Source organism: Phaseolus vulgaris, chromosome 1 (genome assembly GCF_051622355.1).
Source record: "Phaseolus vulgaris cultivar YP4 chromosome 1, ASM5162235v1, whole genome shotgun sequence".
Taxonomy (NCBI): domain Eukaryota; kingdom Viridiplantae; phylum Streptophyta; class Magnoliopsida; order Fabales; family Fabaceae; genus Phaseolus; species Phaseolus vulgaris.
In genome coordinates this window covers 12,335,328-12,407,416 of record NC_143498.1, presented here as the reverse complement: position 1 = coordinate 12,407,416, position 72,089 = coordinate 12,335,328, and the positions used below count along the sequence as shown (strand labels likewise).

The window sequence follows — 72,089 nt, the reverse complement described above, 5'->3', positions numbered from 1 at the left end:
TTTTTTGTTTTTGGCAACTTTTCACAATATTTCCCTTTTGATGGTTCTATGTGTCCTCTATTCCTCTTATGTTTTATAAAATTTCCAATAGTAGTTACTTTTCCTTTAGGCATAATTCCTTTAGGAGGTGGTAACAACTTTAAAAGGGAAAAAGGACTATGTTCACATACAACTTCAAATGTAGAAATATGAGTAATCTTGTGGACTACTCCAGTGTATGCATGCTCAATAGGTAAAGGATACTCATCCCAATAATTGTGGTTGTCTCTCATGATTTCTCGAAGCATAGTAGAAAGAGCTATGTTTTCAATTTTATTTTGACCATTCTGTTGAGGATGATAAGACTTTGAAAAGAACAATTTAGTTTCAAATTTTTCCAAGAGAATTCTCAAATGATGGTTTTCAAATTTTGGAGCTCTATTCAACACTATGTTTGAAGATAAATCATGAAGACTTGTCACTTCTCTAAGGAAGAGTTTATCCATATCCATGAAGATGGAATCAAAACCTTTTGTTGTCCTAGGAAGCTCTAATATGAAATTTAGGCTTGTGTCTTCCCAAGGATCATTTGCAAAAGGTGAAGGAGTATAGAGTTCATGAGACATTGCCTTAGGTGTAGTTTTAAAACAAGAAATGTATCTAGGGTAATGTCTTTGAACCTCCTTTCTCATGGGTGACAAAAGTTTTCCTTTTAAAAGCTCTAGAGTTTTATCAACTCTAATTTGTCCCATGAGTTCTCCTTCATGAAGAATTTTTCTCTTATGTGTAAAGGTAGTCTTGTTGTTGTTGAAGATGGTTGTTGCCCCTTTAAGATTGTGTTTGATGAAGACTTATATGTACATTTCATTTGTATTTTGCTTTGCTTTAAGTGTGTCTTAGGTAGTGCTTAGAGGTTGTCTAAGAGTAGGCTTTTTTGCTGAGTAACTCACCTCATAACCACTGGCCATGTCATAAGAACAAGCATAAGTTTTCTTAAACTGTTTTTCACATGTTTTACATAAAACACGTTTACTGCATAAAAATAAATCTGTTGTTTTCTAAATAAACAGATTCATTTTTACACTGATGCCTTGGCTAAGTCTTGTAAAAAATTAGATTTTGTGCATCATGTATTTTGACTAAGTCTTCTATCTTTCAAAACGACTGAGTTTTAAATAGTTAAACTTTCTCTGTTTTCGTTTTGAAAAATAAATTTGTTCATCTGTAAATGAATAGATTCTTTTTGTCTCTGGTGCCATGTCAAGCTTAAACGATTTTCAGTTTTATCTCAGCACCAGAATGGTTGACTAAGTCTCCTCACTTAACAAATTCTCTAACTGCTTTTTGAAAATAAATCTGTTCATTTTATTTTCAATCTGTTCATTTTATAACAGCTTTAACTGTTTTTCAAAAATCTGTTATAAGTTGGTTTTCTATAAAATGCAAACTTGTTTCTGAGTTTAATAATCATTCATACATTTGCAAAAACAAGTTTTGACAGCAGAGAATTAAGTGTTTACAAAGGATTAGCATTTGTTCTTCAAAGATTTCAAAAATCACAAAGTGCTTGTTCTTGGTTTGGTTCCAAAAGCTTGGTGTGAGGTGCTGCTACTGTTCTAGCAATCTTGCCTACTGGTTTAAGGAAGATCTTTGTATCCTCAATCAGGTGTAGTCGTTTCACTTCTCATTTCTTGTAATAGTTTGGTTGAACACTCTTCTTGATAGGTTTTCTTGGAGAGTGTGTGTGTGAGCTGAAATAGGTTTTTTCAGCAAGAGTACCTAAGTTCTTGTAGGTTTCAAGAACAGTGGGAATTGTACTTGGTTGTACTGTGTTTTAGTGATTTCCACCTGGTTTTGGTGAAGACTGGATGTAGCTCAGTTGAGTGAACCAGTATAACTGCTTGTGTTCATTCTCTCTCACTCTCTGCAATTTCGTTTCTGCATAATTGATAAAACAACAAAGAAATAAATCTGTTCAATTGAAAATAAATCTGTTCTTTCTGGGCACTGTGCATACTGTTCTTAATTTCTGAAAAAGTTGTTTGAATCTGATAAGAACATATAAAATCTGCTAAAAGCCACTGGAACAGATTGACTGTGATAGGTTGTTCAAGAAATTGTCAAAGCTATTAATTGAACCTTAAACAATTGCTTAAAGTTGAAGCTTGCTGTTCTGTGATTCATTGTTCTTAATTCCTGGTAAACTGTCTGATTTCAATAAGAACACTGACAATCTGTTAAAGGCTAATCAAACAGGTTGTGTGTGATAAATTGTCTCACTAATTGTCAAGCCCTTAACTGAACCTAAATCACACGAATTGGAATTAAGGTTTGCTGTTTTTTGTGTTACACTGTTTTTCAATCTGACATCTGTGTGTGTGCATCTGGAAATTCTATCTGCATAATCTTGTGATTAACCTTGCTGTATTAAAAGTTTTTCAAACAAAAACAGTGCTGAAATAAATCTGTTCATTTTCACATAAATCGATTTATTTTCTGTAAAACTGTGTTAAACACTGTTTCTGCGAGAAAGTTTTAAAAGGTCAATTCACCCCCCCCCCCCCTCTTGAACTTTGGCACTATTAAACCCAACAGTTGTTACAACCATTGTTTATGAGAATTTGTACATTTTGCAATGGTTGTCTCAATAAGACATGACAAGTTTCTTTAGGCACTAGCTCACATAAAAATTTGTCTTTGTAGATGCCTATAGATAACTTGACCTTCACTTGGTGATATCTTAGCACATATGAGAAATAATCTACTTCATCTTTATCTATGCAAGCTTCTTTTAAAGACTCTTCTTTTTTTTATTATGCTTGCAAGTGTTCATTTACAAGAGGTAAGGCTAGGTTGTTCAATAAGAAGCATATTTTCAAAGTTATTTTTAATTTGCTTGTCTTGTTGAATGACCTTATGGGAAGGAACACTCTTCTCCCACGCCTTTTGTTTCCCAAGGGTTTTCTCTTCATCCCTCTTATGTTTCATTTGTATTTGGTCTTTTACCACTTGGGAATGTGGTAAAGGGCTAAGTACAAACTTTTTGTGCTTGTGGATGAAGGAAATCTCGTTAGTTAGACCATCATGCAAGGTTTTCTTATCAAATTGTCATGGTCTACCTAATAAGATATGGCAAGCTTCCATAGGTACTACATCACATAAAACTTTGTCTTTGTAGTTGCCTAAAGAGAACTTGATTTCCACTTGTTTGTCTACACGTAGTTCCCCATTCTCATTGATCCATTGTAAATTGTAAGGTTTAGGATGAGGAACTACTTGTAGATTTAGTTTCTCAACCAATCTAGTGCTATAGCAATTGCAACATGATCCACCATCCACAATGAGAGAGCATATATTTTCTAAAACATTGCATCTTGTATGAAAGATGTTCTCTCGTTGTGTTTCGATGGATGCACTACGTTGATTGTGGAGGATTCTTTGAATCATCAATAAATCCCCCTCTAAAGGATTTAACCTCTCATCATCTTCCCTTTCCTCTTCTTTTTCGCTAGGTTCATCCTCACCACTAGTGAATTCATTTTTACCTTTTAAGAACAAAGATCTTTGGTTTGGACATTGTGCTTGCACATGTCCTCTCCCAAAACATTTAAAACATTTGGTGTCCCTAGCTCGGATGGGTGGGGTGGAGGTATCCTTCACTAAAGGGTTTGGTAGTTTCTTTTGGTTCCTCTTTAGATGAACTACCCTCCCTTTTATAATCTTTCTTGGGATAAGAGTTAGGATATGAACCTACTCTTTGACTTGAAGCTTTTCTTAAATTTTGTTGTTCAACTTTAATGCAAAGTTGAACCAAATCATTCAAGTCTTGATAGGGAAGAAGTTCAACCCTATCTCTTATCTCAAGAGGAGCCCACTTAGGAATCTTGCTATGGTGGTGGCTTCTTCCTCTCTAATAGAGGCTCTTTGTTGGAGTCTTTGGAGCTTGTCCATCAACTCCCTATTGTAGTAGGAAGGTATGTGGTGACATCTTAGGGCTCCCCTAAGGTCATTCCAATATTCAATGGGATGTTCCCTATGAAGACGTCTATCTCTCTCTAAAGAGGTCCACCAATACATGGCATTTCCTTGAAAGCTAAGGGTGGCTAAGGGCACTTTCTTCTCTTCACTTACCTTATGGCAAGCAAAAAGTTGCTCTACCTTCATCTCCCAATCTAGGTATACTTCTACATCTTCCTTACCATAGAAATGGGGTAGGTCTACCCTAACCTCCCTTGGGCTCTCTTGCTCCCTTTGCCTAGTTCTTCTAGGGGGTGGTTGGTAGTAATCATTGTTTCTAAGGCTTTCCTCCCTTAGAGACTCATTATCTTTAGAATGAGATGCATGAGTGTGTGATTTTTTTGAATTTTGAGATTTCTCTTCCTTTGCTCTAGTCAATTCATTGATTTTAGATTCATTCTCCAATTGTCTATAGGAAATTAATTGAACATCCTTTGCAAGTTGTTTCAAAAGGGATTTTATGGACTTCATATCACTTTCCATAGACTTTGCAGAATTAGAAGACATGACTAGAACTTTGTGTATGAAAATGTTTTACCTTGAGAAAAATGAGGGAAGTTAATGAAGGTAGTTTTCCAGGTAAGAGAGGTGAGTCACAATGGACTACTTAAATACCAAGTCTTGCCTTAGCCAAAAACTATCCCTCAAGATCTTCACACAAATCTTTCTCTTGGTAAATCACTTAAAACACAATGAGGATGTAGAAATCCAATTTTTTAATGCAAAAAACAATGCAAACTATCTAACAACCCAAGCAAAAATTATCAAAGCTTAAACAAGACAAAAGCAAAGCAAATAAGCGTAGCTAACTAAAGGCAATTGATGTAATTAAAGCAATTAACAAATGCTAAGCTAGATAGTTTTAAGCTAGTCGGCCCTAGGTGAGGCTTCTTGGACACTTGGAGCCCTTGAAGACACACTCACCGTCTAATTGCGTGATTAACAAGTAATTAACAAGAGTTTAAATGACACTCCCTTTGTTGTTTTTCCAAATGCACTCCCTTTGTTGTTTCTTCTTTGTTGGGCCTTCCAAGGTGTGTGGTGTATTTAGTATGTGTTTGTTGCTGCCCCTTGCCTTTGATGCTCTTGGGATTAGGTAATTAATTTCTTCAATCCAGCACCTATTAAGCAAAACTAGACTCCCCTCAAGTCAATTCCCACTCAACAAGTACCAATTGATAATTAATCCACCACCAAGCTTAGAGGTCAAAGAAATAAAGCAAGAAACAAATTAATTTGAAAAACAGTACCACACAAATGGAATTAAATGTGACACAACTTAGAAAGAGTTCAAATGAAATTAGACAAGAAAATAAAAAGGCACTCAAAGAAATGGATGGCACACAAAAAGGAACCTATGGAATAGCACTAGATTTGATTTAAAAACCAAAAAACAGCACCACTGAAACAAAAAATGTTGTGGTACAGAATGCGTGACTTTCACAGATTTATGCTGAGCTGGATCTTTAATATTTGCTTCTGAAAATTGATACTCAAACAAATCAAGATCTTAAAAAATATTTGGCGTTGGTTTCACTCCAAACGCATGCACCAATTAAATTTAATAATTTTTTTTAAAATCAGTGCTTAGAACCACCAGATGTAGCGTCAAGATTACACACTTTTTTTTGTAATATTTATCTTTTTTTTTCTATTTCTTTTTTTTCAAGTTATTCTTTTTTTTTTCTTTTTCTAACTCCTCAATCTAGTGAAATCCAGAGGCTCAGAATTTTCTGATGTTATATTTAATTTTCATAAGCAAAATCAGCCAAAACAGAATGGTGGAAAACAGAGGATTCTGAAAATCTGGAAACAAAAAACAGAATGATATACCAACAAAAACACAATGGAATTAGTGTAATGGAATTTGTGTGGATCTAGCACACAAATATGAACTCAAACTAAAAATAAAAAAGCACCAAAGGATCAAAACACAACAGATTTCAGATCAAGCATTCAAACAAAAAAAAACAAGAAACAAATAAACCAAGAAAAGTACTACTAGGATTTGTTGACAAATATGGAAACACATGACTTAGACAAAACTTATGGATTCATAAAATGAAAAGACTCAAACACATTAATATGAACAGAATGAAATTGCAATCAAGACTCATGCAACCTAAAAAATTAAAAACAACAACACAAAGTATCAAGAATCCTACACAAATTTGAAATAAGATGTTCAAGCACAATTTGAACAAAAACTACCGATTGAATTGAATAGAAAAGCATTCAAATCATATTAAAATCATAAAAACAACAAGATAAGATGAACACAAGATGAACAACTTGGAAATAAGAAGAACTCAAAACAAAAATTGCAAAGAGATACTCATCTTTGAAGAACCATAGCTTATGATACCAAATGATGGCATTCCTATGAGCTCTTCTTTGCTTTTTGGAGATGAAACTTGCAGAAGCTTAGTGGATGAGATGAGCAAGGCCTTCCTAAGAAGTATGGGTGCCTTGAAGGTGCATGAAGAGTGGGGAATTGGGGAGGTTCGGCCAGCCCCTTTGAAGGTGATGAAGTGAAGATTAAAACCTAGATGCTAGGCAAGGAGTAGTGTATGGCACAAAATTGGCAGCATAACAATACTCTATTTAATCTTGAAAATACATAATGTTGGCTCCTCCTTTTATAGGCTAAGGAGGACCATAAAGGTTAACCTAATGATAAGCAAATGCCATCTAAATGAAATGTAAATGACATCACAAGGAACCCATGGCACATGGCCGACCCTAGTGAAGGAATCCTTCTAGAAACGTAGCAAATCTTCGCAAATCTAGGTCAAATCCTCATGGAATCAAGTTTGTGCTATTTACACTACAACTAATACTAAGCTACTCTTGATGGGCCTTCATGTAGCATATACAAATAGCTCTCTCTTCCATCCGTAGCTTGGTCCAAGTCTTCATGGATTCGCTTGGCCATGGACCTAGTAGTTGGTCCTAGACGCTCTCCCCTTTGCACTACTCGCTCTTCTTTTGGATGCTCACGTCTTGGCTCTAGACGCTCTTCACTTGGCTCTAGACGCTCTTGGCTTGGCTCTTGTCTTTCATGGGAGGTTGAGCTTGGCCCTCTTCCATCAATCTTAAGGAGTGAATTAACAAGTTTCAAACAACTAGACAACACACACACACCCAACAACAAGGTCTTCAAGCTTTCCTCTTGGATTTGGAGACATCAAAGCATCTTGTTCAACAAATTATTGGTGGTCTTGAACACAAATTGGATGGCTTGTTCCAAGAGGAGGTCACCGATGTTAGAATATATGGCCTTAAACGAGAGAGGGGGGGGGGGGGGGTTGAATTGTTTAAGAGGGGTTTTTGAAAACTTTTTCAGCTAGAACAAAATCCTTTGTATGAAACTCAATCAGAAATTCAGTTAGCCAAGATATTGAGCACGAAACAGCAAAGCACCAGAAAAACAATCGGTTGTTTATACCAGCAAAGCAATAACAACTGAATTTAAAGGAGTTTAAGGGAAGAAAGAGATACAGAAACAGTTTATACTGGTTCACTCTTAAACCAAGAGCTACATCTAGTCCCCATAATCCACTGAGCAATCCACTAAGCAATCAATACAAATTACACAAAAACCACCAAAGAAGTGACCTTGAACCCTTCAAGAAACACACTTCTTTTGGCACAACACACACCAAAACTGTTGATCTTGACAACCTCAAGAGCACACAACACTCCTTGGCAATAACACCAGAATTTACAAAAAATTCAGAACGAATTACACTTGTTTACAGAACAATCTGAAATCAATACAGATGTAATCCTATTCCACTCTCTCTTGAGAAAACCCAAAGCTTGAAGTGAATGTTCAAAACTTGAAAGCAATCTTTCACAACTGAAAAACTCAAATCTGTTTTTCTTGTTGTTATAAAACATAAACAAACTATTTATATCTTTCAAAGATTGGTCAAAACATTTAATAGAGGAGCGTATTCAGTTGGAAATCATTTAAAGCACACTTAACTAACCAAACATAATTCTGTTAGGATTTTCATGGAAACAATCGATTGAAACCACAAAACAATTGATTGTTTTGGTGTGACAGAAAGTCAACCAACCAAAACAGTTTTCAACCTTTTCAAAAACACCTAATAGTAAAACAATCGGTTGTTTCAATAAAACAACAGGTTGTTTTTCACTTAGTTTGAAAAACACTTTAAAACTTAAAAAGGTTTTAAAACACATTAGCTTTAGATTCAACAAAGAGTGGATTACACAATTAAACTACCCAGATCCTATCCTAGACGCAACAACACCTTTAGCCTTGCATCAAGCACACTTGGATTTGGATTCTTCAAAGCCTTTGATCACTCTTGATCAATAACCGGGTCCTTCGAGGACGACTCCTGCTCCACATGCAGTCTTGTTTGAGGAGTCGTCGATGTATAGCATCCATCCAACCGAGAGGTCTGACAGAGGTGTGAGCTCAACGGAGAAGTCAACCAAGCATTCAGACTTTATGGCACCTCTCAGCTCGTACCGGATGTCGAACTTCGAAAGCTCAACTGACCACCCTATCATTTTCCCTGCAAGGTCGGGTTTAGATAAAATTTTGAAATGGGGTAGTCAGTTCTTACTGTGATGAAGTGGTTCTGGGGGTGAGGGCCACCTTCTCTATCATCTGGTATCTTGTCTCAGCTGCATGGAACGTCCAACTGACAGAGTATATCAGTCGTTCTTGGTTCTCCACCTCCTGAACCAATGGGGCGCTGACCGCTTCTTCAGAGACTGCCAGATACACCACAATGAGTTGGTCAGGTCTCTACTTCTAGATGAATTCCGGCATCAACAAAAAGTCCTTTAGTTGTTGGAAGATTTCTTCACACTTCTCATCCCAACTGAACTTAGCTGCCTTGCGAAGTAGCTACACCATCGGCCTCGTTCTGTCGGCCAACTGGGGGACAAATATGGAGAGGGCAGTAAGACGCCCTATCAGCTGCTTAACCTCCTTTATGTTTTGGGGACTTCACATCTTGGTGATCGTCCGACACTTATCCGAATTGGCCTCAATCCCCTGGTGGGTTAGCATGAAACCAAAGAGTTTTGCTCCTTCAACCCCGAATGTGCACTTCTCGGGGTTGAGCCTCATGTTCGTCCGTCTGAGGGATTCAAAGACCTCTTCAAGGTCCTTGGTGTGTTGGTCAATCGGACTTCACCACGATGTCATCCACGTAGACCTCCAGATACCAACCGATAAGACCCTTGAAGATCTTATCCATGAGTTATTGGTAGGTTGTGTTCCTGCCAGCTGACCAAATCGTGCTTCGTGCGTAGCTAAGACTCCGACGCTCAAGTCAGTGTGGTAGTAAACACCGTGCACCTCTGTATCGAAACACCGTAACTGTAGTGTTCTGAAGGTGCGTAATTGTTTTCTAACTAACTTCTCTCTTGTGCTCCAATCACTCGTGCGTACAGTGTGTAAGCTAGAAAATGATAAAACGTACCTCACTAAGCTTTCAGAAAAGCTTATATACCTTGGGTTTCAGTGCTACTGCCACGTGTCACTTATGACTTAAGCGCAACTCCACGTGAAGGCCTTACGACACTGTAACCCAACTTAGGGAAATCCCAACGCGTAAGTCTTCCCTCCTCGAAGTGCATCCGGTGCAGGGGATGACTACCTGGGTGCCAACTCATGCGCCCCAGCCTCTAGTCACTCGCCCTGGGAGTATCCCAACCTTCCTCTCGTACCATGCATGTAGATTACCCCTGGGACGTGGCCCTCTCCCGGGTCGTGTCTATCCCAGCGGCTCTCCAAAGGTGGCGTGCACTGCCGCGTCCCTACACCTCATGTATGGGTACTTCACGAGTTAGGTCACTCCCTGCTGGTAATGGGAATATGGCCTTGAAGCCACCTTTCTCTTCTCTTTATTACTATTCTGAGGTACCGAGGTCCGAGGCCTCCACGCCCGTACCGTGGCCTCTTACCGTGCCGCCCCCTCCACGGTCTTCCCTACCCGTGGGTATCGGGGGGTGGCCCCTCCTATCTGTGGGCGTGTCCTATGGTGCCGCCTCCTCCACGGTCGTTCCTACCCGTGGGTATCGGGAGGTGGCGCCCATCGGATGTAAGCGCCCCTTGGTTCAAACCCAGTCAACGCCCGAGGCTGGTCAACGCCCGAGGCCTGACCATCTTCCTTCTCCTCTCCCTGTGCCTTTGATGGGTCCCACCCAGTGTTTACTTTGGTCAACGCCCGAGGACGTGTCGGTACATAAGCCCCCCAGTCTTGAGCTGATAACTTGTTTTTAGCAAAAAGACTAAGGCTTCGCCCTACCGTCCTACGTGGCATTCTAGTGATGGGACGTTTCTGCGCTGTGGCGTGATACCTTAAGTCGCGCTCTAATCTCCCGACACGTGGCCCAATCGCACGACCACGTCTTAACGTTGTTTGCGCTTCTTATGTTTACGTTACTGTTTTCAAAAACGCGAGCTCCAGTCACTGTTCCATCACTTGTATTCTCACTCACTCTTCGTCTTCCTCTTCGAGCTTTCTCTGAACTCTCTCCTCACACCCAAATCTTCATTACTTCGATCATTCAAAGGTATGGCTTTTCTTCATCGATGGCTATTTCTCTTGACCTTTTGTACTGATATAACTGCCTGGGTCTGTTTACATTTCTCGTATTTTACTCTTCCCTTCTCATTTTCTTTGTTCCCCTATTTTCTGAACTTCTCGTGTGGGTAGGGTTTTTCTAGGTTTCCTTTCACCTTTGACGCCATAACCCCTGTTTGCTAAACCTCTGTTATTCTCCTTCTCAACTTTCTTTGCTTGAGCCATGGCGCGCACAAAAACCACAGCCAACCCTCTTCCTCCCAGAGTCAACTATAAAGAGCTATACTGATGGATTTCCTATGAGCTCTTCTTGGATGTTTGTTGAAGATGGTGCGGAAGCTTAATGGAAGAGATGAACAAGGTCCTCCTAAGAGGTGTGGAGACCTTGAAGGTGCATGAAGAGTCTGGAAATGGGGAGGTTCGGCCAACCCCTTTGAAGGTGGTGAAATGAAGATTAAAACCTAGAAGCTAGGGAAAGAGTAATGTATGGCACTAAATTGGCAGCATAACAATACTCTATTCAATCTTGAAAATACAAGGTATAGGCTCCTCCTTTTATAGGCTAAGGAGGACCATAATGCAACCCTAATGCTAATCAAAATGAAATGCAAATTTACATCACATGGAACACATGGCCATGTGAAGAATCCTTCTAGAAAGTGACCAAATCTTTAGCAAATCTAGGTCAAGTCTCATGGAATCAAGTTTATGCTATTTACACCACAACTAATACTAAGCTATCCTTAATGGGCCTTCACGTAGCTTATACAAGTTGCTTTCTCTCCCATCCACAGCTTGGCCCAAGTCTCACATCGGTAGCTTGGTCATGGACCTAGTAATAGGTCCTAGACGCTCTACCCTTCCTCCTAGACGCTCCACCTTGTGCTAGACGCTCATCACTTTGGCCTAGACGCTCTTGGTTTGGCTTTGGATGCTCATGTCTTGGCTCTTGTCTTTATATGAGATTATGCTTGGCCCTCTTCCATCATCCTCTCCCTCTTGAAAAGGATTTGTCCTCAAATCCAATGCTTTTTCTTCAGCTAGGGGGATGGCTGTGGCTGGATGGTGTCTATCATCTCCTCCTTCTTGAGAAGATCTATCCTCAGATCTACAGACTTGATCTCGAATAGCAGCCTCTTGCTTCGTCAATGTGTGTCCTCCCAAATCAAATGTCAATCTATGGGAATCTTGAAACAAAGGAAAGGAGTTAGTGTGAGCATTTGGAGAAAACTTAATTGTGTGAAGTTTCCATTTTTGTTTTTCTTTTGTTTTTGACAACTACTCACAATATTTCCCTTTTGATGATTGTATGTGTCCTCTAATCCTCTTATGTTTTCTAAAATTTCCAATAGTAGTTACTTTTCCCTTAGGCATAATTCCTTTAGGAGGTGGTAACAACTTTAAAAGGGCAAGAGGACCATGTTCACATACAACTTCAAATGTAGAAATATGAGTAATCTTGTGGACTACTCCATTGTATGCATGGTCAATAGGAAAAGGATTCTTATCCCAAGAATTGTGGGTGTCCCTCATGATTTCGTGAAGCATAAAAGGAAGAGCTATGTTTTCAAATTTTGGAGCTCTATCCATCACTATTTTTGAAGATAAATCATGGAGACTTGTCACTTTTCTTAGGAAGAGTTTATCCACATCCATGAAAAAGGAATCAAAACCTTTTATTGTCCTAGGAAGCTCTAATATGAAATTTGTGTCTTCCCAAGGATCATTTACAAAAGATGAAGGAGTATAGAGTTCTTGAGACTTTGCCTTAGGTGTAGTTTGAAAACAAGAATTGTACCTAAAGTAATGTCTTTGAACCTCTTTTCTCATGGGGGACAAAAGTTTTCCTTTTAAAAGCTCTAGAGTTTTATCAACTCTAATTTGGCCCATGAGTTCTCCTTCATGAAGACTTTTTCTCTTATGTGTAAAGATAGTCTCGTTGTTACAACCATTGTTTATGAAAATTTGTACACTTTGCAATGGTTGTCTCAATAAGACATGACAAGTTTCTTTAGGTACTACTTCACACAAAAATTTATTTTTGTAGATGCTTATAGATAACTTGACATTCTCCTGGTGATATCCTAGCACATATGAGAAATAGTCTTTATCTATGCAAGCTTCTTTTAAAGACTCTTCTTTTTTGCTTATGCTTGCAAGTGTTCCTTTACAAGAGGTAAGGCTAGGTTGTTCAACAAGAAGCATGTTTTCAAGGGTATTTTTAATGTGCTTGCCTTGTTGAATGACCTTGTGGGAAGGAACACTCTTCTCCTACGCCTTTTGTTTCCCAAAAGTTTTCTCTTTTTCTATTTTCTCTTCATCCCTCTTATGTTTCATTTGTATTTAGTCTTTTACCACTTGGGAATGTGGTAAAGGGCTAAGTACAAACTTTTTGTGCTTGTGGATGAAGGAAATCTCGTTAGTTAGACCATCATGCAAGGTTTTCTTATCAAATTGCCATGGTCTACCTAATAAGATGTGGCAAGCTTCCATAGGTACTACATCACATAAAACTTTGTCTTTGTAGTTACCTATAGAAAACTTGATTTCCACTTGTTTGTCTACACGTAGTTCCCCATTCTCATTGATCCATTGTAAATTGTAAGGTTTTAGATGAGGAACTACTTGTAGATTTAGTTTCTCAATCAATCTAGTGCTACAACAATTGTAGCATGATCCACCATCCACAATGAGAGAGCATATATTTTCTAAAACATTGCATCTAGTATGAAAGATGTTCTCTCGTTGTGTCTCGAAGGATGCACTAGGTTGATTGTGGAGGATTCTTTGAATCATCAATAAGTCCCCCTCCAAAGGATTTATCCTCTCTCCTTCCCCCTTTTCTTGTGTACTAGGTTAATCCTCACCACTAGTGTACTCATCTTTACCTTTTAAGAACAAAGCCCTTTGGTTTGGACATTGTGTTTTCACATGCCCTCTTCCAAAACACTTAAAACACTTGGTGTCCCTAGAACGGATGGGTGGGGTGGAGACATCTTTTACTAAAGGTTTGGTAGTTTCTTTGGGTTCTTCTCTAGATGTGCTACTTTCCAGACTATATTTTGCTCAAACCAGTCATCCCTTATGATGGCAGAGGGCCCAGCTCAGGATCAACCATTAGAGCTATGGCAATGAGGATACAAGAAGATTGAGACTATGCTACTGATGGCAGAGACACCTTTTTATATATGTTCAAAAATGTCATAACCTAGTGTAACTTTTCTAGAGTATAATTTATTTTTCTTGCTAAAATTAGTATAGGAAATTTACTTGCATTTTTCTTAAGTGAATTAGGGTTAAGTTAGATGTATAAAAACCTACTTAGGGTATAATTAGGGCTTCATTGCAGCCCATATTTACCCTCGGCGGGTCCTTTAGACCTTATTAAGTCACATGGAGCACACTTGAACATGCTTGCCAAGAGACTCTCATTTAGGTGCCTAATTCAAAGTCCCTTATGTTTGCAAGTCTACATATCCACTTTCCTAACAATGCTATATTAAATATTTTTATATCTTCTACCTTTAGGCCTCCCGATTCCTTAGGTTTACACATTGTATCCCATTTAACCCAAAGGATTTTTCCCCTTTCAAGTACCTAACCTCATAAAAAAATTCTTTGTATTTTCCTCAACTCTTTTTCAATCCTTAAAAGAATCTTAAAAAAAAAAAAAAAATAGGGAAAGGACCGTAAGGACTTATTTGAGTAAGCATATTCTCCTTGCAAACGAAAAATATTTACCTTTCCAACTAGTTAATCTTTTCCTCACCTTCTCTGTAATAGGAAACTAGGTCTGGAATTTTTTAGGTAGATCGAATTTTGCAACAATGGAGATGCTTTGTAATATATTACATTTTTTTGCTGATAAAAGGAAGAGGCAATTAATCAGATATTTTTTCTTCTTTGATGTGTTGCTTCCTCAGCGAAAATGTGTGTATGTATTTTAACTCAAATACATGCAAGAATTTAATGTTAAATGTTGTTGGTTGCATATATTGTATAAATGATAAAGATGGTAAATGAAAAATTTATAATAACAATGTTTTTCATTCTCTTGGTAACAACTGTATCAATTACAAAAGATCTGTAACAAGTATATGTATTTTTTTCATCTGAGTCCAATAGGACTTTACAATCAAAGAACAAAATAAATCTCTATTTTAATGTCTATTTAGAATAAAAGAATGTCAAATAAAAAAATCAAATAATTAGTTACAAATATAACAAATTAACAAAAATATTTCATAATATTATTTACTAGAGTCATAGAGTTTGGTTTCTTTCTCGAGGAAGTTCTTGTACCACATTGCCGAGAGTTTGTTATATCTTTTCAACCCATTTTTATAATCTATGAAGATCATTCCGAATCGTGATGTATAGCCTGAAGACCACTCAAAATTGTCGAAGAAAGACCATACATAATACCCTTTTACATTTGCGCCATTCCTATAATGAATAAATGAAATAAAAATAAATTAAAAATTATTAAGTTAAATAACAACATAAGATAAAACATTTGTACAAATAATAATTACTTACCTAATTGCCGATAGAAGATAATAGAGATGACGATAATGATAATCAATTCTGAAAGTATCCATGAGAGATTCTTCAAGTGATAAAGAGGGTTCATTATACTCATTTACACCTATAAAAGTGAAGAAGAATATATTCAAAATTAGGATACACATTGACCTTAACAAGATAGGGATACTGAAAATGATGTAGAAATATGTTAAATTGAATATAGACATGAAGAATAGTCATTTACCATTCTCTGTGATGTAAATCAAAGGATTATTGTACTTTTCCTTGGTATATAATAAAAGATCACGAATTCCTTTTGGATAAACATATAGCCAATCAGAAGCAATCTGCATATAATTACAAAAAACGGTTAATTATATATTTTATAAAAATTAAAAGGTTGAAATCGTAGAACATTTTTATTTCTTAGTGAGTATAAAAGTACCTTTATTCCAATAGGTTTCCCATCACGTTCAACTGTAATCAATCAAAAACATAAAACACAATCTATTGTTAGTCATGATCATATTCAACTATTTATGCATCAAATTTAGGGTATTGATAAAATCTTAGAAAATTGAAGTCCTTACATGAAGCAGTGACAAGAGAATCAGTTATGTAGCTAGGGTTGGCATTGCTTAGTTGAGGTGCATCAGAGGAATATGTTGTAGAGTAATAGTTTAGGCCAATAAAATCGAATGAACCAACAAGTAATCTAGCTTGCTCTGTGGTGAACTTTGGCAATCTTGTTCTCACAAGTGATCTCATACTTTTTGGATAGTCACCAAAAGTTAATGGATTCATAAACCTGAAATCATTTAGCATTCAAATTAGATTTTTATTCACCAAACCAAATAGAAAATTTGTCAAGTTCCTATATGAAATTCTTAACACATCGTTTTGATAGAGTGTGAAAGGAACTCTTACCATCCATACATGAAGTCAATTGCTCTTTCAGCAGCCTTTTGATCAGATTTGGTATCTCTGAGTGGCAAAAACCAATTGGCTACCAAGGTTATGCCTATCACACCCTTTTGAGTTGTCTGCATATATCATATTCAGATATTAAGTTTTAAAAACAAATATACAAGGAAACCTTAAAGAACATGGCAAAGTCTACTCAATTTTAACATGCCTAAAAATTCAAGAATAAATTAATAATTAACTAACCTGATACTTGGTCTTGTAGACACGAACAGCTGCTGCATGAGCAAGAAGTTGGTGATGTGTAACCAAATATGGCTCCGTTGCAGAATCACCACCAGTGCAATTTGAATTCATCCATGCAGAACAACGACCTGGTGCCATCCCTCCATTTGCATAGCCATTTTGACTGTAACTCCACGGCTCATTCAATGTAACCCAATACTTCACCCTATCACCAAATTCCTTGAAGCAAAGTTCTGCATAATCTCGAAAATCCTTCCTGAAGAACAATATATGTTTGATTGTCAAATTATATTCCTATTGAGATGTTAAATGTGCTAAGCACTTATACAAGCTAAATTAATTTCAGAATTGAAACTTACACTATCAATGGACTTAAGAAACCACCATACTCGTCTTCTAGTGCTTGGGGAAGATCCCAGTGAAAAATAGTCACAAATGGTTTTATACCTGTAGTTGTTAATAGTTAACTAATAATGATCATGAAATATTATAAAACTAAAGTCCAAATACGATAAAATTTAAATCAGAGTTTAAATTCTAACCATTAGCGAGTAGCTCATTGATAAGGTTGTTGTAGTAGTTTATTCCTTCTTGATTTATTCCTCCACTTAGTTTTCCTTCTGTAAATAGTTTAATAAAAAATGGTTAATATAAAAGGAAGAATCAACTATGAAATACTTAGTGATTAATTACAAGAAAATAACTTACTGGGAAGAATCCTTGACCAAGATATGGAAAATCTGTATGAATCCAAATTCGCATCCTTCATCATTCCAACATCTTCCTATAGACACAGAAAAATATAATATAGATAATTTATGAACACCGATAAGTATATATGTTTTTGAAATAAATAATTCGTATATAATAGAATACAAAAATAAAATAAAAGTGCTGTGATCAAACCTTGTAAAGATGATATGAGTCGATGGCCACGTCTCCGTTGCTTCTATCCTGGATCTTACCTGCATATTAATAATTAAAAATTAGAACATATATTTGTTTATTATTGAAGATGACTCAGAAAAAAATATTATTGTTTATTAATTCTCTTCCACTCCCATTCTTTGATCTGTTTGTATGGGGGAGAATCGGAGACAGTGAGTTACCTGGATATTTATGAGTGAAAGTATCCCATACACTTGCTCCTCTACCACCTTCCATTGCTGCACCTTCGAACTATATGACAAACATAAACGAAATCAAAATCATGCAAGAAAGTAAATCAAAATCCCTTTAATTATGTGTTTGTTTGTAAGAAGTATATACCTGGTAGGAGGAAGATCCAGCTCCAAAGATGAAGCCTTCAGGGAAAGAGTTCCGATTGAGTGAAATGTCAATAGTTGGAGAAACTGAAACTGCTTCTTCGCATGTAACTTTAGAAGATCTAAGAAGAAGAAGAGCAAAGAGACCCAGAAAGTGAGAGCTGTAGAAGGCCATGTTATTTTTCTTAGAGGTTTGATGCTGTTTCTGTGAATGCTTCACTGTCTCTTTAAATAGGAAGGAATGCCAACTACCACCTCATACTTTGACCACTTGATTTCATAATAATATATATAACATACTATTTTTGACTTACAAGTTTTTGACTTAGAAGAGTGGCTGAACTTGTACTTAGTTTGTATTTTTTATGAAACCATTACTAAATTCCCACGTTTCAAACTTTTCCAATAAAGTTTAATATCCAAATAGGCGGCTATGCAGCAATTTTTTAACAAGAAAACACAACTTTTACTATTGTTTTCAGAAAACACCCATGATGTTTTTAACACGAAGTTGCATGGAAAAGAGAAAGGGATCTGTGTCTAATAACTTTTACAATCATATTCTATGTTAAAAAAGATTGTACACCTATAAAGAAAATAAATTCTAATTTAAAACATATTCATTAAAATAACGCAATAAGTAACATATATAACAAAATCTGTAAGTTTCTGTAAAACAAAAATCTCTAAGTTAGAAGCAGAATACGTTTTTCTTTGCTAAAAGAATAACAGTATAAGCTAGGGAAAGAAATTGAAGAAACAATAGTTTATTTTATTTTTTATATGACCACTTGTGTCTCAAATAATGCTAATTATAACGACTTCCTAATGATACATACATGACGTATAATATATACATCAGTTAATTAATATGATGTCATTAACTTTCAAAAATTCCCCATAAGATGCAATAAAATAAATTGACAAATATTTGTAAATGACATCTTCTTTCTTAACAAAAGAAAACCTTTTACAACACACATCAAGTTAACTTTCTAAACCAAGCCAAGTTTAATATGATATAAAATTTAATTTTTTAAGAGTTAAAAATCATAAAGTTCACATGAATATGTCTCTTATGTCAATGTCTATTACAAGAATACAGTCAATTTTAAGTTGATGCTAACTTTTCAATAAATAAAAGTATTTGTGAAAGTGCTAGAGCTGATGTTACCAGACTCCACTCAATGTTAGACACTAATAGAGTTGACATGGTCAACTCTAAGTCATTAATAACTATTTTTAGCTTAATTTTGCTAGTATAATATTAGTGTCAACTTAGTCAGTATAGTCGATACTGGCTGAAATAAATACTAAATATAATTAAGGTAGGAATTAGTCTAATAGACATTAATGTTATTTAATTGAAGTTTTTATAAAATCTTGGGTATTTTTAATTAATGGTTCTTCTCTAGCCCAACTCTTTGTGCAAAAATAGAACTTCTCATCTTTACCTACTTTCCAGACTATATTTTGCTCAAACCAGTCATCCCTTATGATGGCAGAGGGCCCAGCTCAGGATCAACCATTAGAGCTATGGCAAGGAGGATACAAGAAGATTGAGACTATGCTACTGATGGCAGAGACACCTTTTTATATATGTTCAAAAATGTCATAACCTAGTGTAACTTTTCTAGAGTATAATTTATTTTTCTTGCTAAAATTAGTATAAGAAATTTACTTGCATTTTTCTTAAGTGAATTAGGGTTAAGTTAGATGTATAAAAACCTACTTAGGGTATAATTAGGGCTTCATTGCAGCCCATATTTACCCTCGGCGGGTCCTTTAGACCTTATTAAGTCACATGGAGCACACTTGAACATGCTTGCCAAGAGACTCTCATTTAGGTGCCTAATTCAAAGTCCCTTATGTTTGCAAGTCTACATATCCACTTTCCTAACAATGCTATATTAAATATTTTTATATCTTCTACCTTTAGGCCTCCCGATTCCTTAGGTTTACACATTGTATCCCATTTAACCCAAAGGATTTTTCCCCTTTCAAGTACCTAACCTCATAAAAAAATTCTTTGTATTTTCCTCAACTCTTTTTCAATCCTTAAAAGAATCTTAAAAAAAAAAAAAAAATAGGGAAAGGACCGTAAGGACTTATTTGAGTAAGCATATTCTCCTTGCAAACGAAAAATATTTACCTTTCCAACTAGTTAATCTTTTCCTCACCTTCTCTGTAATAGGAAACTAGGTCTGGAATTTTTTAGGTAGATCGAATTTTGCAACAATGGAGATGCTTTGTAATATATTACATTTTTTTGCTGATAAAAGGAAGAGGCAATTAATCAGATATTTTTTCTTCTTTGATGTGTTGCTTCCTCAGCGAAAATGTGTGTATGTATTTTAACTCAAATACATGCAAGAATTTAATGTTAAATGTTGTTGGTTGCATATATTGTATAAATGATAAAGATGGTAAATGAAAAATTTATAATAACAATGTTTTTCATTCTCTTGGTAACAACTGTATCAATTACAAAAGATCTGTAACAAGTATATGTATTTTTTTCATCTGAGTCCAATAGGACTTTACAATCAAAGAACAAAATAAATCTCTATTTTAATGTCTATTTAGAATAAAAGAATGTCAAATAAAAAAATCAAATAATTAGTTACAAATATAACAAATTAACAAAAATATTTCATAATATTATTTACTAGAGTCATAGAGTTTGGTTTCTTTCTCGAGGAAGTTCTTGTACCACATTGCCGAGAGTTTGTTATATCTTTTCAACCCATTTTTATAATCTATGAAGATCATTCCGAATCGTGATGTATAGCCTGAAGACCACTCAAAATTGTCGAAGAAAGACCATACATAATACCCTTTTACATTTGCGCCATTCCTATAATGAATAAATGAAATAAAAATAAATTAAAAATTATTAAGTTAAATAACAACATAAGATAAAACATTTGTACAAATAATAATTACTTACCTAATTGCCGATAGAAGATAATAGAGATGACGATAATGATAATCAATTCTGAAAGTATCCATGAGAGATTCTTCAAGTGATAAAGAGGGTTCATTATACTCATTTACACCTATAAAAGTGAAGAAGAATATATTCAAAATTAGGATACACATTGACCTTAACAAGATAGGGATACTGAAAATGATGTAGAAATATGTTAAATTGAATATAGACATGAAGAATAGTCATTTACCATTCTCTGTGATGTAAATCAAAGGATTATTGTACTTTTCCTTGGTATATAATAAAAGATCACGAATTCCTTTTGGATAAACATATAGCCAATCAGAAGCAATCTGCATATAATTACAAAAAACGGTTAATTATATATTTTATAAAAATTAAAAGGTTGAAATCGTAGAACATTTTTATTTCTTAGTGAGTATAAAAGTACCTTTATTCCAATAGGTTTCCCATCACGTTCAACTGTAATCAATCAAAAACATAAAACACAATCTATTGTTAGTCATGATCATATTCAACTATTTATGCATCAAATTTAGGGTATTGATAAAATCTTAGAAAATTGAAGTCCTTACATGAAGCAGTGACAAGAGAATCAGTTATGTAGCTAGGGTTGGCATTGCTTAGTTGAGGTGCATCAGAGGAATATGTTGTAGAGTAATAGTTTAGGCCAATAAAATCGAATGAACCAACAAGTAATCTAGCTTGCTCTGTGGTGAACTTTGGCAATCTTGTTCTCACAAGTGATCTCATACTTTTTGGATAGTCACCAAAAGTTAATGGATTCATAAACCTGAAATCATTTAGCATTCAAATTAGATTTTTATTCACCAAACCAAATAGAAAATTTGTCAAGTTCCTATATGAAATTCTTAACACATCGTTTTGATAGAGTGTGAAAGGAACTCTTACCATCCATACATGAAGTCAATTGCTCTTTCAGCAGCCTTTTGATCAGATTTGGTATCTCTGAGTGGCAAAAACCAATTGGCTACCAAGGTTATGCCTATCACACCCTTTTGAGTTGTCTGCATATATCATATTCAGATATTAAGTTTTAAAAACAAATATACAAGGAAACCTTAAAGAACATGGCAAAGTCTACTCAATTTTAACATGCCTAAAAATTCAAGAATAAATTAATAATTAACTAACCTGATACTTGGTCTTGTAGACACGAACAGCTGCTGCATGAGCAAGAAGTTGGTGATGTGTAACCAAATATGGCTCCGTTGCAGAATCACCACCAGTGCAATTTGAATTCATCCATGCAGAACAACGACCTGGTGCCATCCCTCCATTTGCATAGCCATTTTGACTGTAACTCCACGGCTCATTCAATGTAACCCAATACTTCACCCTATCACCAAATTCCTTGAAGCAAAGTTCTGCATAATCTCGAAAATCCTTCCTGAAGAACAATATATGTTTGATTGTCAAATTATATTCCTATTGAGATGTTAAATGTGCTAAGCACTTATACAAGCTAAATTAATTTCAGAATTGAAACTTACACTATCAATGGACTTAAGAAACCACCATACTCGTCTTCTAGTGCTTGGGGAAGATCCCAGTGAAAAATAGTCACAAATGGTTTTATACCTGTAGTTGTTAATAGTTAACTAATAATGATCATGAAATATTATAAAACTAAAGTCCAAATACGATAAAATTTAAATCAGAGTTTAAATTCTAACCATTAGCGAGTAGCTCATTGATAAGGTTGTTGTAGTAGTTTATTCCTTCTTGATTTATTCCTCCACTTAGTTTTCCTTCTGTAAATAGTTTAATAAAAAATGGTTAATATAAAAGGAAGAATCAACTATGAAATACTTAGTGATTAATTACAAGAAAATAACTTACTGGGAAGAATCCTTGACCAAGATATGGAAAATCTGTATGAATCCAAATTCGCATCCTTCATCATTCCAACATCTTCCTATAGACACAGAAAAATATAATATAGATAATTTATGAACACCGATAAGTATATATGTTTTTGAAATAAATAATTCGTATATAATAGAATACAAAAATAAAATAAAAGTGCTGTGATCAAACCTTGTAAAGATGATATGAGTCGATGGCCACGTCTCCGTTGCTTCTATCCTGGATCTTACCTGCATATTAATAATTAAAAATTAGAACATATATTTGTTTATTATTGAAGATGACTCAGAAAAAAATATTATTGTTTATTAATTCTCTTCCACTCCCATTCTTTGATCTGTTTGTATGGGGGAGAATCGGAGACAGTGAGTTACCTGGATATTTATGAGTGAAAGTATCCCATACACTTGCTCCTCTACCACCTTCCATTGCTGCACCTTCGAACTATATGACAAACATAAACGAAATCAAAATCATGCAAGAAAGTAAATCAAAATCCCTTTAATTATGTGTTTGTTTGTAAGAAGTATATACCTGGTAGGAGGAAGATCCAGCTCCAAAGATGAAGCCTTCAGGGAAAGAGTTCCGATTGAGTGAAATGTCAATAGTTGGAGAAACTGAAACTGCTTCTTCGCATGTAACTTTAGAAGATCTAAGAAGAAGAAGAGCAAAGAGACCCAGAAAGTGAGAGCTGTAGAAGGCCATGTTATTTTTCTTAGAGGTTTGATGCTGTTTCTGTGAATGCTTCACTGTCTCTTTAAATAGGAAGGAATGCCAACTACCACCTCATACTTTGACCACTTGATTTCATAATAATATATATAACATACTATTTTTGACTTACAAGTTTTTGACTTAGAAGAGTGACTGAACTTGTACTTAGTTTGTATTTTTTATGAAACCATTACTAAATTCCCACGTTTCAAACTTTTCCAATAAAGTTTAATATCCAAATAGGCGGCTATGCAGCAATTTTTTAACAAGAAAACACAACTTTTACTATTGTTTTCAGAAAACACCCATGATGTTTTTAACACGAAGTTGCATGGAAAAGAGAAAGGGATCTGTGTCTAATAACTTTTACAATCATATTCTATGTTAAAAAAGATTGTACACCTATAAAGAAAATAAATTCTAATTTAAAACATATTCATTAAAATAACGCAATAAGTAACATATATAACAAAATCTGTAAGTTTCTGTAAAACAAAAATCTCTAAGTTAGAAGCAGAATACGTTTTTCTTTGCTAAAAGAATAACAGTATAAGCTAGGGAAAGAAATTGAAGAAACAATAGTTTATTTTATTTTTTATATGACCACTTGTGTCTCAAATAATGCTAATTATAACGACTTCCTAATGATACATACATGACGTATAATATATACATCAGTTAATTAATATGATGTCATTAACTTTCAAAAATTCCCCATAAGATGCAATAAAATAAATTGACAAATATTTGTAAATGACATCTTCTTTCTTAACAAAAGAAAACCTTTTACAACACACATCAAGTTAACTTTCTAAACCAAGCCAAGTTTAATATGATATAAAATTTAATTTTTTAAGAGTTAAAAATCATAAAGTTCACATGAATATGTCTCTTATGTCAATGTCTATTACAAGAATACAGTCAATTTTAAGTTGATGCTAACTTTTCAATAAATAAAAGTATTTGTGAAAGTGCTAGAGCTGATGTTACCAGACTCCACTCAATGTTAGACACTAATAGAGTTGACATGGTCAACTCTAAGTCATTAATAACTATTTTTAGCTTAATTTTGCTAGTATAATATTAGTGTCAACTTAGTCAGTATAGTCGATACTGGCTGAAATAAATACTAAATATAATTAAGGTAGGAATTAGTCTAATAGACATTAATGTTATTTAATTGAAGTTTTTATAAAATCTTGGGTATTTTTAATTAATGGTTCTTCTCTAGCCCAACTCTTTGTGCAAAAATAGAACTTCTCATCTTTACCTACTTTCCAGACTATATTTTGCTCAAACCAGTCATCCCTTATGATGGCAGAGGGCCCAGCTCAGGATCAACCATTAGAGCTATGGCAAGGAGGATACAAGAAGATTGAGACTATGCTACTGATGGCAGAGACACCTTTTTATATATGTTCAAAAATGTCATAACCTAGTGTAACTTTTCTAGAGTATAATTTATTTTTCTTGCTAAAATTAGTATAAGAAATTTACTTGCATTTTTCTTAAGTGAATTAGGGTTAAGTTAGATGTATAAAAACCTACTTAGGGTATAATTAGGGCTTCATTGCAGCCCATATTTACCCTCGGCGGGTCCTTTAGACCTTATTAAGTCACATGGAGCACACTTGAACATGCTTGCCAAGAGACTCTCATTTAGGTGCCTAATTCAAAGTCCCTTATGTTTGCAAGTCTACATATCCACTTTCCTAACAATGCTATATTAAATATTTTTATATCTTCTACCTTTAGGCCTCCCGATTCCTTAGGTTTACACATTGTATCCCATTTAACCCAAAGGATTTTTCCCCTTTCAAGTACCTAACCTCATAAAAAAATTCTTTGTATTTTCCTCAACTCTTTTTCAATCCTTAAAAGAATCTTAAAAAAAAAAAAAAATAGGGAAAGGACCGTAAGGACTTATTTGAGTAAGCATATTCTCCTTGCAAACGAAAAATATTTACCTTTCCAACTAGTTAATCTTTTCCTCACCTTCTCTGTAATAGGAAACTAGGTCTGGAATTTTTTAGGTAGATCGAATTTTGCAACAATGGAGATGCTTTGTAATATATTACATTTTTTTGCTGATAAAAGGAAGAGGCAATTAATCAGATATTTTTTCTTCTTTGATGTGTTGCTTCCTCAGCGAAAATGTGTGTATGTATTTTAACTCAAATACATGCAAGAATTTAATGTTAAATGTTGTTGGTTGCATATATTGTATAAATGATAAAGATGGTAAATGAAAAATTTATAATAACAATGTTTTTCATTCTCTTGGTAACAACTGTATCAATTACAAAAGATCTGTAACAAGTATATGTATTTTTTTCATCTGAGTCCAATAGGACTTTACAATCAAAGAACAAAATAAATCTCTATTTTAATGTCTATTTAGAATAAAAGAATGTCAAATAAAAAAATCAAATAATTAGTTACAAATATAACAAATTAACAAAAATATTTCATAATATTATTTACTAGAGTCATAGAGTTTGGTTTCTTTCTCGAGGAAGTTCTTGTACCACATTGCCGAGAGTTTGTTATATCTTTTCAACCCATTTTTATAATCTATGAAGATCATTCCGAATCGTGATGTATAGCCTGAAGACCACTCAAAATTGTCGAAGAAAGACCATACATAATACCCTTTTACATTTGCGCCATTCCTATAATGAATAAATGAAATAAAAATAAATTAAAAATTATTAAGTTAAATAACAACATAAGATAAAACATTTGTACAAATAATAATTACTTACCTAATTGCCGATAGAAGATAATAGAGATGACGATAATGATAATCAATTCTGAAAGTATCCATGAGAGATTCTTCAAGTGATAAAGAGGGTTCATTATACTCATTTACACCTATAAAAGTGAAGAAGAATATATTCAAAATTAGGATACACATTGACCTTAACAAGATAGGGATACTGAAAATGATGTAGAAATATGTTAAATTGAATATAGACATGAAGAATAGTCATTTACCATTCTCTGTGATGTAAATCAAAGGATTATTGTACTTTTCCTTGGTATATAATAAAAGATCACGAATTCCTTTTGGATAAACATATAGCCAATCAGAAGCAATCTGCATATAATTACAAAAAACGGTTAATTATATATTTTATAAAAATTAAAAGGTTGAAATCGTAGAACATTTTTATTTCTTAGTGAGTATAAAAGTACCTTTATTCCAATAGGTTTCCCATCACGTTCAACTGTAATCAATCAAAAACATAAAACACAATCTATTGTTAGTCATGATCATATTCAACTATTTATGCATCAAATTTAGGGTATTGATAAAATCTTAGAAAATTGAAGTCCTTACATGAAGCAGTGACAAGAGAATCAGTTATGTAGCTAGGGTTGGCATTGCTTAGTTGAGGTGCATCAGAGGAATATGTTGTAGAGTAATAGTTTAGGCCAATAAAATCGAATGAACCAACAAGTAATCTAGCTTGCTCTGTGGTGAACTTTGGCAATCTTGTTCTCACAAGTGATCTCATACTTTTTGGATAGTCACCAAAAGTTAATGGATTCATAAACCTGAAATCATTTAGCATTCAAATTAGATTTTTATTCACCAAACCAAATAGAAAATTTGTCAAGTTCCTATATGAAATTCTTAACACATCGTTTTGATAGAGTGTGAAAGGAACTCTTACCATCCATACATGAAGTCAATTGCTCTTTCAGCAGCCTTTTGATCAGATTTGGTATCTCTGAGTGGCAAAAACCAATTGGCTACCAAGGTTATGCCTATCACACCCTTTTGAGTTGTCTGCATATATCATATTCAGATATTAAGTTTTAAAAACAAATATACAAGGAAACCTTAAAGAACATGGCAAAGTCTACTCAATTTTAACATGCCTAAAAATTCAAGAATAAATTAATAATTAACTAACCTGATACTTGGTCTTGTAGACACGAACAGCTGCTGCATGAGCAAGAAGTTGGTGATGTGTAACCAAATATGGCTCCGTTGCAGAATCACCACCAGTGCAATTTGAATTCATCCATGCAGAACAACGACCTGGTGCCATCCCTCCATTTGCATAGCCATTTTGACTGTAACTCCACGGCTCATTCAATGTAACCCAATACTTCACCCTATCACCAAATTCCTTGAAGCAAAGTTCTGCATAATCTCGAAAATCCTTCCTGAAGAACAATATATGTTTGATTGTCAAATTATATTCCTATTGAGATGTTAAATGTGCTAAGCACTTATACAAGCTAAATTAATTTCAGAATTGAAACTTACACTATCAATGGACTTAAGAAACCACCATACTCGTCTTCTAGTGCTTGGGGAAGATCCCAGTGAAAAATAGTCACAAATGGTTTTATACCTGTAGTTGTTAATAGTTAACTAATAATGATCATGAAATATTATAAAACTAAAGTCCAAATACGATAAAATTTAAATCAGAGTTTAAATTCTAACCATTAGCGAGTAGCTCATTGATAAGGTTGTTGTAGTAGTTTATTCCTTCTTGATTTATTCCTCCACTTAGTTTTCCTTCTGTAAATAGTTTAATAAAAAATGGTTAATATAAAAGGAAGAATCAACTATGAAATACTTAGTGATTAATTACAAGAAAATAACTTACTGGGAAGAATCCTTGACCAAGATATGGAAAATCTGTATGAATCCAAATTCGCATCCTTCATCATTCCAACATCTTCCTATAGACACAGAAAAATATAATATAGATAATTTATGAACACCGATAAGTATATATGTTTTTGAAATAAATAATTCGTATATAATAGAATACAAAAATAAAATAAAAGTGCTGTGATCAAACCTTGTAAAGATGATATGAGTCGATGGCCACGTCTCCGTTGCTTCTATCCTGGATCTTACCTGCATATTAATAATTAAAAATTAGAACATATATTTGTTTATTATTGAAGATGACTCAGAAAAAAATATTATTGTTTATTAATTCTCTTCCACTCCCATTCTTTGATCTGTTTGTATGGGGGAGAATCGGAGACAGTGAGTTACCTGGATATTTATGAGTGAAAGTATCCCATACACTTGCTCCTCTACCACCTTCCATTGCTGCACCTTCGAACTATATGACAAACATAAACGAAATCAAAATCATGCAAGAAAGTAAATCAAAATCCCTTTAATTATGTGTTTGTTTGTAAGAAGTATATACCTGGTAGGAGGAAGATCCAGCTCCAAAGATGAAGCCTTCAGGGAAAGAGTTCCGATTGAGTGAAATGTCAATAGTTGGAGAAACTGAAACTGCTTCTTCGCATGTAACTTTAGAAGATCTAAGAAGAAGAAGAGCAAAGAGACCCAGAAAGTGAGAGCTGTAGAAGGCCATGTTATTTTTCTTAGAGGTTTGATGCTGTTTCTGTGAATGCTTCACTGTCTCTTTAAATAGGAAGGAATGCCAACTACCACCTCATACTTTGACCACTTGATTTCATAATAATATATATAACATACTATTTTTGACTTACAAGTTTTTGACTTAGAAGAGTGACTGAACTTGTACTTAGTTTGTATTTTTTATGAAACCATTACTAAATTCCCACGTTTCAAACTTTTCCAATAAAGTTTAATATCCAAATAGGCGGCTATGCAGCAATTTTTTAACAAGAAAACACAACTTTTACTATTGTTTTCAGAAAACACCCATGATGTTTTTAACACGAAGTTGCATGGAAAAGAGAAAGGGATCTGTGTCTAATAACTTTTACAATCATATTCTATGTTAAAAAAGATTGTACACCTATAAAGAAAATAAATTCTAATTTAAAACATATTCATTAAAATAACGCAATAAGTAACATATATAACAAAATCTGTAAGTTTCTGTAAAACAAAAATCTCTAAGTTAGAAGCAGAATACGTTTTTCTTTGCTAAAAGAATAACAGTATAAGCTAGGGAAAGAAATTGAAGAAACAATAGTTTATTTTATTTTTTATATGACCACTTGTGTCTCAAATAATGCTAATTAATGACTTCCTAATGATACATACATGACGTATAATATATACATCAGTTAATTAATATGATGTCATTAACTTTCAAAAATTCCCCTTAAGATGCAATAAAATAAATTGACAAATATTTGTAAATGACATCTTCTTTTTGAAAACCTTTTACAACACACATCAAGTTAACTTTCTAAATATTATTATGCACCAAGCCAAGTATAATATGATATAAAATTTATCTTTTTAAGAGTTAAAAATCATAAAGTTCACAATGAATATGTCTCTTATGTCAATATCTATTACAATAATACAGTCAATTTAGTCAATTTTAAGTTGATGCTAACTTTTCAATAAATAAAAGTATTTGTGATAGTGCTAGAGTTGATGTTACCATACTCCACACTAATAGAGTTGATGTGGTAAACTCTAAGTCGATACTGAGTATTTTTAGCTTAATTTTGCTAGTATAATATTAGTGTCGACTTAGTCGATACTGACTGAAATAAATATTAAAAATAATTAAGGTTAGCATTAGTCTAGCTAACATTACTGTGATAGTGCTAGAGTTGATGTTACCATACTCCACACTAATAGAGTTGATGTGGTAAACTCTAAGTCGATACTGAGTATTTTTAGCTTAATTTTGCTAGTATAATATTAGTGTCGACTTAGTCGATACTGACTGAAATAAATATTAAAAATAATTAAGGTTAGCATTAGTCTAGCTAGCATTAGTCTAGCTAACATTACTAAGTCAATTTTAAGTTGATGCTAACTTTTCAATAAATAAAAGTATTTGTGATAGTGCTAGAGTTGATGTTACCATACTCCACACTAATAGAGTTGATGTGGTAAACTCTAAGTCGATACTGAGTATTTTTAGCTTAATTTTGCTAGTATAATATTAGTGTCGACTTAGTCGATACTGACTGAAATAAATATTAAAAATAATTAAGGTTAGCATTAGTCTAGCTAACATTACTGTTATTTAATTTTAGTTTTTATATGTTTTTACGATAGCGTCGGTTAGACTGATATTAATTTTATTTATTTAAGTTAATGTTGATTAGGCCGACTTAATATAATATATCTTTCATATTTATTTAAGCTAAAGTCAAATTATTATAAGAATATGTGAGTCTTCATGACAATGAACAAAAATCATAGATTATTTTTAAATCCAAATACACAAATTTAAAGATGACAAATTTTCTCACTCAAAATTTCACTCTCTCGCCTTTTTATATCAATCTATTCACTCTCACCTCATTCATCAATACACATCTCCTTCAATTTTATTTCTTTTCTTTATTGTTTTCTTTCGATTTTATTTTTGTTGAAGCGATAGAAGTACTGTGTGAAAAACTATTTTTGACATTCTAAGGTGTTTTGAATTGGTTTCTAGACTTAAATTCAGTTTTATTAAAACCAAAATAGGGGGTGTGAGGGTGGAGGCAAACCTAATACAAAGGTTTTGGAAAGTGTTGAATTGTTACATTATGTCTTTATCTTTCATTTACCTAGGAATGTAAGGGGAAACCTAAGAAACTATCAAATATGGAAAAAAACCTTTAGAGAATATAAGGGAAAAAAAATCACTTGGAAAGGAAAGTATTTATGATTTGTAGGCAAAACATTTTTCCTGAAATATGTAATTACTACATTGTCACCATTTTATTTATCCTTTTTAAAAATGCTTGCAAGAGTGTATAAGGAACTACAAAAAAATAGAAAAAGGAGTTCTTATGGAGGTGGGGAAGATAAGGTCAGCGATAACTTAGGTAAGGTGGGAAAAAATATGAAAGGCTAAAAATCCAAAAGAAGTGAGGATCACTGGGAACATATTCAAAAGATAGGTGACAGGTTACCCTAGGCCAAATTAACTCAAGAACAAAAACTCTCCCCTTGTTTGTCATTTATTATTCATGAATGATCAAACAGTGAAAGACAGTTCAAAAATGAAAATTAGTTCAAAAACAAAAAACTAGTGAAAGAGGAACCGTACAGTGAAATCAAATATAAAAACAACAAATACTACATGGTAAAAACAACACATATAAGATAAAAAAAAAAAAAATAAAGTTCCTATTATAAAAATAATAGTTGAAAATCTATGTAAAAATCATGTTAGGTAGACAAAAACGACTCATTAGACGTGTTGAGCACAAACACAATTCCCTAATCTATGAAACCCTCAAACGTAACATGAAAATGGAGAAAAATAAATTTCATGGAAGAAGAATGTAAAACAAGGTAGAATAGAGTATCAAGAATCAGACACAAAACCATTTAACGTTGTTATACAAAAAGGCCTGTCTACAATAAAAAAACATAATTTCACTATGAATAATATTTGAGACTAACACACTAACTTTCTCTCAAGTTTCACAGTGAACTCTTGACTCTCACATTAAAGAATAATCGTCAAGTTAAAGTTACTATATACAAGACAAAATTGTCTTACAACTTCCAACTAAGGACGTTTCTCATAAGAACCAACCACATGTACAATGATTTAGTTACAATAAACGGGAGGTGTCAGTAGTTGCTGAGAAGTTCTTGAAAGAGGTAGACGATCCAAGATTTAATCTTCAGGTTCTTAGACCAAGGCTAACTCATCATACAATGACAAACCACTAGACGTTTTTTAGACCAATAGATATGACGAACTGATAAATGATCTCAAATCTCTAGACGATATAACACCTCTGAAACATCTAGGAAACCAGAACTTAGATTTTATCTAAATCAATTCTTCGCAAGAGGGTTACCTACTAAAATGACCCTCTAGACGGTCATTGTCTAGTCTACATAAAAGACCGTCTAAAACAACAAAATTTAAGACAAAAGATTATAAATGATGGAAACAAAAAAGAAAAAAAAACACTTTTATAAAAAAAATGCATGTTAACTAGACGATTTACTCTTTACTTATGAGACTGTATACTATGTACAAAAATCGAAAACAACAAAAACTCCTCTGACACTTGAGTCAAACATTGTCCTCAATGTGGGGATAGATGGAAAACTAAAGAAAACAACTTAAACAAACAATTAAAACAATGAAACAAAAGAAAAGGTTCAAAATCATAGTGTAGATAGTACAACATACTATTGTCCACATTTTAATAACAAAAACTGAGAATAAACTCTTAAGCCTTTTCAGTTTATGATTAACAAATATTATGTCAAATTTATGCCCATAAGCATTGGGTTTGTTGTTCTTGTCTACATATAATGGCTTGTGTTCATGTTATAAATGATATGACTGACTTCATGAAAAAAGGAAAAGTAAGAGCATCAACATAAGCAACTTTAAAATCAATAGATGCAACATCCTTGTCAGTGTGGTTATGAATATGATAAAGGATTATATCAATTGCTGCATTCAGCTGCTCTGGCCAAGAATCTTCACTTGCAAAATGGTGAGACATTGTATGTTTTATGAAATTAATAAAAGTATTAGAAGAGATATCGGCAGGCTTAACAAGAATATTAACAACATCAGGTGTATCAGTAAAATCATGAACAAAGTCAGCAAAAGCAATATTCTTGGTATGAATAGGTTTAGCATAATTATGAACAATAAAATCAATGTTCATCAATGAAGGTATGATCTAAGTCATTAAATTTATGAGCATAAACGGGAGAATCAACTCAAGCATCACTAATGAAAGCATAAAAAAACATAACCACAATTATCAATTACAAGTTCATTCATTATATCGGTAAAGGATTCATCTGTTAGAATAAAATTTTCCAAACAAGTGTTGGTCAAGTAATCTGGTAAAAAATTAGGTTCTAGTGGCTATCATTGATGAAACAATGGAGGATTAGTTGATATTGGATGGCTAGATGATATAGGAGAGATGTTGTTAGTATATTAGACAATGTGGAGTTATAGAGGCATTAAACGATATGTGTATATAAGACATTATGGATACACTAGATGATATAGGGATGTGCACTTTAATGTTAGACTTTATGGAAATGCTAGACAATATGGGGATGCTAGACACTTGATGGGGATTAGACTCTGTGGAGGGAGTAAACAACCCATGGATAGTACAAGGTATAGAGATTATAAACAATATATGGTTAGATGTTGATAACAAATATGGAGTTAGAAAATAAAGAATTAAGTGATAGCAGCGTTGGGTGTTTCTACGTTTTACTCGCTCAAGCGAGCTCAATCTCGCTTGAGCAAGAATTCACTTAACCTAAGTTATTTAGGTTAAATAAGCGGCTTGGGGCACAACCCTAGGTGTGCAAGATTGAGAGGAAAACACCATTGAGTCAATTGTAACCCAATTTGGAGAATATGGGGTGTGAGAAACATTAAAAGAAGCAGTTGTCAAGGAGAAACATCCTGGATCTTCTTTTCATGCTCTCCCTCCTTGTAACAGTCATCATGTGCGACTAATTCTACCCTTTGGGATTGGCAATAATTTGTTGAAACTCTTGTGAATTGAGGTGATATCTAAACATAATATTTTGTTCTTGATTGATGATTGGTATTGTTATTTTGTTTGTAATGCTTGGTTTACCATGATCTAGAATCTTAAAACTGCCTAGAAAGTACTTTCAAGGTTCTTACCAAAATGATAATACTTAACATATTTGAATGCTAGGAATTGATTTGAAATGTTAATTGTTATAAATGTTTGATCTTAAGGATAAGTTGTTTTTATAAATATGCGAGGAATTGGTATTTAGGAAAATCATAATAATTTTATATGCGAGAAATCTGTTAGAATTGATGGCTTAAACAAGAGGGGGGAGGGTGAATTGTTTATAAAAGTTTTTCGCAAATGATAACTAAGAATGAAGTTCTTTAATGATTTATAGAAAGGAGAATCAGAGAAGCCAAAAGAAATAAGCTATTAAAATTGTTATCAGTAAAACAATCGATTAATACTACGATATAACCGGTTGTTTATATTAGAGAGATAAAAGCAAGTATAAGCAGTTTATAAAGCATGAATATCAATCGGTTGAAAATACGAAATAACCGGTTGATTATGATAGCAAATCAAATATCAAACAAATTATAATAGAGAGAGAGATAAAGAGATTCACACAATCAGATTATACTGATTCACGCAACCCTGAGCTACATCCAGTCCTTAGAACAACCTCTGAGTATTCCACTAGCAATCAAATCCAGATTACTACAACACACCACAAAGAGGTGACTTTGAATCCCACAAAGCCTACTCACCCTCTTTGCAACAACACACCCATCAAGCCAGAATCCCACTGACTTTACAAGATTTTACTAACACTTACACAGGTTTATCAAAGTACAATTACAGGAAACTAAGCAAGAATAGAAAACACCTAGAATTACAAAATCAGAAGCCCTATGATCAGTTCTTGCACCAGAGCAAAGCTTTAACAAAAATCTTGCTAAACTTTGAAAAACTTCTTTCAAAAGCGAATCTTTAAACTCTCTCTTGATTTTGCAACAATGTGTTAAACTTGTATATTTAAAACATTTGAAAGAAGGCTATATTTATATTATTTGAAATCTAGCTGTTTAAGGCAACATAACAGAGTAAAATCAGTATTGTTCTCATTAAAACAGTTGAAACAGGTTTTCAAAAAACTGTTAGCAAAGCACTCATTTAACCGGTTGAAACCACGATTTAACCGGTTGAATGGATCAGGTAGTTACATAACCAATTCAAAAAACAGTTTTGAAACCTCATTGCCAGCTAAGTGACAAACAACCGATTGTGTCGACAATTCAACTGGTTGTTTTCCCTTTGCATGGAAAAACACTTTATTTCTTTTAAAACTGATTGATTAAGCTTGTGTAGGAATCACGGACTGATCTTTGCAAAGATTCTAAACACCCTAATCTAAACCCAAACCTAGAAAGCAGAACAGTTTCAGGCTTCATGTGGATTTGACACATCAAAGCTCCCATGTTCAAAAAAATCGATATAAATGATTTTTATACGGGCATCAATATCAATCAAAGGGCACAATATTGTCATGTTAATCAAAATACAAAAGAGTGAGAAGGATGAAACTCAATCCCTATTTTTCAATTGAAACAACAACTTTTTGACTTGTTTTCTTGCTCATCCTTACCAGCCTAACAAATCCCCACAAAACTTTTATTATTCTATTTTATATTTAGTGAATCTTTTACTTTATTGTTGAATTGTTCCTTGTGGGTTTGATATTTTTCCATAGGAATAAATTATTACTTCTGACAACGCGGTGCACTTGCTGTAAAAAGTCATCAATTCACTGACATAATTTTCATCTCTTCCCAAATTTCTACAATCCTTCATGCTTATGCAATAGTGTTCATCATCCGTAGAAGATACTCAAATCAAAACAAATGAAGATACAAGCTAGGATTGCATCAAAGATCTAAGAAGAAGAAGAACAAAGAGACCCATAAAGAGAGCTGTAGAAGGCCATGTTATTTTGCTTAGAGGTTTGATGTTGTTTATGTGAAAGCTTCATTGTCTCTTTAAATAGGAAGGAATGTCAACTACCACCTCATACTTTGATCATTTGATTTCATAATAATATATATTTTTGACTTACAAGTTTTTGACTTAGAATAGTGATTGAACTTGTACTTAGTTTGTTTTTTTATGAAACCATTACTAAATTCCCACATTTCAAACTTTTCCAATAAAGTTGAATATCCAAATAGGCGGCTATGTAACAATTTTTTAAATAGAACACACAACTTTTACTATTGTTTTCAGATTTATGTGGTTAGAGATAAAACACGATTTTGTTTTTAAAGGGTATGCCCATGATGTTTTTAACACAAAGTTGCATAGAAAAGAGAAAGGGATAAGTGTTTAATATATTTCTTTTTCAATTTTTTTCTTAGATAAATCCTCCTCCCTCAAGATTAGATGGTTGGAGTTATGTCCCTCAATCTTCATACCTGTAGGTCCTAGGACATTTGCATTGTTCTTTGGAGTTTACCTATGTATTGGTCGTAAATTCTTTATCTTGATGTTCTGCTAATTTCTTGGCCAACTACCCCATTTGTGTTTCCAAGTTCTAGATGGAATATTTAGTACTTTTTTTATTCTTTAAGAAGGCTTGCATAAATTTTTCGAGTGTATCTCTAACTTTGATGTTCTTTCTCGAGTGAAGTATAACATTGTTGTTGATATGGCTAGTAGGATTGATTTTGTTGGAGGAAACAATTTTTTCCATCCGTAGTTCTGGTTTTAATTATTCCTCCAGCCTTGCGTTCCTTGATTATTTAGATAATGAATTTGTCGAGTGTATTCTCTAACTTTGATGTTCTTTCCTGAAGTGAATGATAACATTATTGTTGATGTGGGCTAGTAGGATTGATTGTTGTTGGAGGAAACATTTTGTTTCCATCCATAGTTCTAGTTTTAATTATTCCTCCAGCCTTGTGTTCCTTGATTATTTAGATAATGAATTTCCTCTAATGTTGTGAGGTCACAAAAATTTGGGAATTGATTTTTCCCAAAGTCTTCACATGTCCTTGGCTGATTAGGATGTTGGGGAGGGTTGGTGGCATGTAGTTGTTGAGGTTGTTTTGACATTTGCCTTGTTAGGGCTTTAATCTATTGCGTTAGGATTTTGTTTTATGCAAGAAGTGCATAAGTTGTGTTTAATTCCAACACTTCTTTCTTGTTTTCAGCAGTTGTGTCATCTTTTGCTTGATAATATGTTGAAGCTAAAGCATCTATTGTTTTTGTTGCTTGCTTTGCATCTACAATCATCATGGTTCCTTCCATTGTTGCATCTAGGATCATTTTTGTCTAAGCCTTAGACCATTGTGAAAGATATTTAGTTGGGCCACGTCTTCAAAACCATGGTAAGGGTATTTTTTCAATAGTGTTTTGAAGTGCTCTCAGTCTTCACATAAAGGCTCATTTGCTCCTTGCCTGAATGTGGAGATATTATATTTAGATTTAATAAAGCGACAGAATGGAAAAACCTCTTTAGAAATTTCTCCTCAATATCATTCTAACTATTCAAGTTTTGATTAGGATAACATTTAAGCTACTATTTTACTTTGTCTCAAATCCCATAGTACCTATCAATTCATAGAAAGTGAATAAATGAGTATAGAGTTCCTCATGATCCATTCTTGTGAATCAATGATTACTTCTCAAGCTTAAGTGTTGGTTTCATCTCTAATGAACTTGTTGCAGTGAGCATGGTTATGCTTGAAAAATATCTTGGACCTTGTTGAAAGAATAGTCTCCCAACGTTCTTCTTGGAGGATTCACAATTCTTCCTCCTTCATTGTTTTTTATTTTCAATCATTTCTTCAATTTGGGTAATGTGGGATTGAGAGTTAAGTGAGGTTGAATCTAATCTCTTTTCTGAATCTCCTTAGCTTTGTTTGAGCTTCTTTCTTTCAGATCTTAAAAAAAAATCCATTGTCTTACCTAAACAAAAAATTGTTTGAAGAGGACTTGCCTCTTGTTAGCATGCAAATGTAAACAAAGAGATTTTTTTTTTCAAAAATAAATAAATAAATGAAGAAAGAAAGAAAAAGGTTAATCTAATCTAAGAAAGAAAAATCAGGTATAGATTTACAATTAAGGTGTTAGATATTAACAAAACTTTACTATGTACTTCTTCAAAACAAAACATGAAAATACCTCATAACAATTAATTCCTCAGTAACAATACCAAAAAACTTGGTGGTGGCCTAAGTTAAATCAATTTCAATTAAGTTAAATCATATTCTTTTTATTCGACAAGCAGACCGAATCAACCGTAGTACAGGTGAATGTCGTATCCACAAGAAATTAATGATATCAAAGTATAATTATCTTTTAAGATGAAGTGATACATAAAATGAAGTTTATTTGCATGTAATATTTATAAATGCCAAAAAACTTGGTGGTGGCCTAAGTTATATCAATTTCAATTAAGTTAAATCATATTCTTTTTATTCGACAAGCAGACCGAATCAACCGTAGTACAATTGAATGTCGTATCCACAAGAAATTAATGATATCAATGTATAATTATCTTTTAAAATGAAGTGATACATAAAATAAAGTTGATTTGCATGTAATATTTATAAATAGCAACTATAAATAATAATAATAATAATAATAATAATAATAATAATAATAATAATAATAATAATAATAATAATAATAATAATAATAATAATAGATATTTAGATCGAGATATGAAGTTTAGACAAATCATTGAAACAAGGAAGTAACAATATAACACACATGTTGGGATTAAAATAACTTTGTGAATTTCTTTTGTTATTGTTATTACGTTCTTACTTTAGTCAAACCAAGTCGATTCATTGCGCAAGATTATCTAGAGCAAAAGTCACTGTTATGACTTACCTCTTCATTAAGATGAAAAAGTTCACCATAGTCTCAACTTCGTGTTTTGCGACCATTGAATCCTATGGTTGGTTAAAGAGTGATGGAGATCAAGCTCAAGTGGACATGAAGGCCAATCATCAAGAGCAAGAAGAGGTTGAGGCTCAAATGGAGGACGCTCATGGAGTTCAAAGCCCATCTCAAAGGCTTACAAGGAGCATGTTCAAGGCTTTAGGAGCTAATGGACGTTTATTTTCTCTTTTTGTAATTTCTTTGTTTGAAGGTGCTTAGAGGGAAACATAAGAAACCTCTTTTGTCAAAGCATCTTTAGGTCTTTAGTTTAGGAGTCTTAGGGGGATGTGCGTTTAGTAAAGAGGTGTAGAAGTAATAGGGAGGTGCCAAAGTGGGAGAGGAAGTCACACCTTCCTCATGCTTGGCGCCACTTTCATGTATTTGGGGGGAATTTTGAATTTAATTAGCTTTGCATTTCAGCACCTCTAGGCTATAAATTAAGGTGCTGCCTTTGTATTTTTTAGATTTGAATTTTGAATTAGAGAAACTCTACTCAATTTGAGAGAGAATTGGAGAGCTTTGTGCCTTCCTCACTTAGTCTTATCTTGAGAGTTCTATGGTTACCTCAAGTGGCGGCATAGCACACTCATCTTGGAGTCTCCATCCTCTAAGTGGCGTGATCATCCAACCATTCCTCCGTCTTCATGAGCTCTCTCTTCTCCTTCCTTCCTTCTCTTTTTATGTTCATGTCTTAGTTTGATTCTTTGCTTTTTCAGTTCGGCTTTTCAATTTCCTTTGTGTTTTGCTTCGGTTCTTTTAGCTTTTGCTGTTCAGCTTTGCTTCTTCTTCTTTTCTAGTTGCTGTTTTTGGTTCAATTTGACAATACATGGAACTTCCATATGAGTTTGGGTTTTGGTACTAGTCTTGGTGTGTTCTTGAACATAGAACCTTGATCCAATTCTATGAAAAAGTGCCTACCTCATATCCAACTCAAGTTGATTCCTAAGAATGTCAAGAATCATTCATATTGTGCTATTGGAATCATATCAAAGAGGGTTTAGAAACATGAAATCGCCTTCCGACCTCATTCATGGCCTATGGACAATAAATGGTCGTTCCTCACCATGAAGCACACTACCAATTTGAATATAAAAGAGAAACATGCATCTATAAACAATAATAACTCTAAAAATATCACCTTGCCATTTAATCCCAACAAATAGATTTAGCAGCTCATGATAAGATCTTACGGTTAAAGTTCAAGATGACAAGCTAAACACAACAAAAATGGATCCTTGAGTATTATTACCATCTTGCATTCAAGATTTCCTTCTCTAGAGATTAACTTACACTTCTTTTGAGGTTTTGGCTTTGTAGCTAGATTGATTCTGAAGTTTAGACTCTCTGAGCCTAAACCAACGTAATTTCTATATCTAAACCTCTTTCTGGATCTCATTTGATCATCTTAACATCTATGTTTCTCTATTTCTTGATACCTCTCTATGCCTCTCGATGCTTAGAATGTTGCCCCAACGTCCCTATTACAGCTTTTATGAATAGGATTCAAAGGGATTCAAAGGTTTTCATCATGAACTTCGTGTAGGCCAATCTACTCCGCGGATTGACTGTTTTCATCCTTAAGCAATATTTTTGGGCTTCAATCCTCAATTATTGAGCTACATTAGATTCCAAGGTTAAGGATTTGTCAAAGATTTGCTCCATATTCTCTCTAGCCTTAAGCTTTCTTAATCATGAAACAAGATTGGCTTGGATTAGGCTTCAACCAAAATCTTCTTCTTTCGAAATTTGCTGCATGTTGGTTTGGGCCCTTCCTATGAAAAATTGGGTTTCTTCATGTTTAAGTATGCTAATTCGCTCAGCATATGTAGATGCGCTCATCGTTTTGAGTGTTTTCCAATGAGTTTTCTCTATGGACTCAATTCGTTGAGTCGTTCTACATGTGGTGGGCCTATTGGATTTGTTGCTCCATCCTTTTTTGCTTGTTAGAGGATTTTGGCATGATTCTTACTAACATTTGTACATATATATTTTACCTAAATTACATGTCTTTTCATCTATAATAATTACTATAATTAAACATTTATCATCTCCTCGCACTAGACGCTCCCCCATGCTCACCTTAGATAGTCCCCCCTCACATTAGATGCTCCCCACCCCCATCCAGTTAGATGCTCCCCCCTCCTTGCGTTAGAGGCTCCCCTTCCTCGCATTAAACTCTTCCCCATGCTCTCACTAGATGCTTCCTCTCCTCACTTTAGACACTCTCCACTCCCTCTTTGTGTTAGACGTTCTCCCCTCTATATGAGTTTTGAGAGTTTTAAGAGAAGATGGATCCATCCCACGATGTGATGATGTTGATGTGATGGTTTGAGTTCTAGTGAGTACCATAAGAGTTGTGGTCCGAGAATAGTTTTATTGGAACTCCATGGTGGGCACCAAATGTTCTTACCAGATCTGAGCTAGAATCGTTTGAGGTTTTATCGAAACTCTATGGTGGACATCAAATGTTCTTACCAGATCTAAGCTAGAATCGTTTGAGATTGATACCGAGCTGTTAGACGAGTTGATCTCTTCGTGAGAGGGTTGTCGAGCTCTGATGATGAAGACCGAATGATAATCCACCTACAAGATATTCTTCAATGCTCAAGTCATTAAAAATTTAGAAAATAAAACTATATTTATAAACTTTAAAAAAAACCTAGCAAAATATCTAATATGGTTACCAAATAATGGACTGACCAATCAGTTATCAAATATTGAAATGATTTTCATTTTATCATACATCAATTTTAAAATAATTCCAAAATGATGTAGACTCAATTATCTCAAATGAATATTATATTATTAATATTTTTTAATATTTTTAGTACAAAACTAATTAAATTATTTTGTATGACATAGCAATTAAATTATTTTTTAAAATATGTTATAAACGTGTGTACAGTTATAATTTATAAACTCTTTACATCCTTAAAAACAAAATATATATTAACAGCTTGAAGACTACCATAACTGATATTTTCCACGAGGGTGATTTGTTTCTTATTAAAATATGAATACTTTCTTCTCCAATTATTATTGTTTTTAATCTTTTATATAAATTACTCTTTTAAGAAAAATAAAAAATTATTTGCTAAAATCAACATACATATAAAATATTTTGTACGATAATTATATTTGTTTTAACATAATTTTTTTAATTTATACGTAAGTTCATTCTAATTTATTAAAAACATTTATTTTTTGTTTTCTATTTTTCTCAAGTTAAAATACTTGTGAAAACATATCTCACATGCTTAACTAATATTACATTTTCTCACCGATTTATTATTATATTTTAAAATAAATAACACATAGAAGTCTAACAATATATTTTCTTTTTTAGTTATGAATTTATTAATTATTAAAATAATTATATGAAAAGTTATACGAAATATTTTTAATAATTAAGGGTGTAAAAGAATTTAAACCGAGAAAAATCTTCGCAGTGATAAGTAAACGTTGCTTTGGGTACGCTCTGTTTGAATCTAATCTAATAGAATTTAAAATTTCCTATGCATATAAATAATATTCCTTTCTTATCATATTAGAGAAGATATCATATTTATCAGATTATTGAAAAAACGGGGAACTCAAATGGTGCATCGTTCTCGAAGTGTTGATACCTGACGGAACGAAAAGGGGATCTCAATGGATAGCGTCAAACCTCTCATCGAACTGGAACCGGACGACGATGGCAGAATCAGAAGAACCGGTTCGTTTTCTTTCTAACTACCTCGAATCTTCAATTTCATCTCTGAATTTGTATTGATTTCAGTTCTGAACGCTATAATATTTAGATTTAATATCTAAATCAGTGTTTTTAAGTCCTTAGGCTCTCTGAAAGACTTGATTGTAGTAGCGTATTAATAAGTTTTTCAGTTCATATTTAAGTGAGAGCAACTTCATCAACTGGTTGACGCTCCGAGAGAGAATTTTAATGATACAAAAGTTAAAACAAGTTACCAATTTCAAGAATGCGTATTAACTCAATTATAACATGAAAGACCAAAACTGAAACGGTTAAAACTGAGTATCTTTTGTAGATTTGGATCTTCAAAGTTGAGTTAACTATCGCTCAACTCACTTTAGAAGTAAAATATACTGTAGTGCCCGTTTAGGCCCAATCAACCTGATGTAAACTTGAGGTTTGCAAATCTCTGTTGTGTATTCTGTCACAGTTATGTCGAGTTCATATGAAGTTTTCAATAAAATAACTTATCTTTGTTAAGAAAATTGTTAGTTGATGTTATGATTTGTTAAACATGTAGATACTATCAATAGTTGATTTCATCATCAAGAATGGAAATTAGTTCCTTTATCTTCTTAATTGAGGTACTTATTTTAGAGAAGTGAGATTCATTTTGTGCATTTGTATACTTAACCAGTTATCAGACATTCTTTTCCTAAGAAATAAAACATTCAAATCCAGATGAAGCTAAAAGAGCATATATTATGTTTGTGTTCTGTTTGCAGGGAATGTGTTGACGGCAAGCACACACATTATAACTGTGGTGGTAGGGGCAGGGGTGCTGGCTCTTGCATGGGCCATGGCACAGCTAGGATGGATAGCAGGCATAGGAAGTATCATCACCTTTTCAGCTATCTCCATTTTCACTTACAGTCTTGTAGCCGATTGTTACAGATATCCAGACCCTGTCACTGGCCAGAGAAATTATACTTATATGCAGGCTGTCAAGGCTTACTTAGGTATTCTCAACTTCCATAATTTCATTATTCTAATGATTTTTTTCTTCTAATCACTGCTACCGATTAGTTTGTAAGATACATCTTTACTGTGAGAAGTATTGACAACTAATATACCCTAAAAGTGGAAAACATCAGAGCTACATTGCAACTCTGCTAAGTTAAGAGTCAAAATAGTTGCCCTTTTACATGATTGAAAAATGTTGTTGTGGTGAACATACACATATTCACATATAAGAAGTTATTGAATTGTTAAATTTACTTTCTTTTTAATCAATAATTATAACTTTATTATTTGAAATATTTATTGGAGTAAAGTCAGCAGAATTATAATCTAACAATTATGATGTCTGCTACTTGGGTCCGAATGAAACTGTTGTGGAGACTAAAGGTCTTAGAATTAGCTTTAAATAAATATATATAATTAAGATAAAAATTTCACCAAAGATCACTTGCTAAACCTATTTTCGATCTCATTAATCTTATCATATGTTAGACTGGGGTTGTAACTTATAAGTAGTCACCCAAGTACCTAAATCATAATAGAAAACTTGATGATATTATCTAGGTAATTATGTTACATTTAATAATAAATCTTGGTAATTACATTATTCTAAATGTATCCATTAATAAATAATGGATGAACCTGTACCTTGAACAAGACTTCATTTATACCATCAAGTAGGAAAAAGCGATTATGACCATAACTTTTTATTGATCACGGGACAAATAGGAAAATGTAAATAAGAGCCATAGAAATTAAATATTGTAGCTTGGGGTCTTCATACCTTTAACCAGAACATTTTGTCATCGATTGATGATGAATGGACCTGGTGAAATACTTTTTAATGTCCTTTTTCCTTCACGAGCAAACTTGTGACTATAACAGAAAAGTGAAATAGATGTTACAATACTAAGTTATGGTTTAAGTGATTTTTTATTTCTATTTGCTACTTGAACATGTATTGATATCTCCGCCTTCAATTAAAAATTATTGGTGTATATATGAATCTGTTATAACTAAATCATTATCTTTATATGTGTACATGTTTCATGTTTTTTAAGGGTGTTCTATGCATCAGGTTAGTTCTTATGACAAATAAATAATTAACATCCAGTTTTTTTGTCAGATATGCCAAATGTATTTCTTTCTAATAATTTTATACGTCAATTATTATTATTATTTTTATTTCTTTCACACCAATATTTTTTGTCTTATCTATTAAATATTTAAATTTTTCTTATCTATTAAACATGTTAACTTTAAATTGTAGAAATTTTGGTAATATCTATTGGTTGTAATTTTCCCTCTAACTTAACTTAAGGTCTCAATTCCTCTCGATTATAACAACAATAATTATAAGTGTAGATACTGTGATTGAATTCTTTTTTTCATTTGTTCGTAGTCTGTTTCCATTGATTAATTTGGTCTTGCTATTTTGGTAATAGGTGGAACAATGCATGTGCTTTGTGGATTGGTTCAATATACCAAGCTCGCTGGGATCACCGTCGGCTACACAATAACTTCTTCCACAAGCTTGGTGTGCGTAATATAATTAAAGCTTATTTAAGAATTTATTTATTACAAAAATGCAAATGAGATTACCGCGTCTAACTTCTTCCATACTTATCATTTAGTATGATATTATTTGTGAATCATAATTGGAATACAAAATTACTTATCAATCAAAATGTTATTTTAATGAGATCCTAACTTGTAAGCAACTCCGGAGATGCTATTAATAGAATTTTGAATTAATCATTTAGAATACAACTATTAACTATAAAATTTAAAACTCTTGAATACAGATTATTTAACCTTTTTATGTCGTATGGTTTATGACGATGAGTGTGATATGGCAGGGCAATAAGGAAAGCAATTTGTTTCCACAGAGCAGGAAATGCAGCTTCCTGCAAGTTTTCGAATAATCCCTTCATGATCGGTTTTGGCATTTTGCAAATTTTCTTGTCTCAGATTCCAAACTTTCACGAGCTTACATGGCTCTCAACTGCTGCTGCCATCACCTCTTTTGGTTATGTATTCATTGGTAGTGGGCTATGTCTCTCGGTCGTCCTCTCAGGTAAGTGCTTTTAACTTTTCACCATTACTTACACAACTATCTGTTTTAGTTTTTCATTTTCGTTATGTGAGTTCTTCCCTTCATTTTAGTTATTCATAGGTCAAGATAATGTATATATTTTAAGAACATTGATAATATTTTTACTAAAATGTTATTATTAAAAAAATTAAAGATTAATTAAGAATTTAAATGAGATGGTTATGAATAATTTCTTTTGAAAATAAACTAATATTTTTTGGATACTTTCAATGACAATTTCTTTTAAGATAAACTAAAACTCCTAAATGTATATGTATACGGCAATTTACGCCAGCCACGTGATTAGGTGACTTTAGCTATATTGTGATGGTTGAAAAGAGAAATAGATAAGAATATGGGTGTTGTGGATGTGGTTACGCGTGTCTATCATGTCATGTGTGGAATGTGAATTTTTTTTCTCTTGCCCTTCGCTTTTATTAGAGAATGAAAATTGAGTAAGTGAAAAAAAAAAAAATGAAAGAAAAAGAAAGAAAGAGGAAAGTGAAGTTATTTATATTAAAAAAAAGAGTAGAAAACAAAGATAAGTAGAAAGTAACTAGTATTTAGATTAAGAAAAAACGAGAGAAAAATAAAGATAAATGAATGGAAAGTTTAGAGTGATTGTAATGTGAAAGATTTTTTTTAAATTGATATATTTAGAAACTATCCAAGTACTTTTGCATTTAAAAAAGATATAATTCAATATTAAGAAATGTTTAATTACGCTTCGAGTTATAGAATGTCTCTTGGATACTCGTTTATAAAAGAATTTTCCACTCGTTTATAATATCCCTAATTTTATAAAATAAATTAATGGAACAAGGTAATTTAAAAACATATAAATTAAAATGAAAATTAATTTAAAATTAAATAAAAAATCATCATAAAATCTTAATCGAGAAAAAAATTTAGAATAACAAATTAAAATAAGTTAGTTATCAAAGTATCACAGTTTAAATTAATTTGTTTTATTATTATTTTAATATTTATATTTTAATATTTTATTTTTATTATAATAAAAACATAAATATAAACAAAATATTAATAATATTATCAATTATATTAAAAAATAATAACCAATATATAATAACATAATCATATAAAATATACTTTATGTGTATAAATATTAATAAAATATTTATATTAATTAGTTTTGTCTTCAAATATAATTAATTATACCACACAAATCTATTTATGATTGCAAGTTAAATACATAAAGCAATTTTCCTTAACCTTTTAGTTTCTTTTATCTTTTTATACTTTTTCCACCTTCCTTTGTTTGTTATGTTTCCGCGCAGACATGAATGACCGTTTGTTTACCTTTCTTCACATAGGGTAGAGTCGTGTATAGAGATTTGTTGAGGCGCAAAATTTTTAGACAAATTTATTATTATTCTTCTTTATATTAATTTTCGACCTTTTTAGCAGCAAAACTATTTATTAATGTTTTGTAATAAAATAATTCTAATATTTCATTATCAATAGATAAAATTGCTAATCCATTTAATATATCTTGTAACATTATTGCGCTTAAATAAGGTTTAAGTAATTTTAACTTTAAACAAACCCTTCCAAGAATAGCAATTTGTTATGGGTACTGTTAATAGTATTCTATAATCCTTGTAAACATCATCAGTCTTAAATGACATTTAAGTAATTTTAACTGTAAAAAAATTCTTTCAAGAATAGCAATTATGGGTATGTTAATAGGATTCTATAAGCCATACATGCATTTGGAAAAGAATAAAAAAATTATGCAATTTAATATTTTTATTAGAGTATTAAATTCTTTTAAAACTCTTCTCAACAATTTTATTTCTTAAAATAAATCATGACCGTTAATATTAAAATGTTCACTAAATCTTATAAAAAAAATTCAAAATTAATATAATATTTTTTAATTCATTTTCACTTGTTTTAATTTTTTTGGATTCAAATAAAAATCCATAATTGTTTCCATATAAGAAGAATTATATAAATCGAGTCTCAATTGAAGAAATAGACAGATCTACTTTATATATATAAACATTAAATACGAAAAATATCTCCAATTGAATATGTAATCTCATCATTAACACTTTCATCAGAATGTCATTTTTATGAATTTTTCATTTTTCATTAAACTTATTCTTGTTTGCATTAAAAATTGGTTGAACATTTAAATGCATTAAATTTGAATTTCTCTCATTTCAAATTATTTTGTTTTCAAATATTTTACTTGGATAAGAGAATTCAAATTTATTAATTTTTATTTACATAAAGTAGTTCAATTACCACTATATATATAAAAAATTTATTTAAATATCAACAATTATTAATAATTAAAAAATATTCAAATTGATGATATCATTTTAGTCAATCTTTGATGTTACTTTTTTCGTTAAAATTGGTCAAGATTTTTTTCATTTGACTGATGAAGCTTTTTTTTATACATGTCAGTCAAAATTGTTCTTTTTGTTGATATTAACCATAATTATTTACACTTATATTGATCAGGATTATTTTTTTATTGTTTTATCAATATCAACTGAAAAGTTATCTCAGTCTACATTAGGAATAAAAATCCCAACTAATGTTCGTTGAAAATTTTTCTTCCTAGCATTAGAAAAATAATCCTAGTTTCGGTGACAAAAATAGTCACTGTTCACATACAAAAAAAATCTACGCAAATCAAACAAATCTAGTTTACATCTGCAAAAGAATAATCTATCTAACATTGAAAAAATTCTGGCTAATGTCCAAAACAAAATAACAGTGGTTTGTGACAAAAACAATAAAACTAGTCGTAACAATCTAAATAAAAAAAACATCTCTTCTCAAAATGAATAAAAATATCCAACTAAAATTGAATTGAGAATAAAAAAAATTCAACTAAAATTGAATTGGGAAGATAATATGAAAAGATAATGCACAAATTTAAAAATATAAAAAACTTCAAAGTCTTACTTCCTAAACAAAACAACATATTTTGTTATAAAATATTTTAAATTTTCTATGAAAATGAATTAAGCGTTTAAATTCTTGTCCAAACACAATAGGCTCTATATCCATTTCATTAGCTAATTCTTTGGAATCTAAAGTTAATGCAAAGTTATTTTCCTTATAAATTAAACCTATTAAATGATATACATATATATAGCAATATCTAAAATATTAGTAGATTTTAAATTAGTTTTTAAAAGATTTATAGAGTCTAATTTAAAATATAAAATAGGTAGTAATTAAAATTTTGATAATTTTTTTTTCAAAAATATTATCTAATTTAGTCAATGATTAATTATATTTTATCTATAAATTTTTATTATTATTAATGATTTTTTTATAGTATTTTTTTTTATGAGATTATCAATGTATTGTTGCTTGCATTACGTTGGTGGTTCCGATGTAGCGAAAATCAAGATTGACAAATAGAATACTTGGGACTGATAGAAGTATTATCATTTTGTTGTAATTATGACTGACACTATTTTTTTCAATAAAAAGTAAAATTAGTTAAAAGGGAATATTTTAGGATGTCTTAACCTTATACAAATAACATGTTGCTAAATAAAAAAAAAGAAAATCCAAAACAGTTTACATCAGTACCACAACTCCCTGCATAAGCGCCTAAGAAAGCTTGCCTGCTCAAAAGATTAAAACATGTATCTCAAGCAAAAGGTCATCACACCTAAACAACAATTTTCATCCCCGAAGCTATCCCCAAATCAATGAAACATCTCTAATTAATACCAGCTTTAGAAGTGCCAAAGCTGCTTCTTTTAGGACCAGTTTCCAACTCTCATGCTTCCTTAACAACATTGTTTTCTTACTCTATAGGTGCTGGCAGCTAAAGCGACATACAAAGACTGGCACTTGCTGCCCAAAAAATCCGTCCCAACCCCACCCTTCAGTCTTCCAATTTCCATCATCACAGCACCAGTACAGTCCATTATTCTCGCTAACTGACAGCTACTAAAACTTCTCTATTGCCCCCTTTTTTGTGTGGATTCATATTCTTTATAAATACTGAGTAAAGCCTTAACTTGGCTTCCTCATCTACTCATTAAATCAATTTCAGCCTTCTTTGACCAGCACAAACAGTGGCATTCTACCTTTTAATTGGCTCTTTAAACTTTCTCCCTGTGCCATATCCTTCCAGCAATAGTAGGATCAGCGTATACCTTCCAAGTTCTTTCCCTATGCATTCACCTCTGATACATGTTATTCACTGCTCCCCTCCAGCTTTACCTGCATCGAGAAACACTACCTTCCACACCTCTCAACTCAACTACTTCAAAGATACAATACATGCCATAACAATGATTGTGAGTAATTCATACTATAATTATTGATACAATCCAGCCTTTCATACATTGAATATTGAAAATAAATTAGTTACACAGGTTTCTACAATCTAATCTTATTTTATTGTTATATTAATACAGGTTAAAGGTGATAAAATCCAATCAGAAAAAAAAATTTAACTTTCCTTTCTTTATGTTTCATCCATACCCATGATTGTACTTGTGCCAAAGTAAAAATTTTCTCTGCATCTATCTTTGCTTGGTTAAAAATAACCTTGTTTCTATGCTTCCATATACACCATAATACTGAGACCCAAAGGCTTTTCCATAACCTATTGCCTTCTTGATTTAAGCATATGCAAGAGAATTGTTCGAAATGATAAATCAACTCATTATGATTCACCGAACTAATCCCCATCCAGCTAAAGCACATATTCCATACTTTAATTGATTCCTTCCATGAAACAAGGATGTGTGAAGTTGTCTCCTCCTCCCTCCCACAAAAAACGCATAAAGTATCCCCCGATGTGACACCCCTTTTGTGCAGATTCTGTTTAGTTGCTATCCTATTCGAAAGGGCCCTCCACACATAAAACAGAGTTGAAGGCATAACCTTTAAATTCCAAAGATGTTCAAACACCACCGATACCCCCAAATCTGTGATTTACTAACTTATTATAAGCAAATTTTAGCGAGAAAGTGTATGATGGAGGGTCGTTCCATATCCGTAAATCCTCTTTATCTGGGTGTAGTGACACCTGTGATATAATTGCCATAAAATTCTCTACCATAGTTTTTTCCCACTCAAACCATTCTCTTCTCCAACTAAATTTCCACTCCCACCCTTCTGTAGATCATCTTCCGAAACTACCAATAGACTTGTCCTTAAGCTCAGAGTTATTATATATTCTTTCATATCTTTCTTTGAGTTGACCATTGGCTAGCCATTCATCTTCCCAAAATTTGACCTTCTCCCCAGATCCAACTTTCCAGACCATATCGAATTGAACCAGTTGTCGCCTTGGTCTAAAAGACTGACTTTGGATAAATCATTCCACCATCTAGATGTATTCCTGTTTCGTTTCGGTTCAGGTGAGTTTGTCAGCCTCCGCGGACCATACTTTGATTCGAGAACATCCTTCCAAAGTCCAATCTCTGGGGAACCCATTCTCCATAACCATTTTAGCCAAGAGTGCCTTATTGAACAAATCAATGCGCCTAATACCTAGTCCACCCTACTTTTTTGCTTTACAAATGTTCTCCCAGCTAGTCCAAGCGATTTTTCTCCCTTTCGCTCCCCACCCCCACAAAAACTTTCTTTGTAATTTTGTGATCTCCTTACACACTCCAATTGGGGCTTTAAAAAAGGATAGAAAGAATAGTGGTATGACATTAATGACAGATTTTATAAGACAAACTCTCCCCGCAAATGACAGGTTCCTCCCCTTCCATACCGAAAGTTTCTTTCTTATCTTCGATAGCACTGACTCCCAAAAGCAACACCTTGATGGATTACCACCAATAGTTAGTCCTAAGTATGTAAAGGGTATATCCATTAGACTGCAATGAAGTATTTTCGAGTACATTTTCACCTCATACCTATCTACTCCAATTGTACCAATTTTGCTTTTATGGAAGTTAACTCTAAGGCCAGAGCTTAATTCAAAACATCTTAATATAGCCTTAATGAACATGATATTCTGCACTTTTGATTCGCATACAAAAAGGGTGTCATCTGCAAATTGGAGTAGATTCACATCTACCTTTTTATCCCCGACTTTTGTTTCAGAAAACAAGTTTTTTCTTGTCGCTTGTTTTACTAGCCCTACCAGTCCTTGTGCTACAATCAGAAACAAAAATGGTGCCATCGGATCCCCCTGTCTAATGCCTCTAGAAGGTTTGAATTCTTTTGTCGGGCTACCATTTACCAAAATCGAGACGGTAACTGATTCAAGGCATGCTCTAATCCACTGTATCCATTTTTCGTAAAACCCTAATCTTCCCATCATGTAAAATAAGAACTCCCAACTCATCGAGTCATACGCCTTCTCGAAATAAAGTTTCACAATCGTCCCGCTTTTCCTCCTTTTCAAATCATCCAAAACCTCATTCACTACGAGGACACTGTCTAATAATCCTCTATTGGACAAAAAAACCGATTGTGATCCATTTATCACCTTCTCAATAACTTTTTTAATCCTATTAGATAACACTTTGGTCAGAATCTTGTACATACAACTTACGAGTGAGATGGGTCTATACTCTTCAAGAGATTGAGGATTCTTAGACTTTGGGATCAACGTTAAGAATGAAGCATTACAACCCTTCGGGATTTTCCCCTCTTTGTGAAAGTGTTCACTGCACCCAACACATCCTTATTTAGTAAACCCCAGTACTTTTTAATGAAACTGAAAGTTACTCCGTCTGCACCGGGGCTTTTATGACTATCGCAATTCCAAATGGCATCCTTAATTTCTTTTTCGTCAAAAGGATCAGTCAAGAATCTGTTATCAGATTCTGATATCTCCTTAAATTCAACATTATCCAACCTTACTCCAATATCCTTTATAGCCGACATCTTTTTCTTGTAGAACTCTGTAACCAACTCCTTTACCGTATTTGGCTCTTCCACCCAGTTGCCAGAGTTATGACAATGTACTCCTTTTATCTCATTCCTTAACCTCCTCCATTTAATTGACGCATGAAAGTATTTTGAGTTGGAATCCCCCTGCTTGATTCATAGTGCTCTTGACTTTTGTTGTAATAAAGATTCGTTCCTCACATTGATATCCTGTAATTGGCTCAAAAGTTCTCTTATTTCCTTGATCTTGTTCTCATCCATGGCGTTTACATCATCTCTTATATATAGCTCTTGTATTTTCCTCAAGATATCAAGTTTTATCTTATCAGTATACCCAAAAACATCTTTATTCCATCCTTTCAGGTCACTCTTTAGCATTTTCAATTTCTCTTTTAACACTACGATTGCGTTGCCCTGCACCAAGTAACTTTCCCATTTGCTTTTAACAAAATTGTCAAACTCCTTATCTTCCTGCCAGAGTTGCTCCCCAATCTGCCACATTTGATTTTAGCACCAATGCGCAGTGGTCATATATTGAACACATAGGGTTATGTTTATATAGGAAAAAGAAACATATGGGCTAAGCCCATTACATAAATATGAGATATCTAACAATATCTATAATATCTCATAATATCAAATAATATCTAATTATATCTAATAATATCTAACACTCCCCCTCAAGCTGGTGCATATAGATCATATGTACCCAGCTTGTTACAAATGTAATCAATCCTAGGTCCTCGTAAGGGTTTAGTAAAAATATCTGCTAATTGATTATTTGAATTAACAAACTCAGTCTTGATATCTCCTGATATAATCTTTTCTCGAATGAAATGACAATCAATCTCAATATGTTTTGTCCTTTCATGAAAAACTGGATTTGAGCTAATATGAAGAGCAGCCTGATTATCACATATCAGTGTCATTTGAGTAACCTCTCCAAATTGCAATTCTTTAAGTAACTGTTTAAGCCAAATAAGCTCACAAGTAGCCGAGGCCATAGCTCTATATTCTGCTTCTGCACTAGATCTTGCCACAACACTTTGTTTCTTGCTCTTCCAAGAGATCAAGTTATCACCAATGGAGACACAATAACCAGAAGTTGACCTTCTATCAGATGGAGATCCTGCCCAATCAGCATCTGAATAACAAACGACTTTGGTATGGTTATTATGACCATATAACAAACCTTTTCCAGGAGAGCCTTTAATGTACTTCACTATACGAATGACTGCATTCCAATGATCTTCACATGGAGAATTAAGAAATTGACTCACCACACTGACTGCAAAGGAAATATCAGGACGAGTAACAGTGAGATAGTTCAATCTTCCAACTAATCTCCTGTACTTCTCAGGATCTGAAAGAGGCTCCCCCTGATTGGGTAGAAGCTTGACGTTGGGATCCATGGGAGTATCAACAGATTTCGAATTCATCAACCCAATTTCCTCCAAAATATCTAATGCGTATTTTCTTTGAGAGATAACAATACCAGTATTGGATTGTGCTACCTCAATCCCCAAGAAATATCTGAGTTTGCCAAGATCTTTGGTCTGAAAGTGTTGACAAAGGTGTTGTTTTACTTGTGAGATGCCATGGTGATCACTGCCGGTAAGAACAATGTCATCAACATATACTACAAGATAGATACACCCAGCACTCGAGTGACGATAAAAAACTGAATGATCGCCTTCACTGCGAGTCATACCAAATTGTTGAACAACATTGCTAAATTTTCCAAACCAAGCCCTAGGAGACTGCTTGAGGCCATATAAGGATTTGCGAAGACGACATACCAATCCAGAAGACTCCCCCTGAGCAACAAAACCGGGAGGTTGCTCCATATAAATTTCTTCCTGCAAATCCCCATTAAGAAAAGCATTTTTAACATCCAGTTGATAAAGAGGCCATTGTTGAAGAGCAGCCATAGCTATGAATAAGCGAACAGAGGCCATCTTTGCTACTGGAGAAAAAGTATCACCATAGTCTAAACCAAAAATTTGGGTATAACCCTTAGCCACAAGACGAGCTTTGAGACGATCAATAGTACCATCAGGACCAACTTTGATAGCAAAAATCCACCTGCAACCAACAACAGATTTCCTAGATGGTAAAGGAACAAGTTCCCAAGTTCCATTATTCTGAAGCGCATTCATTTCATCAAGCATGGCCTGACGCCAACCAGGATGGGCTAAGGCATCACCTACAGATTTTGGAATGGATACAGAAGAAATAGACGAAAGGCAGGTATAAAAGGGTTGAGATAGTCTATGGTAACTCAAAGCAGTATAATGTGGAGAGGGATTACGAGTAGAACGTATACCTTTACGAATAGCAATAGGAAGATCAGGTTCAACAGTCGGAGGTTCAACTATAGGAGCCGGAGGGGGATGAGGTGTTGGCACCAGAATAGAGTCTGCTGATGGACGATGAGACGGTTGACGACGACTATACACCTGAAGAGTTGGCGGCGGTGGTGAATTGTTAGGTGCACTAGGCACAACAAGAGGAATATTAACTTGATTAGATGAAGAAATTGAAGGAGAAGGACAAGACTTAAAGTAAAGGGAAGATTCACTGAAGGTGACATCTGCTGAAATAAAATAACGGTTTAAAGACGGTGAGAAACATTTATATCCTTTTTGTGATCTAGTGAACCCTAAAAAGACACATTTGTGTGACTTAGGAGATAATTTATCAAGACCAGGACTAAAATTATGAACAAAACATGTGGACCCAAAAACTTTGGGAGGTAAAGAGTGGAGAGGGTCATGTGGAAATAAAATAGAATGAGGAATTTTGTTATCTAAAACTGAAGATGGCATGCGATTAATGAGATAACATGCACTAAGAACGGCATCACCCCAAAAACGCTGAGGAACATCACCATGGATTAAAATAGTACGAGTTGTTTCAACAAGATGTCTATTCTTGCGCTCAGCTACCCCATTTTGTTGAGGTGTATAAGCACATGAAGTTTGATGAAGAATACCATGAGAAGCCATAAAATTTTTAAAAGAATGAGAAAGATACTCACGTCCATTATCACTGCGCAAAATTCGGATGGAAATTCCAAATTGATTTTTAATTTCATTGTAAAATATTTGAAATATAGAAAACAACTCAGAACGGTTTTTCATTAAAAATACCCAAGTACATCTTGAATAATCATCAATAAAAGTAACAAAATACTGAAATCCTAAATTAGACTTAATACGACTTGGTCCCCAAATGTCAGAGTGAACTAAGGCAAAAGGAGATGAAGCACGTTGTGAGACACTACGAGGAAAAGAACTACGAATGTGTTTCCCTAACTGACACGACTCACACGATAAAGTAGACACATTAGACAAACATGGAACAAGCTGTTGCATCTTGGCAAGACTAGGATGACCCAACCGAGCATGAATGAGAGATGGAGAATCCATAATTGCGCCAACATGTGCAGAGATCTGTAGTTGATAAAGTCCATGAGACTCACATCCGGTGCCAATCATCCGTCCCGAACTCCGGTCCTGTAAAGTAACAGAATCTTTGGTAAAAGAAATAACACAGTCAAGGGAACGAGTGAGACGACTAATGGATAATAAGTTAAATGGAGACCCAGGGACATAAAGAACATTATCAATAGATAAAGATGAAAAAAGATTAATAGTACCAACACCATGTGATGGTACCTTATATCCATTGGCCATGGTAACTGAAGGTAAATAACCCGTAGTAGATAGGGAAGAGAAAAAAGATTTATTACCAGTAATGTGATCAGTGGCACCTGAATCTAGAACCCAAGGGCCATGGGAAGTGGAGTGAGTGAGGCCAACAAAAGATGTACCTGAATGTGCAACAGAAGCCGTGGAACTAGGGTTCTGACGATCCTCATACCATTTAAGAAATTCATTGAAAATAGCAGGCTGGCTTGGGGTATCAATTGAAGTATGGTCCATGGTAGAAGGTTGCACAGGGGTAATTTGAGCAACCGCAACAGATCTAGGAGGACGACCATGTAAGGCATAACATCTGTCAATTTTGTGGCCAAGTTTGCCACAATGGTCACACTTGTGACGCCCTTTGCCCGGCTTGTGAGCGCGAGTACGATCATTATGCTGAGATACTAAAGCAGAAGAGTCATCAACATGAGACGTTATATCAGCGGTGTGTTTACCTAGATATTCTGCCATTGTACCATCAAGACGTTTGGGAGCAATAATTGTGAGAAGATTTTGACACACACCATAAAGACGTTGAGTATCATTGGTGTATAATAATTTTGCTTGTTCCCAAACTTCTGAACATGTTTCATAGGTACGAAAAATTTGTTTTAAAGATGAGTGAATGGTCGATTTGATAACAATGCATAATTGAGCATCAATTTTCGACCAACGAACAACCTCATTTTCAGCAAGAGTAGGATGAGTAAGATGATCAACATAACCTTGACTCTTAAGCCATAATTTAATATCTGATGCCCAAGTGTCATAATTGGTTCCATCCAATTTGTCAATGGAAAGATGAACATTGACGTAATTAGTATAAATAGATGAATCCGGCATAATGACGGAAGAAGAAGCCATAGTGGCAGCGGAAGCGGAAGAAGCCATAAAAGATAAGGACAAATCCAGTCACCGGTTAATTGGCGGGAGCAACAAAGATGAAGGCTCCGACAGCGATTCCGGCGGTGTCTCCGGCGAAGGTCCGGCGAAGTTCCGGTGAAGGTCCGGCGAAGGTCCGGCGAAGGTCCGGCGAAGGTCCGGCGAAGGTCCGGCGAAGGTAGGGGTGGTGGCTGGAAAAATTCCAGTGAATAGTGGATTCACCAATAAAAATTGAACCCTAAACCCTAAACTCTAACCTTATGCTCTGATACCATATTAAAGGAAAAGAAAGAATAGGGTAAATCCCTTGTGTATATTGAACACATAGGGTTATGTTTATATAGGAAAAAGAAACATATGGGCTAAGCCCATTACATAAATATGAGATATCTAACAATATCTATAATATCTCATAATATCAAATAATATCTAATTATATCTAATAATATCTAACACTCCCCAATCTGCCACATTTGATTTTAGCACCAATGCGCAGTGGTCATATATTAGTCTATCTAAAACATATTGCTTACAACCTGGCCAATGTTGCAACCATTCAAAAGTGGTTAAAAACCTGTCAAGCCTGCTCTTAGCTTTGCCATTAGGTCTATACCAGGTATATTTTCTTCCAATACAGGGTATATCCACCATCTTCATACTATCAATGAAATTATTAAAACCTTGCATTTCTCTCATATTACCACTGACTCGATTAATCCCCTTTCGTTCCCCTTCGCTTCTTATGGAATTGAAGTCCCCCAATATGCACCATGAGTTACAAGGTTCTTTCTGTCTAATCTCTTTTAAATCTTCCCACATATGCATTTTGATTTGCAGATTACACGAAGAATACACATTTACTATAACAACAAGAATATTACTCTCCTTAAAAAACCCAAAAAACACTATGAACCATCTATTGATTATGTGATTAGAACATTGAAATTTTTTTTTGTGCCAAATCGTAAGAATGCCCCCTGCCCCATTAGTTGGTTCACTGTAAAAATAATCAATATCATTATCTCCTCACAACTGACAACATTTATTTAAACTGAAATTTACCATTCTTACTTCTTACAAACACACCATTCTGACACCGTCCTTTCTAATAATATCCTTAATATACCTCCACTTCACAGGACTCCCGAACCCTCTCACATTTATTGATAAAATTCTCATTGATAACCCAGATTTTCGCCCACTTCCCTTTGGGATTTTAGAATCCTATCCCTTTTTTCCAATTCTTCTAGGTTTACCATAACATTTCCTTTGTCCCCACATGTAGCACCTAACTGTTTTTCCCATTCTCATAATCTAATCATTTCTAAACTTCCATGTTTTAACCAAAATAATCGATTGCATTTGTTTATAGTCATATCAGACACTGAATTACTAATCTGAGATAAAACTGACCTTAATTGCTTGCGTTCTTCCCACTTACTGTTTTTGTTTCATTCACCCACCCAGAAGACTCTTCTTTACGTTGTAGCCAAAGAATTAATGGGATTCAGTTCATTGACTTGTATTGTTTGGTTGTCCGCTCCTTCTGAAAACGGTTGAAACCCCATTTTTCTTTGCTCGTCGTAATAAAATACTTCAGAATATTAGAAGCGAATTAATGTTAAAGAACATTTTTTCTGAATCTTGTGAATAAATAAAGAGTGACTTTGTGTATTTGATGTAAGTTGCAATAATACTTGTAATCAAGTTTTAACAATTGTAAAGAAGAACTAGAGGTAATATGTGTAGAGTTAATCAGTATAAAAAATTTAAATGTTTCACTGTTTTACACCTGTACCAGCCTCTGGCTTTCCTTTACGAGCACTTTACGAATTTTTTTTTGAAACGTTTTCAAAGCATTAGATGATACCGTCTAATCCTCTTCGTCTAACAATTTTATTACAAAAATCATTTTAGGTCAATTCAACCCCTTCTGGTCTATTTTTTCAGTTATATTCATAGAAAAGACAACTCTTCTGCAAATTTGTTAGGCTCTGAGGCCATATATCCTTTCTAACTTTCTTTGGTAGGACTCGATCCCGCATTTTAACTCTGTCGACTTCAATAGTTTTGATTTCCATGTGTTTGTTCTTGTCCATGATTTGTGTTTGTCTCTTTTTGTTTACGAGATTATCTGTGTGTCGTTTCTTGCATTCTATTGGTGGCTCAACATAGTGGAGATCACGTCCCCAAATGTGTAGTCCGGCTAGTGTCACCTTTCAAGCAAAATTACACTTATTAAGGAGTCTAATTAATGTTTTTGGAAGTTCCGATAATAATAGTGTCACAAAGAGTACGCATGGAAGAGAATTCTCAACACTCGTTCAGAGCTTCTATTATATATTTAGGGCATGTCTGGAGACTTCCCTCTAAAGATTTTTAAGAAAAAAAAAGTGAAATAAAATTTTCAAAAACTAAATTAACTTATGTATAAACAAAAAGTAAAATTTTAAAAAAGTTGTAGAGAGTTTATACGAATTAATTTGTACCTAAGTTAATTTTAAATTATTGAGATTTTTTTTTAATTGTTATGAAGAAACTCAAGAAATATGTCCTTAATCCTTCAATAATGAATTAGTTCCTTATTGTTTCGTTTGATTTTAGAGAGAGAAAAAAGTAATTACAATTTGGATTTGGATGTGTACAGGAAAAGGAGCTGCAACCAGCATTACCGGAACCAAACTACCTTTAGAAGATAAACTTTTGAAGGTTTTCACTGCAATGGGAAACATAGGTCTTGCGTGCACTTACGCTACTGTTATTTATGATATAATGGTACTCATTGAACACTTTTTTTTTTTATAAGAGATCGAAGGTTACTGAAAATCATCATGAAAATATGAGTAGTGAAATTTGTTAACATTTGTGGTTTTTAATCAATTTCAACCAATCTCAATCACAGAACGAGTGTTAAAATAAGATGAGGGAGTGCTTACATTCCTGTTTTAAGAAAAGAACTGAAGCGTACAGAGATGCCAGTAATGTAGTTATAGCAAATTGGAATTACGAATTGTCACAGTGCTGAATCCCATTATTGGATTATGTTTTTGCTTAGGACACATTAAAGTCACACCCAGCAGAAAATAAACAAATGAAAAGGGCCAACGTGCTAGGGCTGACAGCAATGACAATATTGTTCTTGCTGTGCAGTGGCCTTGGCTATGCTGCTTTTGGTGACAACACTCCTGGGAACATCTTGACCGGATTTACCGAACCCTTCTGGTTGGTCGCACTGGGGAACGGATGCATCGTAATACACATGATTGGAGCTTATCAGGTTGGATCATTATTTTCCCAGAACTTCAATTTCTTTTTCATCTTTCAAAATTTTGATACTCATTTTTTTTTTTTGATTCGTAATTATATTGAAAGATATGCTTTTAATCCGCGTCATTAGATTTTTTTTAGTTGAATATGATAGCATAACAGAAAAACCAGATTAAAACTGGTTATGTTATGTTGCTTTTATATAATATTTCTATCTGCTGTTTCTCTTATATGTATCAATAATAGTTTTTTGGTTTTGTTTCCTTATTCCTCACTGTTCTCTACGTGGTATCCAGAACCTCTTGATTTTGGTCATGGCTGCTTCTTCCTCTACCTTTGAAAATTTTTCTTCTTCCTTCTTCCTCCTCCATGCTTCCTTATACGTTTCATACCCTATTTGTCTTAAACTGGATGACAATAACATTCTGATTTTGCAACTAGTTCTTGCCGCTGTTAAAGGTTTGAAGCTTCTTCATTTCTTGGACAATAAGATTATCCTACCAAATTTCTCACTTCTCATAATGTCATACACAATATTATCAATCCTACTTTTCTTCTTTATGAGCAACAAAATCAACTGCCTGTTGCTTGGTCTCAATGTCTCCTTCTATGCTCACAAAAAGGGTTAATTCCGTTCGATTTTTTCAAATTTGTAGATTGGGTATCATTATCATATTCATGCCAATAATTAATGGTAAGGTGTCCAAATTCGCTACTCAAAAGTAAGATACTGAAAATATATAATTCAATAAATAAGATTTGATTGAATTTTTTCTACCTTCTTAATATCATACCGGAATCATTTTAAAGGAGACTTTGTTGGATTTATTGTGTAACCCATAAATGTATATTCTGATGTAAATAGTTGATAAAATTGAGTTAGGTTTAAAATTTACTTCTTAATCTTCTTACTAAATTTCAGGAATCTAGTCCCATTTTTTTTAATTTAATTATACAATTTTATTTAATTAGTTAACTTGGCCAGTAATATTTAATGAGCATATAGTCAAATCGAAAGATATGAGGACCAAATTGGTAAAATGATTATCAAAGAAAGAAAACTGCAAGTACATATAAAATGGCGGAAGAAATGATTTTTATAATGTTGATAAAGTTAGAATAAGTACTTTTTAAGGGAAAATGGATATGTTTTCTCTACAAGTGAGGTAAGTAAAGTTGAGTATTTATGCCCCCCAATAAAGTGTCTGAAATCAATATTTGGTTGCAGGTGATGGGTCAACCATTCTTTCGTATAGTTGAAATGGGTGCCAACATGGTGTGGCCACATGCAGATTTCATAAACAAGGAATATCCATTGATGATGGGCAATGTAGTGGTTCATTTCAACTTATTTAGGTTAGTTTGGAGGACGATTTTTGTGATATTGGCCACAATCCTTGCCATGGTAATGCCATTTTTCAGTGAGGTTCTTTCCCTCCTTGGTGCAATTGGGTTCGGACCTCTAGTAGTCTTTTTTCCCATACAAATGCACATTGCCCAGAAACAGATTAGAAAACTATCACTCAGGTGGTGCTGCCTCCAATTTATAACTTCTCTGGGCTTCATTGTTTCGGTGAATGCTGTAATTGGTTCTATTCATGGGATTATTCAGGATTTCAACAAAACCAACCTTTTCAAGTCTAAGCAATGACCTAAAATAATTAATACAAATATTGTTCCTATAATAACGGTTGTCAATTCTCATTTTTTGTAACTTGTAACTATTTAAATAAACAGGTTGAATGATTGAATCAAGAAAAAAATATATATAACTAAAAGTAGATTGTTGTAGACTTCATAGAATATTCAATATTGTATTTTGCTCTTCCATGGATTTTAAGACTATTATTTATATGCATTTTAATCAAAGTTAAACCATAATCCGGGGTGCTACCCTTTTTTTGCTCTGATTATTAAATCATGGATTTAATTATTTCGTTTTCAAAGTGATACTATGAATAGGATCTCGTTGATGACTCGAGTTCACTTATTAATTTAAGTGCTCATTAACGGATATGTTTACTTTATTAAGAGAAAAATTACTAAAAATATTTGTATTGTTTAGTATGATAAAATCATCAAATAAATTATTGTAATTTCTTTTGTTTTAAATATATTTAAAAGTAAAACAAAAATATTTTAAAAATAGTATCTTTAAAAATCTTATTTTTAAAAGAATGTGATTTTTAAAAAATGTGATTTACTAAAAGAATCTATGTTCTCTCTCACATAATTGTGATGTGATGGAGGAGGGCCAAGCGCACCACACTATGAAAAGCCAAGCTCCAAGTCTAGACCGTCTAGAACCATGTGAGGAGCGTCTAGCCCATGATGAGGAGCGTCTAGACTTCAAAAGGAGAGCGTCTAGCCCATGATGAGGAGCGGCTACATAAGGAGCGTCTAGGAGGAAGCCTAGACCGTCTAGGACCAGGCACATTCACGTTCACAAAGGTCAAGCTACGGTTTGGGATGAGAAGGCCTTGTATATGTTACATGGAGGCCCATTAGGGGTGCCTTAGTAATTAGTGTAGTGTTAGAAAGCATAAACTTGTCTTACACATGATTTACCCTAGATTTTGTGCACTTTCTAGAACATTTGCTTCACATGGACGACCATGTGCCCATGTGCTCCATGTGGAGTCATTTCCATTTCATTTGAGAAGCATTTCATGTGTAATTAGCTTAGCTTTTACGGCCCATTAGCCTATAAAAGGGAAGGCCATCTCTTGTATTTTGCAAGATTAATGAGAGTAAAGTTATGCTGCCAACATTGTGCCATGCTTTGCTTCTACCTAGTTTCTAGGCTCTAATCTTCATCTTCCTCACTTACCATAGGGCTGGCCGAACCTCCCTACTTCCATACATATCATGCACCTTCAAGATCACCATAGCTCCTAGGAGGATCTTGCACATTTACAACCATGGCTTCCGCACCATCTTTCACATGATTCTAAGAAGAGCTTCATGAATATGCCATCATTTGGTATCATGAGCATAGGTTCTTCAAAGATGAGTAGTTCTTGGTCTTTTTCATTTTGAGTTCTTCTTTATTTCATGTTGTTCATCTTGTTTCCATAATTGTCTTGCTGTTTTTTAATTTTTACTTTGATTTGGTGTGCTATTTGGAAGATCCAATCGGTGCACTTTGTTCAATTGATCTTGAACAATCCTTGTGCAATTTGTGATAGGATTCCATACACCTTTGAGTTGCTGTTTTTCTTTTAGGTATTTGAGTCTTTATTGCACTTTTATTTGGTTCATATTATGCTCTTTGAGTCTTTTAATTTCTGAATCCATATATGTTTTGTCAAGTCATGTTCATCCACAATGTCATCAAATCATAAGTAGTACTTTGTTTGGCTTAATTGTTTCTTGATTTTGGGTATTTTTGCTTACTTTGAAACTACTGTGATATTGATCTTTTGGTGCCTTTTATTTTTAGTTTGAGTTCATATTTGTGTTTAGATCTTACACAAATTCCTTTTTCATCAATTCCATTGTGTTATATTTTGGTCTCTTGCTGTTTTTTGTTTAGGGTTTTTCCAGAATCCCCTGTTTTACATTCTCTGTGCTGGCTGTTCTATTCTAGAAAATTATTTTCACTCATAGGAAATTTTTGATTCTCTGGAATATGCAAGATTAGGCTGTTACAGAAAAGACAAAAAAAGAATTAGCTCAAAAGAGTCAATAGAAAAAAATGATAAATATTTTAAAAACAGTGTGCAAATCTGGGCGTTACAGTTGGCGTAACTGAACACTGAAATTGAAAAATTTATTAAAAAACAATGGCTCATGCGTTTGGAGTGATTCCAAAGCCAGATTTTAGTTAAGATCTTGAATATTTTGCATATCAATTTTCAGAGGCAAATTCCAAAAGGGCAGCTCAGCATAAATTGGGGAAAAACACATTCTCTGGCCCACAACAATTTTCCAGTGGTGCTGTTTTTTTATTTTGTAATCTAATTCTAGTGATATTCTTAGGATTCTTTTTGGGTGCCTACCTTTATTTGAGTACCTTTATTTGCTTGTCTAATATTCTTGGAACTCTTTCTAGTTGTCACAATCTAACTCCATTTGTGTGGTACTGTTTTCTTCAATTAATTTGTTTCTTGCTTTTATTCTTTGACCTCTAAATTTGGTGCTGGAATTTAGTCTCTTTTGGTGCTTATTTGAGTGGAAATTTGACTTGGGTAAGGTCTAGTCTTCTTGATAGGTGCTGGAATTGGAGAATTAAAGTCCTTAATTCTAAGGGGAAACAAAGGCAAAGGCAGAATCAAACACTTCTCAAAACACCACAAACACTTGGAGGGCCCAACAAGAAAAGACAACCAAGGAAGTGCCAATAGCAAAAAGAGGATCAACAAAGGGAGTTTTCTTAATTTCTTTGCAACTTAATTTGTGTTAATTACTTCTTTAATTACGTGATTAGACGGTGAGTGTGTCTTCAAGGGCTCCAAGTGTCCAAGAAGCCTCACCTAGGGCCGACTAGTGTAGAATTTTAATTAGCAATTGTTAATTGTTTTTAATTACATTACTTGTTTTTTTAGTTACGCTTTGCATGTGTGGTTGTCTTGTTTAAGCTTTGTTAATTCGTCTAGTTTGGCTAATTAGTTAGCTTGCATTGTTTTCTTGCATTTGATTTCTCAACTTAATTGTGTTCTAAGTGATTTACTAAGAGAAAGCTTTGTGTGAAGACATTGAGGGATAGTTTTTGGCTAAGGCAAAGGCTTGGTATTTAAGTAGTCCTTTGTGACTCACCTCCCTTACCTGGAAAACTACCTTCTCTGACTTTCCTAAATTTTCTCAAGGTAAAACACTTGTATACACAAAGCTTTAGCCATGTCTTCTTCTTCTCACTCTCCAAAGTCTATTAAAAGTGAAGTAAAATCTATAAAAACTCTTTTGAAAGAAGTTTCACAAGCTATGCAATTGATTTCATTTAGACAATTGGAGAACGAGGCTAAAATCAATGAGTTGACTAAAGCACAAGAAGAGAAATCACAAAAATAAAAATAAAAACACCTACTCATGCATCTAAAAGTAATGAGTCTCTAGGGGAGGGAAGCCTTAGAATCCATGATTACTACCAACCACCCCCTAGGAGAACTAGAAGACGAGAGGAAGAGAGCCCAAGGGAAGTAAGGGTAGACCTACCCCATTTTTATGGTAAGGAAGATGTAGAGGCCTACCTAGATTGGGAGATGAAAGTAGAGCAACTCTTTGCTTGCCATAGGGTGAGTGAAGAGAGGAAGGTACCCCTAGCAACCCTTAGTTTCCAAAGCAATGCCATGTATTGGTGGACCTCTCTAGAGAGAGACCGACGTCTTCATAGGGAGCCTCCCATAGAATATTGGAATGACCTTAGGGGAGCCCTAAGACGTCGCCACATACCTTCCTACTACCATAGGAAGTTGATGGACAAGCTCCAAAGACTCCAACAAAAGAACATGAGTGTGGAAGAGTATAGGTAGAAAATGGAGCTCTACATGATGAGAGCATCCATTAGAGAGGAAGAAACCACCACCATATCTAGGTTTCTAAGTGGGATCAACCTTGAGATAAGGGATAGAGTAGAACTTCTACCCTACCAAGACTTGAATGACTTGGTTCAACTTTGCATTAAAGTTGAACAACAAAATTTGCGCAAAACTTCAAGTCAAAGGGTGGGTTCTTACTCCAACTCTTATCCCAAGAAAGACTTTAAAAGGGAGGGTAGTACACCTAGAGACGAAACCAAAGAAACTACCAAACCCTTTGTGAAAGATGCCTCCACCCCATCCATCTGTGCTAGGGACACCAAGTGTTTTAAATGTTTTGGAAGAGGGCATGTGCAAGCGCAATGTCCAAACCAAAGGGTTTTGTTCTTAAAGGGAAAATATGAGTACACAAGAAAAGGGGGAAGGAGAGAGGATAAATCCTTTGGAGGGGGACTTATTGATGATTCAAAGAATCCTCCACAATCAACCTAGTGCATCCATCGAGACACAACGAGAGAACATTTTTCATACTAGATGCAATGTTTTAGAAAATATATGCTCTCTTATTGTGGATGGTGGATCATGCTGCAATTGTTATAGCACTAGATTGATTAAGAAGCTAAATCTACAAGTAGTTCCTCATCCAAAACCTTACAATTTACAATGGATCAATGAGGATGGAGAACTACGTGTAGACAAACAAGTGGAAATCAAGTTTTCTATAGGTAACTACAAAGACAATGTTTTATGTGATGTAGTACCTATGGAAGCTTGCCACATCTTATTAGGTAGACCATGGCAATTTGATAAGAAAACCTTGCATAATGGTCTAACTAACGAGATTTCTTTCATCCACAAGCACAAAAAGTTTGTACTTAGCCCTTTACCACATTCCCAAGTGGTAAAAGACCAAATACAAATGAAACATAAAAGGGATGAAGAGAAAATATAAAAAGAGAAAACTTTTGGGAAACAAAAGGCGTGGGAGAAGAGTGTTCCTTCCCACAAGGTCATTCAACAAGTCAAGCACATTGAAAATAACCTTGCAAACATGCTTCTTGTTGAACAACCTAGCCTTACCTATTGTAAAGGAACACTTGCAAGCATGAGCACAAAAGAGGAGTCTTTAAAAGAAACTTGCATAGATCAAGACTATTTCTCAAATGTGTTGAGATATCCCCAAAAGAATGACAAGTTATCTATAAGCACTTACCAATTTTCGTATGAAGTAGTGCCTAGAACAACTTGCCATGTCTTATTGAGACAACCATTGCAAAATGTACAAATTTTCATAAACAATGGTTGTACCAACGAGACTCTCTTTGCACATAAGAGAAAAAGTCTACAAGAAGGAGAACTCATGGGACAAATGAGAGTTGATGAAACTCTAGAGCTTTTAAGAGGAAAACTTTTGTCACCCATGAGAAAAGAGGTTCAAAGACATTACTTTAGGTACAACTCTTGTTTGAAAACTACACCTAAAGCAAAGTCTCAAGAACTCTATACTCCTTCACCTTTTGTAAAAGATTCTTGGGAAGACACACATGTCATATTAGAGCTTCCTAGGACAACAAAAGGTCTTGATTCATTCTTCATGGATGTGGATAATCTCTTCCTAAGAAACGTGACAAGCCTCCATGATTTATTTTCAAAAATAATGGATAGAGCTCCAAAATTTGAAAACATAGCTCTTCCTTCTATGCTTCACGAAATCATGAGGGACACTCACAATTCTTGGGATAAGAATCCTTTTCCTTTTAAGCATGCATACAATGGAGTAGTCCACAATATTACTCATAATTCCCCATTTGAAGTTGTATGTGAACATAGTCCTCTTGCCCTTTTAAAGTTGTTACCATCTCCTAAAGGAATTATGCCTAAGGGACAAGTAACTACTATTGGAAATTCTAGAAAACATAAGAGGATTAGCGAACACATACAACCATCAAAAGGGAAACATTGTGAGAAGTTGCCAACAACAAAAGAAAAACAAAAATGGCAACTTCACACAATTCATTTTTCTCCAAATGCTCACATTATCTCGTTTGCTTTGTTTCAAGATTCTCATAGTTTGACATTTGATCCGGGAGGACACACCTTGATGAAGCAAGAGGCTGCTATCCGAGATCAAGTCTGCGAATCAGAGGATAGATCTTCTCAAGAAGGAGATGATGGACACCATCCAGCCACAACCATCCCCCTAAGAAGTAAAAGCATTGGATTTGAGGACAAATCCTTTTCAAGTGGGAGGGGATGATGGAGGAGGGCCAAGCGCACCACACTATGAAAAGCCAAGCTCCAAGTCTAGACAGTCTAGAACCATGTGAGGAGCGTTTAGCCCATGATGAGGAGCGTCTAGACTTCAAAAGGAGAGCGTCTAGCCCATGATGAGGAGCGGCTACATAAGGAGCGTCTAGGAGGAAGCCTAGGCCGTCTAGGACCAAGCACATTCACGTTCACAAGGGTCAAGCTACGGTTTGGGATGAGAAGGCCTTGTATATGTTACATGGAGGCCCATTAGGGGTGCCTTAGTAATTAGTGTAGTGTTAGAAAGCATAAACTTGTCTTACACATGATTTACCCTAGATTTTGTGCACTTTCTAGAACATTTGCTTCACATGGCCGGCCATGTGCCCATGTGCTCCATGTGGAGTCATTTCCATTTCATTTGAGAAGCATTTCATGTGTAATTAGCTTAGCTTTTACGGCCCATTAGCCTATAAAAGGGAAGGTCATCTCTTGTATTTTGCAAGATTAATGAGAGTAAAGTTATGCTGCCAACATTGTGCCATGCTTTGCTTCTACCTAGTTTCTAGGCTCTAATCTTCATCTTCCTCACTTACCATAGGGCTGGCCGAACCTCCCTACTTCCATACATATCATGCACCTTCAAGATCACCATAGCTCCTAGGAGGATCTTGCACATTTACAACCATGGCTTCCGCACCATCTTTCACATAATTCTAAGAAGAGCTTCATGAATATGCCATCATCTCTCACATAATTGTAGCAAAATAAGGTCAAGAACACTCAAACAGGGTTGATTTCTTGAGGTATGTATGATCATTGTCCGTAAGGACTTATTTGCTATATTTTGCGCAAGTTTTCCAAGATACAACAAGAACTTATCTTAGAATTAGCAATACAACTCCTAAGAGTAAAAGAACCCAAGAATACGAAAGAAAAGAAAATAAAAGATGAGAAAAGGTGTGTGCCTTGGAGAAGTGTAGATGCACCTATTTATAGGTGAAGAAAACCCAAGGTTGTTGATGAGAAGGAGAAGGAGAGCAGAATGTGCATGAAACTTCTCAATCATGGCGACACTGAATCTGGACGCATCTGATAGCAGTTACAAACCAGTCACAAAACCAATCTCCTCTACAATAACTCCAGGTTTGTGCAACAGAAAGGGTTGTGACTTTTGCGATATTTTAGTTTTTCAGAACAATCGCTCACATGTTGAAAAAGGCAAGAGATAGAATGAAAGAAAGAACAAAGTCCTAGGTTCATATAAGATGTAATGCATCATAAATAATATAGCAAGCTATATGAACTAGTCCTAGATTGATGAAGTTAACACACATGTAGATGGTATAGCAGGCTATATAATCCAAGACACATAGTATGTGTTGAAGGGATGTGAAAATCCTTAAATTTTTTGTTAGAAGTTAAAATTCTTATACCTCATAGAATTTTAACTACAAAGTTTACCCTCTTGATAATGCATTATCTAACACTTTCACACACTAAGGAATGAACAAATTTGATATTAAATCAATTATAGTGCTTGAAAAACTAACAAATGACTTATTTTTACCCATATGAACTTTATTCTTAGGATCTCCAATCACAAAGGTTGGGTTTCCATCAGTTGTTTGTTTACAAATGATTTAAGTCTCATTCCTCTTGATGTTTCTAGAATTAGTTTTTTTCCTAGGTTTTTTGTTAGAGGATCTGCCAAATTTCATTATGACTTGACATAATCAATGGAAATCATTTCACTCTTTAGCAGTCGCTTTACCAAATTATGTCTCAATTATATATGTATGTTCTTTCCATTGTAAGTTTTATTTTTAGTAATACTTATTGCCAATTGGAAATCACAATGCATTGATACAAATGAGGTTGGTTTCATTCATAACAAAATGTTTGCTAAGAAGTTTTTCAACCACTCAGTTTCACTTCCAGCCATTTTTAGAGCAACAAACTCATATTTCATTTTTGATCATGTAATAATTATTTGCATGGTTGATCTTCCATGTAACTGCACCACCCCCAAGTGTAAACACATAACCACTAGTAGATTTTATCTCAACTGAATCAGAGATTCATTTAGCATCATTGTACCCTTATAGTATAGCAGGAAATTAGGGCATGAGTCTTAAGTATTTCATGAGTCTTGCAAGCGCATCCCAATGATCCAAATTAGGACATTGAGTATGCTTACTCAATCTACTTACTGCATAAGCAATGTATGGTCTAGAAAAGCTTATTAGATATAATAAAATCTGAATTATCTGGGCATACTGAGTCTGAGAAATAGATTCTCGTATGTTTTTCTTTAATTTAGAGTTAACATCATAAGGGGTGTTCACTGATTTAAAGTCATAATAACCAAACTTTCTAAGGTGTTTTTTCAATATATTTTTCTTGAGATAGTAATATACTATATCCCTTCCTTATGACTCTAACTCTTAGAATAACACTTGCTTATGTCTTTCATCTCAAACTTAAATCCAAGAAAAAAATTTGTTTTAAAAACTATGTCATTGCATGTACCATGTCATCCACATATAAACATATAATGACATATTCACCATTTTTAGATTTAGTGTATTCATACTTATCAACATCATTAGTAGAAAATATGTCACAAAGTAAAATATTTTCAAGTTTTTCATGTCATTGTTTTGGTGTCTGTTTCAATCCAAAAAGATTTTAAAAGTTTGTACATTTTTTTTCTCTTAAACTAAAGCTACACATTCTTTATGTTAAGTCATATAAATTTCCTCTTCTAGCTTATCATTTAGAAAATTTGTTTTAACATTTATTTGGTGAATAATTAACTTATGGATAAATGCTAGAGCTAACAACACTCAGATAGAGGAAATCCTAATAAATGGGAAAAAATTATCTATGTTGGTTTTTTACAAATCGTGCCTTGTATTTTTCTATTCATCAGGATGATACTTATTCTAAAGATCCACTTACAACCAATATGTTTTGCTCCTTTAGGAAAATCTACTAAGGTCAAAGTATTAGTTTTCTTAATTGAATCAATTTCAGTTGTAATGTCCTTATCCCAATATTTAGCATTAGGAGTACTAGTAGCTTCCAAAAAAATTAGTTGCATCATTTTCAACTAGATAAGTGTAAAAATCATCTCCAAAAGAGGTTTTCTTTCTTTGTCTTTTACTTCTCCTCACATCCTCACACATGACATCCCTAACAGTATCTATAGGTTGTTCAAATGTACTATTAATCTTTAAGGGAAAAATATATTCTAAAAACTTAACATGTTTCATGTCAACTATAGTGTTACGTTCAATTATATCACTATTAAGAACAAGAAACATATAGGCAAGATTATGTTTCGCATAGCCTAATAACATACAATCAAAAGTTTTATAACCTACTTTCCTTTTCTTTGGATACCATTACTTTAGTTAGATACCCCCACACTCTTAGGTATTTAAGATTAGGTTGATAACCTTTCAACAACTCATAGGGTGTTTTACCAGTTTTCTTACGTGGTATCCTATTTTGTAAACTTGTACTTTCTTTTTCTGTTTTTTTGTTATGTACAATATGTCCTCTTTTCTCTTCACACCCAATGTATATAAACCCTTTTAGGGCTTTTTTGTAAATGCAGATTCAGATTCATAATACAATTCTTCTTTTTCCTTTCATGAAGTGCTTCATCTTTCTTCTTTATTGTTCAAGTCTCGAAGCCCTTTTCTTCCCTTTTGTAAATGTCATATTTGCACAAAGTTTATTCATCTGGTTTTCTCTGTTATGGTATTATAGCTCTTCATTGAGAAGAGCTCTGTTGTGCACACTCTGATTTCATCCTTTGTTCTCCTTAGATTCCTTTTTTTTTTTTTTTTTTTTCTTTTTTATGTTTCGTATATCTTTTTGTTTTTGCATCCCTTTTGTTCTTTCTAACAGTTGAATGTTTCTTTACAATTCGTGATTTCCTACTCAAATGGCTGACGAAAACCATGATCGAAATGAAAACCCTAACCCTAATCAAAGCAAGAATTCTGTTCAAGGTGAATTTTTTTTCCATAGTTTCTTGTACGTGCATCCCAGTGAAATCCCTGCCACACCCCTTGTATCTCCCATTCTTGATTCCACAAATTACCTCTCTTGGAGTCGCTCGGTTATAACTGCATTGAGTGCAAAGAATAAAGTCGAATTTGTCAATGGTACTGCTCCCCGACCTTCAAAAACTGATCATTCCTTCTCATCCTGGATAAGATGCAACAATATGGTGGTGTCCTAACTTGTGCACTCGGTCTTTGTTCACATACGCCAGAGTATCATATGGATGGATAAGGCATTAGACATATGGAATGAACTCAATGCTTGCTTCTCACAAGGCTATTT

The 72,089-nt window shown here is 33.8% G+C and overlaps 4 protein-coding genes across 5 annotated transcripts; 1 reads left to right on the top strand and 3 right to left on the bottom strand.

The window, feature by feature from the left end:
- Positions 1-14,601: 14,601 nt before the first annotated feature.
- On the bottom strand, positions 14,602-17,746 carry LOC137813564 (cyanogenic beta-glucosidase-like). The gene is made up of 13 exons (XM_090300388.1): positions 17,541-17,746; positions 17,381-17,450; positions 17,178-17,236; positions 16,980-17,055; positions 16,814-16,891; positions 16,631-16,718; positions 16,272-16,527; positions 16,029-16,144; positions 15,692-15,909; positions 15,547-15,578; positions 15,346-15,448; positions 15,114-15,222; positions 14,602-15,020 (listed from the first exon to the last, which is right to left on the bottom strand). Exons 1-13 carry the CDS (start codon positions 17,709-17,711, stop codon positions 14,825-14,827), a joined length of 1,572 nt encoding a protein of 523 aa, XP_090156514.1. The 5' UTR covers positions 17,712-17,746; the 3' UTR covers positions 14,602-14,824.
- A 2,228-nt stretch (positions 17,747-19,974) lies between these two features.
- On the bottom strand, positions 19,975-23,119 carry LOC150029519 (cyanogenic beta-glucosidase-like). The gene is made up of 13 exons (XM_090300385.1): positions 22,914-23,119; positions 22,754-22,823; positions 22,551-22,609; positions 22,353-22,428; positions 22,187-22,264; positions 22,004-22,091; positions 21,645-21,900; positions 21,402-21,517; positions 21,065-21,282; positions 20,920-20,951; positions 20,719-20,821; positions 20,487-20,595; positions 19,975-20,393 (listed from the first exon to the last, which is right to left on the bottom strand). Exons 1-13 carry the CDS (start codon positions 23,082-23,084, stop codon positions 20,198-20,200), a joined length of 1,572 nt encoding a protein of 523 aa, XP_090156511.1. The 5' UTR covers positions 23,085-23,119; the 3' UTR covers positions 19,975-20,197.
- Positions 23,120-25,346: 2,227 nt separating this feature from the next.
- Positions 25,347-28,491, bottom strand: LOC137813563 (cyanogenic beta-glucosidase). Its single transcript, XM_068615896.2, has 13 exons — positions 28,286-28,491; positions 28,126-28,195; positions 27,923-27,981; positions 27,725-27,800; positions 27,559-27,636; positions 27,376-27,463; positions 27,017-27,272; positions 26,774-26,889; positions 26,437-26,654; positions 26,292-26,323; positions 26,091-26,193; positions 25,859-25,967; positions 25,347-25,765 (listed from the first exon to the last, which is right to left on the bottom strand). Exons 1-13 carry the CDS (start codon positions 28,454-28,456, stop codon positions 25,570-25,572), a joined length of 1,572 nt encoding a protein of 523 aa, XP_068471997.1. The 5' UTR covers positions 28,457-28,491; the 3' UTR covers positions 25,347-25,569.
- A 13,436-nt stretch (positions 28,492-41,927) lies between these two features.
- LOC137813562 (amino acid permease 8) lies at positions 41,928-61,798 on the top strand. 2 transcript variants are annotated; one of them, XM_068615895.2, is made up of 7 exons: positions 41,928-42,189; positions 42,951-43,184; positions 44,631-44,724; positions 45,045-45,262; positions 59,384-59,511; positions 59,792-60,013; positions 61,232-61,798. In XM_068615895.2, the coding sequence occupies exons 1-7, from the start codon at positions 42,126-42,128 to the stop codon at positions 61,652-61,654; spliced, it is 1,383 nt and encodes a 460-aa protein (XP_068471996.2). In that variant the 5' UTR covers positions 41,928-42,125; the 3' UTR covers positions 61,655-61,798. The 2 variants fall into 2 exon arrangements, 1 of the variants encoding a protein (XP_068471996.2); XR_016519544.1 differs by having other exon boundaries at positions 41,964-42,189; positions 59,384-59,470.
- Positions 61,799-72,089: the final 10,291 nt, after the last annotated feature.

Bases quoted from the DNA above. Each gene is read 5' to 3' on its own strand.
- LOC137813564 (XM_090300388.1), bottom strand. From the start codon at position 17,711: ATGGCCTTCTACAGCTCTCACTTTCTGGGTCTCTTTGCTCTTCTTCTT. The intron at 16,528-16,630 runs GTAAGTTTCAAT...ATTGTTCTTCAG, and splicing joins TTCTTAAGTCCATTGATAGT to GAAGGATTTTCGAGATTATG. The intron at 15,449-15,546 runs GTACTTTTATAC...AATTATATGCAG, and splicing joins GGAAACCTATTGGAATAAAG to ATTGCTTCTGATTGGCTATA.
- LOC137813563 (XM_068615896.2), bottom strand. From the start codon at position 28,456: ATGGCCTTCTACAGCTCTCACTTTCTGGGTCTCTTTGCTCTTCTTCTT. The intron at 27,801-27,922 runs GTTTGATCACAG...CTGTGTCTATAG, and splicing joins ACTCATATCATCTTTACAAG to GAAGATGTTGGAATGATGAA. The intron at 27,273-27,375 runs GTAAGTTTCAAT...ATTGTTCTTCAG, and splicing joins TTCTTAAGTCCATTGATAGT to GAAGGATTTTCGAGATTATG.
- LOC150029519 (XM_090300385.1), bottom strand. From the start codon at position 23,084: ATGGCCTTCTACAGCTCTCACTTTCTGGGTCTCTTTGCTCTTCTTCTT. The intron at 22,824-22,913 runs GTATATACTTCT...TTTGTCATATAG, and splicing joins CTGGATCTTCCTCCTACCAG to TTCGAAGGTGCAGCAATGGA. The intron at 21,283-21,401 runs GTAAGAGTTCCT...AAATGATTTCAG, and splicing joins ATTGACTTCATGTATGGATG to GTTTATGAATCCATTAACTT.
- LOC137813562 (XM_068615895.2), top strand. From the start codon at position 42,126: ATGGATAGCGTCAAACCTCTCATCGAACTGGAACCGGACGACGATGGC. The intron at 45,263-59,383 runs GTAAGTGCTTTT...GGATGTGTACAG, and splicing joins TCTCTCGGTCGTCCTCTCAG to GAAAAGGAGCTGCAACCAGC. The intron at 59,512-59,791 runs GTACTCATTGAA...GTTTTTGCTTAG, and splicing joins CTGTTATTTATGATATAATG to GACACATTAAAGTCACACCC.